The following is a 72,089-nucleotide window of genomic DNA, read 5'->3' as shown; positions in this document are numbered from 1 at the left end:
ACAGAAACAGAAGAAAGATCCATCACCATTTCAGATACAAAAACAGAAGAGAGAGGATATTTTTTAAAAAAATATAAAGATGAAGCGTGGAGGTAGGCAGCAACTGGATGCCTCCTTTCTTGATGAACTTAGCAGCAAGCTCTCCTGGGAGGAGGAAGACAGGTGCAGACCGCAGGCACGAGAAGGATGCTAACATTCAGAGAGCATCGCTGAGAAGAATGGAAGAGTCACCGGAACAGGAACAAGCAAAAAGAGTGTAGAGACATCTGGGCATCTGCCTGGAGACTGTAATGCTGTCTACAAAGCGAATTTTCACCCACATTCCTCAAGTGTGAGGAATGAAAGCAGAAAGCAGGGAGCTATGCTGATTTCTCCTGGAGCTGGTACTACTAAAGGATAAACAGGCAAAACTAAGGTGTTTCTAAGAGTGGCATGGATGATCCCCATGCAAGACAATCTATAAGGAGGGAAGAATGGGTGGGCTATAGCAGCAGGATAACTCTGTTGTGATATAAAAAGCGTGTTGGTATGATCAGGAAAGAGCCAGTAGGATTGAAGATTTTGGTTAGAAAATAGGACCAGGGAGTTCTAGGTAACTTACAGCTCAAAATTATAGCCATAATCAATGAGAGTAAGAGGTGAGGGGTCATTGAAATAGGGATAAGCAAAGATCAAAGAGACCAAATGTTGGCTTGGTGGGCTTTCCTAGTGCCCCCAAGACACTGTCTCCCGAGGCAGTAGCAGGGCATGAGCAGATGGGAGGCTGTAATAGGAGCTCACACATTTTTCATAATGAAAAGATGACGTGAAAATAAAATGAAAATGTAGAGCTTGGTACCTCATGGGCTTCACAGGACGTGGAGAAGTAAGGACTCAGCTATGGTGAGGTGAGGTTGGGAAGCAAGGATCCGGCTGCCTCCTGCCCACGTACATACTGGAAGCTGTGAGCATCCTGGGTCTGAGTCTCGTGTATGTACTGAGGAATCAGAGAAGTCATTCTTGAGGTGGAAAATAAATGTGTTCCCTGCACTGTAGAGTTCCAGCAGTATCATAGGAAGAGAAGGAAGGAGGACAGTTAAGGAAGAAAAGCTGGTAAGGTGGAGAAAATGAGACCATAGCAAGTCTTTGGGAGGACTTGTGTGTCTGTGATGACTTCTGCAGCCCAGGATAGCAGGGGTGCCAGGATGAGAGACGCGAGGCCCTGGCAGACCCCAGCTAGCATCCTGCTCTCCCGCTTAGTCCCCTTTTCTTCCCCTTTGTCATTTTCCCTCCCATTAGAGTCTTTAGGGTACTAGAGGGAGCATTCACAACTTGTATTAGTGCTACTTCTAATAGTCACGGATTTAAAAGATTCCCAAGTCTTATTCTTTATCGTGAGTTTGAGTTCTGTAAGAAAATAACACGCCAGCTCAAACCAGACTTCCCTTTTTGAGTCTTGTGGACCCTGAAGTGAGAATCACCTGAAGCTGCTCAAATAAAGATTCAAGCCCATCTTCCCAGTGATCCCCCACTGTCAGGAAGATGGCAAATTGGAAAATGACTCTGTTATAAGTAAAAGGTGTAAAAGCTGTGTAATGGCGAACAATTCTTTGCTTTTAAACACCTTAGACTTCAGAATAGAGTTTGAAATGTACAGATATTCATCACTTAGCTACTTTAATGTTATTGCTTTGAAGCTTTTAATCACTGCCTTTAAAAGTTCCCCTCAAAGACATTCACTTTGGATGAAAGCCCTAGAATACAATGTCGTTCTGGAACAGCCGGTTTCCATCAAGCGCTCTGTGCCTTAAGTTGTGAAAAACACATTGATTTTACTGCCAGGCATTGCTAAAAAGTGCTCTGCATCATAAAAGAACCGGGAGCCCCATTTGTTATCATTTAAATTGTAAGCCGCACATTTGATAGAAACAGAATGAAGCTCAACCAAAAGATACCACAGTGAAGCAATTCTGATGCTCTTTTGAAAACCGTGTTTTGGTGGCACCCTAATCTAAAACGAATCTTTTTGTTGGCCCCTGAGCAAACGCTGGCTGCATACTTCCTGCCACATTCTTGGCAAGAGAAATAAAAGTTTGGCCATCTCAGACCCGTCGAGTGGTATTGAATGCGATTACATAAAATGGCAGGGATGCTAAGAAGTGTCTGAGTCATTACCTAAGAGCAAAGCCCCGAGGCTTAAGGGATGGTTTTAGTTGCCCACATTTCACACAATGGAGTTGTCTCTGTTTTCCTCCTGGGAGACATGGAATGCACTTCAGAGATGGAAACCTATTAGTCTTGACCAAACTAATCCAAAGGTCTGTCCTGTTCGGAGCTAGCACAATCTGCCTGATAGAAAAGTCAATGCCAGCTTGGAAGCTGAGTTTCAGGCACACGTTTCAAGGAACTTGACATTTTTTTCAGCCAAGTAAGGGAAGGGAAGCCAGCGGTGCCTCTGTGGTCCAAAATTGAGGTTAGAGGTGTTGAAAGATATACATACTCTTCTTTCTTCTCATCGTTTCGTAATTCTGCTGAAAATGGAAGAGAGGATAGGTACTGAGTTGTGTGTATTCTGGGATATAAGAATACAGAAAGATAACACACAAAAACTGGAATTTATTCAGCTGGCTTTGGTGACATAAGAATAACTTTGTTTAGCTGACATTTTCTGTAGTCTCTTGTAATATTCCATTGAGGTATAGATGCTAGGTTTCATATCTATATTAGTTTCTCAGTTCTGGTAGAATATTCTGTAAGGAATTTACACATTGAGTGCTGTTATAGTTTAGATTTTGAATTTCCCCTGAAGGCCAGAGTGTTGAAGACTTTGTCCTCAGCCCATGTTGCTAGTGGGACGTGACAGGACTCTTAAGAGGTAGAGCCTTGTGGAAGGAAGCCATGCCATTGGCAACATGCTCCTGAAGGGAAGCCTAGTCCCCACCGTTCTGTGACTAGTCTTCCTCCACCATGACATCCCATGATGCCACAGCTCCAAGGAAACAGATGAGAGATTTGAACAAAGGCAGTGGCACTGAAGGAGTGTCAGGGGGACGTAGATAGACAAGGGAAGGGGAAAATGGAGTGGCAGCCTCCTGTTCCTAGAAGATGTCACATGGAAAGATGGTTCAGACGTGGGGGCTGGTTTCTAGACAGAACCAGTCTGCACACGGAGAGAACCATGTGCGCAGGCATATGATGAAAAGAATTAAAAGGCTCTCACCGTGCCATTATCTTTACATCTTTCCATTGGATTTATTACTGTCATGAAATGTTTAACTTCGGCACTGCCAAAATTGCCCCATTATACAAATTCTTATGGAACTTGTCGCTTCTCCCAAGATGAGAAGTCTCTTTACTCTGACATTGAGGTGGCCCCAGACACAGTGTTGAAAGCAGGATGTTGCCGCGCACCGCATCCCCATGTCTGCGTTCTGTGCGCTGGCACCCAGTAACCGAGCTTCGGGCAAGGGGCTGGAGGTTAAAATACAGAGACACACACAGAGAGAAAGAGACACGAGTCATCCTTAAATTCCCCAAGAATGCCCCCTTTATTGTGTTCAGGGGCAGATTATATAGAGATAGCCACGCCCCAGCCAAACCCACCAGAAACCATTCTCCTGCCATTAGGAACTCCTGAAGGTTTCGTGCTCAGAGCAGCTGCAGGCACTCAGATCAGGGGATTACAAGAAATTCAGGATCTGGGGTCTCACTGTTCCCAACAGGATGTTGGCAGCATGACGCAGTATGGCATCTGAGCCTAGGTTGGAAAATGCCATACAATTTTTTCCAGAATCTCATGAGACAACAAGCTGTGGCGTGCTGCGCTTTCATGTAAGAAGTCTAAAACACAGTGCCACGGGGAAGCCCAAAGCAAGAAACACAAAAATCACCTGCAAAGGCTCCGAGGGTCCAAAGAGAAAGAGCAAAGTTTCCGGGGAAGTCCTCAGCAGCATCAGCCCCCATTCAACAGCATTTACACAGGATGCTCCAAAGAACTTCCAGGCAAGCTATTTGCAAGTTCTTGACACATAGAGACAAGAGGAGTGATAAATTGTTGCTGTTTTAAACCACTAAATGTTCCCTGGGGCAACATGTTACATAGTATTAGATATCAGAACCAAACTCCTGCTGCCGGTCTTAGGGAAGGGATTTATTCAAAAGGGGTCATTCAGTAGATCTGTAAACTACTGCTGAAGTTCTCCTTCCATCTACAAAGGACACAATTTCCCCAGGTAAGAGGAATGATGGGGACTCACACCTGTGTTCCTTTCCTATGATCCTTCAGCCAAAGTGAAGGCTAGTACAGCATGTCCCCCTTCGCTGTGGAGGAACCATAGTTGACTGCGTGGTACAGCATTCAAAACTCTTGTCCTCTTTGTGATAGTCCTAGCCCTCCAGAGGAGCAGACCAATAGAATGTGTGTCTTGCTTTAAAGAGGGTTTACTAGAATGGCTCACGACCGATAGGAACTGGGGAGTACAACAGCTGTCTGCATGCTGGAGGAGCCAAGAACTGGGAGTCTCAGTCCATGAAAACGGATGCCTTAATAGACCTAATCTGATACTAAAGTCAATGCTAAGTTCAGTCCCCGCTGGAATTCAAAGAAACTGGAGTCTGATGTCAGCAAAGCAGCAGCAGCCCCAAAGATATCTGTATTCTCCAACAAGAAGTGAAGGCAGGCAAGTCATACTGCTTTCCCCCAGACATCTTTGTATGTGGTACCCCAAAGACACTCTGGTAGGGGAAGGTCTTCTCCCCCAGTGAATCCTTCCTGCAAATGCCCTCACAGAAGAGCTCAGAGGCCCGTCTTGTGATATATTACAAAATGACTGTGGAGATTATCTATTGTGTTGACCAAGTTCAGATTGAGCAGAGGGGTCATTACAGACCTAGAGATCTTTGTGGGACGAGTTGAAGGCTTGGATGCCCCACTCAGCTTCTTCCTTTACTCAGCCCTACACCTTTTACCCCCTCAGATGTAACCCAGTGCACGCAAAACTCCACTCGATGGCCTTTTCTAGTAACCTTAGCTAAGGCTAGCGTGAGTCAGACCTTAATTTCAGTGGAGCACATACTCAGCGTGACCTACTCAGGCTCTAAAACACTACCATCCCTGGTTTTTACGGTAGACATAAATAGTAAAGAAACATTGATCCTTGCAATGACATGAACACAGTCTATGATCCATTGATTATCACCGATGGTCTGTAAGGCATTTTTTGCTTGTTCTGAAAACTGCTGGATATAATCTAATTTGTCCTGACCAAAGTATGTTTTGGTCTTCGGAGTTGGATGGGAGAGCCTGATGTTTCAGAAGACAATGTGTTGTTGTTGAACCATTGTTTTGTGGATCGGCATCAGTAATCAAACACCCAAAAGAAGAACACACACCATCTTCGAATCTTGGTCCTCCTGACTATGCCACATAATCTAAGCAACTATTTGCTGAAAGTTCCTCAGGAAGATGTGTTTTTTTTCCAGCAAAACTTAGGAGACTTGATGAGCTTGGTTCTGTTTTCCTGGAAGTGCGAGCTCTCTTATTTGATCTAGTGGTCTCCTTCCAGACATGAGTCATGACTTCTCTGAGGCTGTAGAAAGAAAGAGTTCAGAGGACGTAGCTGATGGCTGAAGGGAGGGGGATAGTTCAGGGACTTAACCACAGGCCATTTTCCATTCTCAAGCCAGGTTCTATCTTCTACTTCAGGCATTTCATAATAAATTCATGAAGCTGAACTTCAAGCGTTTCCCCTACTTGTCTATTCTGTGTTTGCAGCCTCTTCTGAGTCTTCACAGAGCCCATCTAGCAGCAGGAGATACTGATTTCTCCAAATGTCCAAAGTCTTTTGAGCCCATTATAGTAGCACCACAGAAAATCAGCAGCAAATGAGAACACACACACGCGTATTAGCTGTACAATGAAAGAAGGAGCAGTTTTATACTACTTCACCAGCCTGGAAAACAAAGTAAAATGCCATTATTTCTAAGATTAAGTTTCTTCAAGTTCATCTGTGGAAGGAAAATAGTTTTCCCTTTCTGGGGTCTTCCATCCAAAGAGAAGCCCCCAAACTCAGAGGTATGTTCTGAGTTGAAGTGGTCCAGATTTGATGGTCATATCTTCCATTAGTGAGAATGAATGGAGCACCTTCCTTGGCCAGCCCTCCTGGTTGGTATAGCCACAGGGCCATGTCTACAAGGCCACAGCAGGTTTGCCAGTATTGACTCTACTCAAGAGAGAGAGCACTGCCTCTTTCAGTTAAGTTTATGTTTGTCATAAATGCATATGATTATCCTATATTAATGAAAAAAGTTGAGAAGGAAGTGGCAACTCCCCCAGTTTGACTACCATACAGTGTGCAGCTGTGGCAAATTATGGCACTGTATCTCATGACCTTGTACAACTGAGATAATTCATTTTAAAAATATATAAATATATTGATTATAAAAAAGATTACTCTCAGCCTTATAACTCTCTTGAAGCACGGAGCCATAGTGACACACACACACACACACACACATTCAGTCACCATCCAGACACCACTGATGATGCTGAGGAGGCCAAATAGTCACTATTCAACACATGTTCTACCTAGAATTGCAACCCCTTTTTACACTCCAGTTCCTACTTGGTCTGAATCAGTTTACCCTCTCAGAAAACTGAACAAGCAACACAGCAGTCTAGTGGTGCATGGATAGGCAGGGTCCAGCAAACCAGCCCTGGGGCTGACTGTCCAGGTTCCTCTAAACCAGTGGAGGAGCCTGAGCTGCCCTAAGTCACTCACCGTCTAGCCCTAGGGTCCACAACACATGATCCCTAGCAACCCAACATTCTCTTCCATAGTCTTCCTCAATAATCAAAATACGATTCTGTTATCCTAACACACATAGGCTTTATTTCCCACCACACATCAATTGGGTATAGCTCAAGTCTTGAAGTCAATAGACAGAATTTGTCTGATTTGGTCTGAATTGATAGGATTGGGTCTGCGGGGAGTCTTGTTCTTCTGCCATGGTAATACAGCATGATGATTCTGGAAGCTCTCCAAAGAGGTCCTTCATATCTGAAATACTTTCCTCAATATTCACAGTTGTCACAGTTATTATGGATGCTGGGGGTACAGCTATCTCCTCTCATGGCCCCCTCCCAAACTTCCAGCTATAATGCAGTGTTGATGGTCATAGATGATGGCCATTAAGGATGTGATATGGTGAGCTCCTGCCTGGCCGGGTCCTTACATATGACACGGCTATTGGAGGGTCCCAGTGATGGCACCTCAAGCGTTGCCACACCAAGGCAGGCAGTCTTTCATCAGTACCATGTCCAGAGCCTGAACTGATGGCACATCATCTCCAGGAATAAATAACTTTCTCCCATCTCTCTTCAGTCTTCTCTGGATGCAGGCTAACACACCTGGGGGCAGATGCAAGAGCATACCTCTTTCCCAGAATTCACTTCGTAAAATTTGTACACCATGATTCATTCTGGCATTAGGGCTTCTTCTTGCCTAGCGGGTGTCCTGGTCATCCGTGGAATCTGAGCTATGACAGGCTCATATTGTCCTTTAGACCTTCAAGTGCTTGCCTGAGACCAGCAGCACTCGGTCTTCTGCTGCTGCCCTTCGACACATCTACTATGCTCTTCTGCATGTGATTAGCATGTGACCTGACAGCTCTGAGCTGGGAAATTCTGGGAGCTGAAGCTTTTGATCAAGACTGAAGTCATTCCCTGGAGTTTAATGTGATGAAATAGGAAGCCAGCAGAGTCTATCTTAAGAAGAAGGAGAAAGGTTAAAAACATAGCTCGGTTATAAAATAGCTAGGGCCATCCCGCATTCCCACAAAATAGCCCTGTGCATACTTTTGTACATCCCCCCTGCAAGGTAAATGGGCTAAACGACACACAGTCTGTGGGAAGAGACTCCTAGGAAACAAGCCATCTATTTAAAGATAGCCTCCTCCACGGGCCAAGAGATTTAGGGAACTGCAAGGGTCTATAGGAAAAAACTTCAACTTTCTAAAAGCCATGGACAAGAACCTGCTGGCTTTACTCCTAAGGAGTCGATTAATTAAACTTAAGCCCTCACAAACACCTCCAAATGCCAGTTCCAAATTAAAGAGCATGAATGCTCATTTCGGTTTGACCTCTTTTCACCCATTTTAGCACCTGGCAGATTTGTGGGAAATAGCAGTGTGCTGGTTGAAGAGAAACGGGTATTAACGAGCAGGCAGGGAGGATGGAGCGGTCAAGGACATCTCAGGCTTAGAGTTTGTAACTTCTCTTTGCATCTTTGACCCCCCCCCTCCCCCCGGAGGTTCCTCTTGCCACATGCTCGTTTTTTACTTTCTCATCCTTCTAAAAGAAATCTTTTACTGTTTATCCTCACCTTGAACAGCTTCAACACCTTCTGCCACAGTGTTGTGTTTGGGATAAGAAATTCCTTTGAAGTCCATCGAAGTTTCTCTGCTGAGGATACCTGCCCTTTCGAGAGGAGAGACGTTACAACCATGCAGAGCAGTTCCATCTCAAAGCTCGCAGTTTAGAGCCAGGCACAGAGGAGGCACCAAGCAGGTGGCTAGTCAAAACACTGGCTCGTCCGTCAGACACGCACACTGCAACTGCTCAGCATGGCCCTTCAGCCCTATGCTTTCCTGAGAGGCTATCCAGGTGGAAAGGTCAGAGTCTGAGATTTTTCCAGTTCCCTTCTTCTAAACTCTTCATTAAAAGGTAATTCATGGTCTATCATAATCTACAAATTAATTTATTAAACCACCTTCTCAGGGAAGTGAAGGAAATAGCACAGAACAGAAAGGTTTTCCAATGCTACTTCCTGGGCAGAGGTTTAGAAATAAAATACTTTAGGTGACCTGGAAAGATGGAAGTACAAGAATTTCAATTATAATATATTATAGTTATAATGTAGTTATAGCATAATATATTATGTTATAATTATATTATAAGTGTTAATTAAAACATCACAATAGGTATGTATTATTTGGGCTATTTCTTAACATGAAAAAAAAAATTGGTTAACAGTTTGTCTCACTGATTGGAGAGCCAAGAGTGAAAGCCAAGATGGCCAGGCCAGTAAGTCTGGATGCCTTCAGGAGCTCAATCCACACTCACATCCTGTTTTCCCAGGACCACCACAGCTGGGAGTGACCCTACTCCTGTAGGGTAAAGGTCGGAGCTCACTTCCCGGTTTGAAAACCCACCAATCTCTGAGTTTGAAAATCCACCAATCACTGCGTTTGTACCAAGCTGAAGGCTTGAAATCCCACTAATCCTTACTCTGGATTACCTTGAAAAGCTCCTCATCCGAGAAACCCTATATAATCCAGTCTCTTGCTCAGTTCCTGCTGCTTCTCACCCAAGCAGAGGCAGCTACCCCCTGGTGTCTTGTCCAGTAAGTCTCTTGTGTGAGGTTTGTTGTACAGTGTCACTTTGTGTTACTGCTCGGCTCTGGACTGACAGGATACCTTTCCCCTCAGAGCTGTAACGCTTACATTCCCCTTCTAGTTTGGGCAACAGGGGTGATTTCACAGCTCCATCTGTGAGGCTGGAACTGGACTGTTCCACACAGGACACAGGCAAAATGGGTGGGAGACCAGTCTCCACAGAGGCCATAGAACAACATGATCGGATGAGTTTGGAGGTGCCGAATGTACGGGGATGTCGGGGAGGAGGCTACACTAAGAGGCCATGGAGGCTCTGGGTCCTTTGGGGACACATCTCTCCCCTTGCTGCTTCTCCATCAGGTTGTCCCTCAACTGTGTCCTTCATAACAAGCCGGTACACAGAAGGGTTCCCCTGAGGTCTGTGAATCCTTCCAGCTAATTATCATCCCTGAACGGGGCAGGGGAGACACATGTGAGCCCCTAGTTAAGAACTGGCCAATCAGAAACACCCGAGCATCAGACTTAGGAATGTTAAGAGAGGGCAGTCTTGTGTGGCCGGGTGCTTTACCTGTGGGACCAGTGCTGACCCCAGGGGGTGCCAGAGCTGACTAAATTGTAGGATCTCCAGCTGGTGTCTGGAGAGCTGGAGAAGGGTCTGATGGGGAAAACGGCACAATCTGGTGTCAGGTGAGCCGTGTGGCATGATTACCAGGTTGTTAGAGTCCTTTGATGTGCACATGCTATTTTAAAAGAAAGCAAACAAATCTTCTTTCTAACTATGCCATGGTTCAACAATAGGTCCCATGCAGTTTCTCGTGAAATCGATGTCTCTGGATGGTTAAACCAATGGCTCACATTGCTCCTTGGTAAGCCAGCCTTCTTTGGACCTAGACTGAATTGTTTATCTTTTCCTGTTCTTGTTTGTTTCATTGGTTTTTATGGTTGTTGTTTAAAATAAGTCCTCACTCTGTAGCCCAAGCTGGCCTAGCGCTCACCACATAGTCCAGGATGGCTTTGAACTCATGACAGCTTTCCTGCCTGTTTCCCAAGTGCTGAGATTACAGGTGTGTGAACACCCAAGCCTGGCTCTCTTTCTTATCCTTAGTAAAAATGAAGTGTCTCAGCTTCCTACCTTCCAACCTGAGGCACTAGATAAATTCCACACACCACACACATTTTTTTGCACTATTCAGAAATCAACAATGTCTCCTTGTTATCAGTTGGATGGAAGCCACACGCCCGACAATTTCTTTCTTTCTTTTTTGTAATTTTTAGTTTGTTTTCATACCGAGTAATAGGTCTCCTTGTGGCATGTTTTACACATAGTTTAGGGTGACCTCCTCCAGTTCTTCCCTCCCCCCCGTCTCCCTGCTCTGTCCCTGCTTGTCCATTTCTACAGACGTGTTCCACCTTTCCGCTGTGTTATTGAATGCACTCAGATGCCCTTGTCAACCCTTTCCTTAAATCTTCCTTTTCCCTCCTCACAGTCCCCTTTCAGGTTTCCTGGACTGCATACACACACACACACACACACACACACACACACACACACACACACACACACACAATTATACAAACAACCAAGATACACATATGAGAGAGAATTGCACACTTGTCTTTCTGGGCTGAGTTAGCTCACTAGAGATAATATTTTTCAGCTGCATTCGTCTTCTAGCAAATGACATAATGTTTTTCTTTTTTAAGATTTATTTATTATGTATACAACATTCTTCCATGTATGCTTGCCTGCCAGAAGAGGGCACCAGATCTCATTATAGATGGCTGTGAGCCACCATGTGGTTGCTGGGAATTGAACTCAGGACCTCTGGAAGAGCAGTCAGTGCTCTTAACCTCTGAGCCATCTCTCCAGCCCCCATAATGTTTTTCTTATATAGTTTTATCCCAGTTCTCTCCTTGGGATTCAGGCTAACACATCTTGACCCAGTCCACAGGCACACCCACGGGGATCTGAACTCAGGTTCTCATGCTCACACAGCAGGTGTCTTATCCACTCAGACATCTCCCAACCTCCAAGACCTCAATGGTAGACCCTAAAAGTGATAAAAGGTGGGTTCGCAGCATGCAGCAGAAGAACAGGCCATTTCATGGTCTCTGAGCATTCAACAGGAACACTTCACCTCTCTCACGCACTCCGTGTTCACAGCGTCTCTCTGACTTACTGATCCCAGCTGGAAAGTTGAATAAAAAGTACTCCTAGCACTGCATATCAGTGCTGACCGGAAGTCCTAACTTGGCCATTAGCAGTGGCAGTTGGTTTATACTATGACTTAGTTTCCCATTGCTGAAAATGTTATCACCTAACGCTGTGTAAATTTCACATCTCACCATTCAGTAAAAAATCTGAGTCGGGCCTCACTGAACTAGTAAACTCAAGGTCCAGCAGAGCTGTCATCTTCTGGGAGCACTGGAGAAGAATGCTGCATCTTTTCCAGCATTCGCTCAGCCTTTGGTCCATGGTTCCTTCTGTCTCACTGGGAGTTTAAGTCATTTGTCACCTGGCTAACTCTGGCTTCTTCCCTGACACTCTCTCTCATTTTTCAAGTGCCTTTGGATTCCACTAGACTCATCCGAATAATTCAGGCTAATCTTTTGCTCTCAAGGTCAGTTGTCTGACAAGCGTAATTCCATTGGCAAGCTTGATATTTCTCTGTCACAGGGATCCCCAGATTCCAGGGATCATGGCACAAGCCTCTTTGTGGGCATTATCCTACAAAGAAAGAAAACAAGGACAGATAAAATGCATTGGATGACAGGTCAATGACAGCACATGGGGACATAAAGCAGAGACGCAGGAAATAGGGCACAGTTGACACGTCTTCAAGGTTGAAGGACAAGCAAATAAATTCTGCTAAGATGTCAGGCAATGTGGCTCATTCCTGCAATCTCAGAACTTGGGAGGCTGAGGTAGGAGGATTGCCAAGAAAGTCCAAAGCTCCCTTGGACTACAGTGGGAGCTCCAGACCAGCCTTGGCAATAGAGATCCTTTCTCAAAATTAGAATAAACAAGCAATCCCAACAACAAGCACGAAGAGGTAAGAAAATCGCTGTTATTCCATCTATGAAGGAAGCTTTCCAGGCAAGGCGATACTGAGTGTCAAGGCCTAAGGAGCAGGCCTACCAGGAGTGTTGGAGGAGCAGGAAGGAGGTGGAGCTGAAGTCACGGAGAAGGGGACCAAGAGAGGAGAGGAACACAAAGAGGATGCTGAGCCTCAGGTGACAATCGCAGGTTACCAGCCAGGACTTTGCATTTCACTGAGCATAGAGGAGTTTTGTTCAGCATTTTCAGTAGTGTTTTTTTTTTTTAAAGATGATTTCGGAAGACTATTTTAAGTTTATATACTCCAGGGAGTTCCCACGCGTGCCAGCTTCACTGTCTGTCTACGTTGTCTGTAAACATAACACAACCCAACCATCAGTGCTAGTTGGCACTGGCCCAGCACCATGCAGGCACTCTGCACACATCACTGGGTTTTCGGCTACCTCCCTCTGTTGGTCTTGGATCCCATCCAGGATGCCCTGCTGGAAGGGTCTGCAGCTGAATCTGCTTTGCTTGCTTTCCATGACCTTGACACCTTTGAGGAGCACCGGTCAGGCCTATATAGGATGTTCCACAACGTGGTTTGTCCAACTGGTCTTGGCAGTTACTCAGTGATGACTTTGGGGAGAGAATGGCACAGTTGAAAAGTCTCTCTGGTCACAGCCATGTCACAGGGTCATCAGCACAGATAGCTTAGTGCCAGAGGCATTAACATCAGCTGGGGCCCGACAGTTTTCTCATCTTTAGTGCGCCCCCCCCCACACCATTTTGTACTCTTTTCATGATAAGTGAGACTTAAATCCGGGCTACACTCAAGGGAAGGAGATATCAGGCCTATATGTTGGTGTGCGAAGTACCAAAGAATGTACGTACGTAAGTTGCAAACATTAGTGCAATGAGCAAGAACTCTGGAGGACATCCTTCAGTGCAGTGGTTCTCAGCCTTCCTACCGCTGTGACCCTTTACTATAATACAGTTCCTCATGTTGGGGTGACCCGCAGCCATAAAATTATTTTAGTTGCTACTTTATAATTCTAATTTTGTTACTGTTTTGAATCAATAATGTAAATATCCGTGTTTTCTGATGGTCTTAGTGGACCCCTGTGAAACGATCCTTCAACCACCAAGGGGTCAGCGACCATAGGATGGGAACCCATGCTTTAAGGCCATGAGAATATCACACTCCTCCAAGTCTTGCACACACAGAGCAGCACAGATCCACAGATCCATGATCCTGCCTTCCCAGCATACCTTCCTGAGAATCCTACCCACCCATCCCCTCTCCACTCCACTACTGAAAAGGGCTAGTCAGAAAACTGGCCCCTTTGTTATCTGTAAAGAGTTTGTTTGAGGGGGTGTTCTTTGGGGGTGGAGTTATTTTAGTTTTTAAATCTCAGGCTGGCCCAGAACTTGCTATGTCACTGAATGCAATGCAAGATCATTATGTAATTTCACCTCCTCATCTTCTGCCTCTGCCTCCCAAGTGCTGAGACTACACATTTGTACCAACATGCACAGCCGTACTCAATGAGTTTTACATGGCATGTCTTACACTAATTCTTTAAACCATTTTGAGCTGACTTTTGACCATAATGTTAGAAAGGGTGGAGGTCAGATTCCCTTGCTTATGGATATCCAGTTTTCCTAAACATATTTGTTGAAGAGACTACCCCTTTACCATTGTATGTGTTTCCTTATGGGTCTCTGTCTGGATGATCCATCCATTGTTTAGAATAAGGTTTTGAAGTCTCTTGCTATTGCTGTAGTAAGACCTATTTCTCCTATTGTTTAAAAATGTTCTTCAAGTATTTTGTTGCTATAGTGTAAGGTGCATGTGTGTAGAACTATATCCTCTCTATGAATTGACTCTTTATGACTATGTGATGATTCTGATGTCTTCTGACATAGTTTTGAGTTTAAAGCCTACTTTGTCCTAACACATGTAAAGAGTTGTCTGCTCTCTTTTGTTTCCCATCAGCCTCTACTTTCAATGAATATCTATCTGTCCTTAAAGCTGAGGTTTCTTATAGGTAGCATACAAGTGGATGACTTGGGGCCAACTGATGTGTGCTTTTCAAATTGCAAAATTTAAGTCATTTACATTTAAATTATTGGTGGATAAGATTGTATTTCCATCTTGTTTATTTTCTGCTGGCTCTTTTTTCTCAGTTCTTTTTTTTTTCTCTCTTGTCTTCCTTTGTGGTGATTTGCTGGTTTTCTTCAGTGTTGTGTCTGACTTGCTTTTTCATTATCTTTTGCTATCTTTAGATAAGGCTTGTATAGTATATCTTACAGTTATAGCAGTCTAGTGTGTGTGTATGTATGTGTGAGTGTGTGTGTATGTGTGCATGCATGTATGTGTGTATATGTGTGAGAGTGTGTGTGAGGATGTGTGTGTATGTATGTGTGCATGTGTGTGCACGCACGCATGCGTGTGTGTGTGTGTGTGTGTGTGTGTGTAGGCCAGAGTCCAAATTCAAGTGTTGTTCCTCAGATATTACTCTAGTTGTATTTCATAACTCTCTGGCTTGCTCACTACCTTTCTTAGCCTATGACCATCTGATAAGGAACAGTGCTGATCACAGTAGGCAGCCCCCTTCTGTATCCATTCGTAATCAAGACAATCCCTAACAGACAAATCTGATCTAGACAATTCCTCATTCTGGGCTTTACTCTCATGTCACCAGAGGCTGTGTCGAATTGACAATTAGTGCTAACTGGAACAAATGTTGTCTAGGGTTTTCTTTGTTTCAGACAGACTCTCTCACTGGCCTGGAACTTGCCAACTGTAACAGACTGGTTGGACAACAATCCCAGGAAGCCACCTGCCTCTCCCTCCCCAGGGCTAGCATTACAAGCACATGCCACCACACCCAACTTTTTAAACATAGGTTCTGGGGAGCAAACTTAGATACTGGTGTTTCCAAGGCAATTACTTTACCGAGTATCTTATCTCTCCAGCTCTGTAACCATCTTGATAAAACAGACAGCAATTTAACTGGATCATGTATAAAAATTCTATACTTTCACTTCTCCACATAGACCATTACAGGATTAGAGTTTTATTAGGCTGATTGTTTCCATATTATTGCTAACTTCTTTCCTTTCACTTCTGTTTGAAGAGCTTCTTCCATCATGTCTTGTAAAGACTCAAGTAGTGATGAACTCTGTGATCTTTTGTTTGTCCGTCCTTTCAGATGAGTAAACCATTCTTGCTTGTTTCTTCTTTTTTCTATTTTTTCTTTTACCACTTTTACAAGATAAGCCTCCTTCTTTTGACTTCTAAGAATCTATTTGTCCTTGAATTTTGACAGCTTCATTCTCATACATCTTGCTGAGCCCTTTGTTATTGTTGTTGGTTTTGAGTCAGTCTCGCTATGTTGCCTAGGCTGACCAGACAGACCTCATAGTGTTCCTGGCACAGTCTTCCTGGAAGAATGGATTTCTGGTGTGTACCACCACACCTTCTCAGTGGTGAACTTCTAGGTTAAAATTATTTGGTGAGCTTTGAACTTCATGTATCTCAATATACATGATTTGAATTTTTGGACCTTATGTCTTCTAAAACGCTTTCTCCCCTCTTCCTATATCTTCTCTTTATGAACCCCTACAATGTTAACAATAGTTTTTTTGACTATTTATTCTCTACTTTCTTCTCTGATGGGATATTTTCACAGGTCGTTTCTTCCCACTTGATCAAGTCTTGCTGTTGACAGATTTTACTACATGTTTCCATTTCAAGATCAGGAATTTTACTTATATTTGAAAAGTTCTAACTTTCAATTGAACTTCCAATTTTGTTAATTTACTTTGTGGTATCCTTAAGTTGTCTATATTCCCTTGTAACATTGGACATCCTTAAAAACAACCATTCTAAATTCTTTGTTAGGCAAGTCATAGACATCCAATTCCTTAGGATTAGTTACTAGAATATTTTTATTTCTTCAGTGATAACCCTTTCTATTTATGCTTCTCTTCTTAGAAAGTCTTTTACTTGCTGCCTTTGTGACCGAAGAAGCAGCTGCCTCTTCTAGCTTCTACTGACTTCCAGAGAGATGAGCTCACTGAACAACCCAGGGGGAGACTCTGGGACTCGTTAGCACACATTTTCTTCTGGATAAGCCTGTCCCACGCCGCTTGCTCCCCTTGGAAATAGTTCCCAACACCATACGTTCTCTCTTGATTTTACAAAGTCAAGCGGGGTGCCAGGAGCCTCTCATTTGTTTCCCCAAGGCTGCTGCCCTGAAGAGTTCGTTCAAGTAAAGCCAGCTGTGCACACTACATGTTTACACGGATCGTGACATCTGCAGGTGTGTGCTCAGGGAACTACTAGCCTGTGGGTGGGGCTGCGGCACAAAGAGCAGGACTCACACCCACAAGCTGGCTGGTAATATCCAGGGTTGCTCTCAGGACCTTCCTGTGGAGTCCGTGGATCCTCTTCCCTGCTCCAGCCTCTGGCAGCCATTCATCCATTCAAGTCATTACCCATAAAATCTGGGTGGGACAAAGAAGACATGGGCTGGTTGCTCGCTCTCCACACTCTCACTGCCCTCCATGGGGGGAGGGGGACTGACTGGAGGGAGATGGATTTCTTGGCACTGGAAGGGAAAGGGCTTTGACCTTCTTTAGTGCGTCTGGTATCAGGGCTGGGGTTATTTCCCTTCTGCAGTGTCCTTCACCTTCTCTGCTGAATTCATTGACTCCCATGCAGGCAGTCTCATTGGTGAGTAGCCAGCGCAGTGCACAGCCCTTACACAGAAGGGTGATGATAGAAAGTTCTTATTGTGTCATCTTGCCATCGCTTCTAACGGATAAATTCAGAGGATCTGGCTTGTCGCTTGGTTGAAGAGCTACATGGGGGTGATTGCTATAAATGATTCCCGACTCCTTTTCTTTACTCTGGGAAGCATTTTTTTTTTTTCAGTGATAGAACCATTACAAAACACCTCAGGGTCCCCTTAACAAACCGCCAGAGTAATCTTCATTCATAAAACTTTTATTGAGTCTCACTGTGTCCCAGGCACTCTGTTATCTGCTGATGACGCAGATAGGACAGAGAATTTTCTCTTTCCCGGGGGCAGACAGGTGTAACAGTTTTAACAGGTGCAAGGGATGTCATGAACTTGGGGGCAAAGTCTGCTAAAAGTGGTGGAGTATTAACAAAAGAGAGGGAGCCACTATTCTCCTAGAAGGCAGAGAAGGAAGAATACAAAGCTAAGAGCATAGCTAGTCATAGGTATAAGGCTGGAGTTCTAGCCAATTACAGAATATTCACACATCTCTAAATGGTGACAAAGTGGTGTAGTAGAGGCCATGCTGCCTGCACCACACAGTTGTGCTTTCATCTTGAACACACTTCCTGGTTCCCTTATAGCTAGAAGGGACCATATATCACACTATGGGTCATAAAATGCAGGTAAAATGTTGTGATACCGGTCATAGGCTCCACCCCCGAACATCGGGTATTTGGCTACATGTTCTGTGCTCTCTGTGCAAAAGACTGGTGTCTCAGTCACTGTTTTATTGTTATGAAGAGACACCATGGCCACGGCAACTTTTATTAAAAAAGAAAACACTGGGGGCTTGATTATAGCTTCGGAGAATTTATTAGTCTATTATCATCATGGCAGGAAGAGCGATGGAAGAGAGATAGGAAGGCAGGCAGGCATGCATGGTGCACACACACACAATCACATACACATACCCATGAGAGAGAGAGACAGAGAGACAGAGAGAGAGACTGGGCCTAGTGTGGACTTTTGAAACCTCAAAGTCCCCAGGGACACACCTCCTCCAAGAAGGTCACACCTCCGAATCTTTCTCAAACAGTTCCACTACCTGGAGACCAAACATTCAACTACAGGAGCCTCTGAGGGCCATTCTCATTCAAACCACCACAACTTAATGTTTCAGCCATGCTGGAAAGTGCTCTTAGAAGCCTGCATTGACAAGCTGCCCAAACGAAGCATCCCTGGCTGAAAATACAAAACAAACAAACTCATAGCAAACTCATAGCAACTTTCTGTAGCCATCAGTCTGCTCCTGATTAATGTATCTCAACCTCAGAGGCTGACTGAAGATGTAATGAGATTATGAAACCCTCTGAGTAACCAGCAGTCAATATTGCTATCGTTGCCATGCTACAAAGACGTGAGCACACACATAGATAGAACTAGAGGGGATGTGCTGAGTAGGCAGATGGCAGAAGGATTCACAATAGCAGGAGTAGTAGGAATTCTCAGCAAACTGGGGGAAGAACAGCAAAGAAGAGAAGCTAGCCAGTGGTACACACTGGTGATCTCAGAACTACAGAGGCTAAGCTGGGAAGATCATGAATCGAGAGCCAATGTGGTCTCCATAGCAAGACCCCACCTAAAACAGAGTTTTTTTTTAAAAAATTATTTATTTATTATGCATACAATATGCTGTCTGTGTGTATGTCTGCAGGCCAGAAGAGGGCACCAGACCTCATTACAGATGGTTGTGAGCTACCATGTGGTTGCTGGGAATTGAACTCAGAACCTTTGGAAGAGCAGGCAATGCTCTTAACCATTGAGCCATCTCTCCAGCTCCTAAAACAGAGTTCTAAGAAAAGAAAAGAATGGAGACTTGGGATAGAGATCAGTTGGAAGAGTGCTCACCTTCATAGGAAAAGCTCTGGGCCCGATCCCCGGCATGGAATAGACTGGGCTTGGTGGATCACAGCTGAACCTCAGCACTCAGAAGATACAGGGGGAAGGGTCAGAAATTAATGGGCATCCTCAGCTACGTGGTGCATTCACGGCCAGCCTGGGCTACATGAGCTAGATCCTGTGTGACAAACAAAGACTGAAAAGATCAAAGAAAAGGAAGGAAGGAGAGGGATGATCAGGACAGAGACAAGGACGGCTGGGAGGAAGGGACATAGAGCAGAAAGAGGGGGAAAGCCCAATAGTGGCCACCCAGCAGTCAGGGGGTGCTGCTCAGAGCAGGGTGCCTGGCCCATGGCTTCTGCTAGCAACTGCTCCAGCTCAGCGCTGTTCCTCTCCAGTCCATTCCAAACGCAGGTGGAAAAACATGAATCTCTCATTTGTTATAAGCCGATGAAAGTTCCTTCCTGGACACTTGTTTTTACTACTTGGAATGTGGTTCTTTCAGCACTTTCCTGTCACAGGAATGATTTCAGGAAAGGAGGAGAGCAGAAGTCTCCGCAGAGGCCGACTAACAAAAAACAGAGCTCTCTTTGTGTCTCAGGGCTGTACAGGAACAAAGGACAAATGTGCAGGGCTCTCCTAGGGCCCTGAGCAGCTGACACGTCCCTAGTCCTCGGGATGCTAACCCATTGTCATGCCACCATTTCCCTGCTCTGTGCTGAGGGAGGCTGTATCCTTGAGCTCCTCACTACCATCATCCAAACAGCCCAGAGGCTGCCTGAAGAGGGGAACATAGAGTTTAAGCACTTCTCCCTAGCTCTGCCAGGCTTGCTAACCTTTGCCAAGCCAGCTCCGTGGTACTGAGTCTATAAGATAGTGAAGTATAGGCTTTGCTTATGAGATAAAATAAAAATGTCTCCCCAACTGGAATGGACCCAATCAACCTTGTTCATAATATAATCTTATCAAGAAACAGAATATAGACACACACATGTCAGATAACCCAGGAGTTAGTATTTCTAGGCAAAGGAACAATTCATGCCCCCAATGGGTAGTGACTGAAGTAACACCAAATCAGCCCAGGCTGGCTGAGGATTAGGACGGAGCCTACAAAGAGACCTATTTATTCCTTAGAGCTTCCAGAGAAGCCCATGGTCCAACTGTGTGATCACAGTCTGATTTTTAAAAGTACATTTCACAACTGCTGCTAAAGACACATTTTTGTCCCTTTAAATAAACACTGAGAGATAAGAAACCAACACAAAAGGAACTATCAAATGTGATCGATGCATCTATCTCTTTAAGATATGTGATTTGTGCTATCTAGAGAAGTAGCTGAAAAGTCCACTCACATTACCTCCCACACTGTTGGACCAAACTCCCTGGAAAAGATACTATGGAGGACTAGGAAATTCCACTGTAGTAGCCACTATGTAAATGGCCAGAAGACCCCCCCCCCACACACACACCCAGCATAAAGACTCTTGGGGGAGTTTTCTTCTTACACTTCTTTACTTTCTATTGTTTTTCTCCCACTTCCCCCATTTGGTGCTGCTGTTGCCTGCCTTTGTTTTATTTCAACTCTTGTTCTTAAATCAAAGAAAAGCGAGGGAAAGGGAAGGAACATATTTATTAAGCATCCACTTCTGAGACAAGGGGTTTCCAAGTGTTATTTACTCATTCCTTCCATTGACTTAATCTGAAAAAGAATCTTGGCATGCTCCCAATGGAAGCATTTTTAATAAACTTTTTTAAAGTAGCAAAGGCAATTTATTAAGTACTCTATTTTAGGACATCAAAGTCTTCAATATGTCCAAGATATTAAAATCTGCCCTCCCTGCATGCTCTGTAGGGCATACAGTCTCTGTCTTTAACACACACACACACACACACACACACACACACACATATCTCAGAGACACATCCTTTCTTTTCAACCTATGACATGGATACTAGGTCTCATGGACTGGCCTATCACCCCCCCTCCCACCTCTACGACCTTGACTGCCTAAATGCCTGCCAGGTGCAGCGGTAGCTATAGCTGGAGAAGCGACTTCCTGCACCCTTCCAAATGACATTCTGAATTCCAGCCTTCCCTTACTCAAGGTTCCTCTGGGACCTCTGTCAGCTCCTTCCCACCCTTCCTCTGCCTAGCTCAGTTCTTCCCGACTCTGGGCTTGCATGGGGCACTGTTACCAAGGTCTACTGTGATCTCCCCTCAGTCCCTTGGTCCTTTTAAACGCCATAGAGCAAATCCAGACAGCACTCTGGCAGGACAGTGTAAAAGACTGATGGAGTATGGTATATACAGAGTAGAGGGGTATATACTCCTGGAGGGGTGGCTGTGGCGATGGCTAAGGGGACCATTGCAGAGGGAAGCGTTCTGACAGGGCAAGCCTTGACCATGGCCAGAGAAAGCATTCTACCAGGCACTGTCTCAAGAGGTAAGAATGGACAATGGCCAAAGAGACCATTGTGCCAACTCACATGCTCTGGTAGGCTTCTTCCTCTCTCTCTCAGAGTTCCTGAAACAGACAACTTTCCTGGGGAGTGTTTTCCTGTCTAGGTGGTAGACAGGCCCATTTCAATAAAGTCTATGTGAGGGACATAAAAAGCTTTATCAACCAGAAAGCTTCCCGCTAGATGGTAATCCTTTGTCCCTCTTTGAGGGACAGTTTGAGATAGCCTATCTCTACCCTAGGCCAAAGACACCTCTCAGACCCTGTGACCAGTAGTCAAGACCCCTGAAGCATACTGTAAAACTATGACCTATGAAGAATGAGACAGCTACTCCAGTGGAAATAGGTCAGACTAACTGCATCTTCTTTTTTTTTTTTTTTTTTTTTTTTTTGGTTTTTCGAGACAGGGTTTCTCTGTGGCTTTGGAGCCTGTCCTGGAACTAGCTCTTATAGACCAGGCTGGTCTCGAACCCACAGAGATCCGCCTGCCTCTGCCTCCCGATTAAAGGCGTGCACCACCACCGCCCGGCTTTAACTGCATCTTCTTGATTGCTAGTTGATGTAGAAGGGACCAGATCACTGTGGGTGGCACTATCCCCCGACAGTCAGCCTTGTGCTGAATAAGAACAAGAACCTGGGAAGGAGCCAGCATGCGGTATTCGTCTGTGACTTTTGCTTTAAGCTCCCGTCTTGGCAAACTAGGACATGTGGAAAAGGAGATGTCCCTCACGGGACCCATTTCCATACCCATAGGCCCAGTCCTCGATTGTCCTTCATGTAGGGGCACCCTGTGGCTTCCTTCAGAGGGAATCTGATGTTGCCTGTAGACCTGCATGTAGGAAAGCTGAGTTTCTGCTCAGCAGGCCCAAGCCAAACTTCTCCCTCAGTCTGCAGTCCTTATCGCTTAGGTCTACCACCCCATACCTACTGGCTTATGAGAAGACTCCCGGCTCCTGAGTTCTTGGCTCTGCACATAAGAGGGAGGAGCTGCTATGTCCTCAATTTATGGTGAGGTAGCTGGAGCACATATAGCTTTTGGAACATCTCCAGGATGCACAACTAGTAAACTGTGGAGCTGCGATATGGACACCCAGGTAATAGGGAATCCCTGTCTTTCCCTGAATCCTATGTTTTGCCTACAATTCTAATGCCCCCATCAGGATGCTCTGTTGAAAGTCTACATACATAAGGGCCCCACAACCTTGTATTCCAACCCATAATGTTCTGGAGGTCGTGACACTGAGTGTCTGTCTACATAGAATCTACTAACTACCAAAGGTATTCTAGATGCTTTACACGTGCACACCTATTTTACAGACTGAACTAGGACACGGGTGTTAATGAAAATGAGAAGGGCGGTCTAGAATCACTAATCCAGGCTTTCTTGGCTCTTTTGATATGGCAGTGTTTGTTAAGAACCTCTCTGGAATACAAAATGGATAGATGGATAGATGGATGGATGATAGGAAGGTAGGTAGGTAGATAAATAGGGATGGATGGGTGAATAAATAGATGATAGATAGATAGATAGATAGATAGATAGAGATAGATAGATAGATAGATAGATAGATAGATAGATAGATAGATAGACAGATCTTCTCCAGGGAAGATAGAACGTTTTAAACTTCCTAAATATGATTGAAAGAAGTAAAAAGAAGCATAGGACCATTGTTTTTCCAGGCACCCTCTGGGAGAGCTCTGGTTGGTCAATCAATTTATTACATTTTTCCATGCTATGCAAGTGAACTATTTTGTCAGATTTTGCTCCCCTGTTCTAGAAAGAAGCATGGGTTCTGGGAATACGGCTGAAAGAAGGGAGGAGAAGGGGGACTTGCTCTTGGGGAAGGGCAACCTTTCCAAGCTCAGGCTTCTAGTCTGTAATATGGGTATGGTACTCTGTCCTATACAGGGCTAGCAGGGCCGTGTCAGAAAAGGTGATGTTGGCTATAAGGGCCATGTCACTGCTGCTGGTGACTGTCACTCTTTATCCCATTGCTGCTTACAGTGAGTATCATGGCCTTGACTAAACCTTGAAGTTAAGTGTAGCTCCATTTTTTCCTTCTAAAATCGGGAATAGAGTTCTGGTCTATCCAGAAACCTTGGTCCAGTGCAGACACACAGCAGCTTCAAACGATGCAACATTCAGTTGTCTTCAGCCAGTCCTCTTCCAATTCAGCTCATTTCCTTAGCCCTAGAGGAGGAGCACAGATTCCAAAGGCAGGTGGAGTTTATAACTTTGCTTCCCTTTGAGCTGGAGTCTAGCTGATTTGCCCCTGCTGGTCTTGAACTCATGGTCTACCTGCCTCGATCTCTTCTGCTGTGAATGCTCACTTTCTTTTCTTTTTTTAACTTCCCATTCTTTCCCTATTTATTTACTTACCTTTTATTGGATAAAGAACAGGGACTGGAAAATATCACAGATAGGCAACGGTGAGTCCAGTTTCTGCGTGAGTAAACGCAAGCACGGCTAGCACCGAGTTCCATTGTCTCTGGCAAAGCCATGGGAACTGGAGCACACACTGCTTCCTCAGGGTATCTGTGTCTGCACAGCTCCACACAGCATCCCCTAAGCTGCTGTCTGAGCACCTATTCTTTCCCCACTGTAGAACAGTGTAATCCACAGGCTCCACAGAGGCCTAAGGACACTCTACATGCTATATTTTCCAGTTTTGTCATATAGAGGATAACTATAGATTCCAACTATTGTTGCTGGACAGGAAACAAATTTGAAAAACAACCCATGGCGGCTTCACACACTGTCCTAGTTTGCTTTCCATCACCGATAAGTACTATGACCAAATAACGATGTGGGAGGGCAGGGTTTATTCCAGCCTGCAGCTTAATACCCTTCATGAAGGGAAGCCAGGGCAGAAACTCAAGCCAGGAACGGAAGCAGAGACCATGGAGAAGCACTGCTTACTGACGTGCTCGACATGGCTTGCTCGGCCTCCTTTCTTACACAACCCAGGACACCAGCCTAGGTGTAGCACTGCCTACACACAGCTGGGCCCTCTCCTGTCAGCCATTAATTAAGAAAATGCTTTGCAGGCTTGCCTACAATTCAGTCTTATGGAGACATTTTCTCAACTGAAGTTCCTTCTTCCTGTTGAATAATAATAATAATAATAATCAACACACACATTAGATGAGTCCATAAGAAGAGTCAGGAAAACAACTGCAAAATTACTATGTACTCTTGTGATCTTGTGAAAAGCATGGGGGTCTTCTAGTCTCCAACTTACTAGGTCCAGAGGACAACTGGGGTGTTCCTATCCTTCAGTAGCAGAAAGGGAGCCACTATGGATAGAAGTGGGGGAGTCACCTTTTAAGAGTCCTTACGCTGGATATTAAAGATGGTTCCTATGCCGGTGCCTAGATATTTTACGGGCACTTGGCGCCCTCTAGTGACAGCATGCCAGCTCTTCAGAAGCATTGAAGTTGAGGCAACCAATATTTCTGGTAGTGGAGAGGGATAGAGAGGCCTGTGTTGGAGCCTTTCTAACTCAGCTGGCTGGATGTCAGGCTGCATCCTGGGCTTTGCAGATTAGGAATCCCCCATGATTTTGAAGTTTCACTGTTCTTAAAAAGGAAAGGGGACTTTTCCGCCTGTGTCTCTGGGGAACTCCCTGACTTGGAGTTGAGGGTTTCCCTCAAGCAACTCAGAAACGCTCCCCAAATCATTGAATCCTCTCAGCTCCTGTATACCAGGGATTAGAGAGCGGTTCTGAACATCCCACAATATCAGCTGGAATAGAGTATGTGCCCTTTGTGAGCTCCTTTCAGGTCAGCAGAGGACCAAAGTGTATCAACACAGCTGTTTTCTCCACAGGGAACACTGTAAGCTCCTCTCCCCTCCCAGTACCCCTTCTTTGGTCTGTGCCTGCACCTGTGTTGATGGTCACCACCATCCTCAGGCAAAGGCCATGCTGTCCTCTCCATTCCTTCTCTCCCTATGGCATCACCACCAAGCTGGCTTCCATGGGGCAGTCTTGACACCATTGCTCCAATCCATCTTAGCCACTTCCCACAGGGATGGCTTTCCTTCCTCTCCCAAACCAGAGTCCCTCTCCCCGGCCATTCATTTGTTAAAGTGCTACTAGCAATCTTCCACAACATAACCCCCTGCTCGACTGTCTGACCACCTTAAGAAAGACATGATCCAGTGGGTTCCTTTCCACTTTCCCACCCCTTCTTCAGTACACTGTCCACCCTGTCCTACAGTGACACAGAATTTACCTCTATGTCGTGACCCCTGGCCCTCCTTTATGACATACAGTGTCCTCCTCAGGAAGCACCCCCAGCCTGGTGGGTACCACGTCAGCCTCCAGAGCGCTTTTGACGGCACCACTAAGGGAGCGCTGCCTTAGAACACTTCTGTCTCACTGCAGTCTGCTTCAGAGTAAAACACCGGACTTGGGGCTGGAGAGATGGCTCAGTGGTTAAGAGCATTGCCTGCTCTTCCAGAGGTCCTGAGTTCGATTCCCAACAACCACATGGTAGCTCACAACCATCTGTAATGAAGTCTGGTGCCCTCTTCTGGCCTTCAGGTGTACATGAAGACAGAATATTGCATACACAATAAATAAATTAATTAATTAATTTATAAAAAACACAGGACTTATTTTTGTGCATACATCCCAGAGTTCCCCACACGTGTGCAAACAGAGTAATGTATCAAAATGCATACATGTAGTTGAGATACATGATCTAACCTTTAAGGTTTATTTCATCTACAGCTCACCAAACAAAACACATGTTGGAAAGAGCATATGGTTCAGCAACCAACAGGACATGGTTCGAATCTTTGTTCTACCTCTTCCCAGTTGTGTGACTTTAGGCGACACAGTAACGCCGTCTTGGTGTTTGGCTTACAAAATGAGATAGTAGTTAACATCCACAGAAGGTGAACTAAAAAACACAACAGATGTAAAGTTCTTGAGTATCTGCAATATGGTATGAAAGAAGAGTCCTCAAACACTGCCGAATGCTGCTGGATATAGTTCTAGCTAGATGGGTGTTAGTTTCCAAATTTACCTTTTTCTTGATCCTTTGTGGATTTCACATCATGTGTTTCAATCAACCACTCTCTATCCTTGCAAACCATCCCCCACCAGGACAAAACATAAAATTTAAAAGAAAAAAAGAAGAAAAATTTCGTTGTGGAAGCTGTAGCATGACAGAGTGGGACACACAATCCCTGAGTTCGTATATCGTTACTCGTGTGTGTTCATTACAATGTGTTGGTCTGGTTTTAAGGTCTCTGGTTTTGCTGCATCATCAATACTGGGCCCGCACTACGGCTCTTCTTGGATATCCTGTTGTTGTCCTGTGTCGTAGAGCTCCTGCAGCTTTGGGTCTGCAGGGCTGGCCCCTTCATGTGCTCCAGCATATCACAGATGGGTGGATGATGGGATGGGTCAACTCATAGACCTGGCTCTGGGTCTGGGTGGTTTATAGGTTAGTTAGTTCTGGGTCTGGTGGTTGATGGGTTGGTCAGTCCCCCAGTTTCCCCTCATCCTCAAGACCAAGGTGAGCTCCCCAGCACTACCCTAGTGAGCAGCGAGGAGCAGAGCTGTTTCTCCTGCTCTCCTGGCCTCTGGTCGGCTTGCCCACACTTACACCACTAGGGTAAGCTCTGCTGTGTTGCCTAGGCAAGCTGTTGGGGCCACTCTACCCAGCGCTGCAGAGAGGAGGCAGGGCCATTTAGCTAGCTATTGTATACCTATACCTGTCCACCTAGCTGTCCGTCCATCTCATATACAATATACACACATGTATGGCAAAGAGGATTTAATCTTCCTGTAAAAATAAGAGCCGGAAAGTCTAGCTCCGCGCTCACACTGAGCAGATCTCCTCTTTTCTCCACAGCCCTTATACAGCCACACATTTCCATCTGCATTTGACATAAACTAATGCCTTCTTTCTAACTAATGAAAGGGTATTCGGTGGTCAAGTATTACTTCATAGAAACATGTCTACCGTGCCTCGGTTTCATATAAAAAGCATGGGGGAAGTGTGGTTTTTATTAATAGGTCATTTCATCATTTTTTCCTCTTACCTCCCATACACGCACCAGAGCCAAGTCAGTTGGGGAAAAAAAGTGTATAAGCGAAGGGCTACTTCCTCATCCTGCCCCTGAAGCACCTGCTGCCAACACACTTATCTATCCGAAGAGGAGTGTTGAGAAAGAAAGAGGCTTCAACAGCCAGTTCCCCCACCACACACACACTACCCTCTTCTACAGCGTCAGATTCAGGGTGCAATGCCTGGCTGGGCAATTCACTGTCTTGAGGATGAAAGGGGTACAGAGGAGCCAAGAAGGTGAGATTAGCTGTCAGTATTAATCAGTAGGGGTGGAGGCTCTAGGAAAGCACCAGATCGACATCCATGCGTTCCGTTACACGGGTGTCATCAGGGATAGAGCCTTACCACCAATTTGTGTAGAGCCACAGCCTTGACAATTGTCTGGGTCACTTGCAGGTTCCCATGGGACCTCTTTAGTCAACAACTTGATCAGATGTAATCCATTCCTGACAATGGATACTTTATTTGATGATGAGAGATGTCTTACTGGGACTTGGTCTCCCGAGTTATTTGGTGAGTCCATTTAGATTTCTTAGATATATGTAAAAACCTTAAGACCCTTCTACTGACCCAGAAACTATCTCCAATAGGCAACTGCTCGCAAAGGTAAAATTGGTTTTCTCCAATGGAGTCCCACTGGGTACACAAACCACACTTAAGGGCCAACCCAGCAGTAGATGGCCAACAGAAAATGAACTTAATGGTGGTTTTTTTTGGGGGGGGGCAGGGTTTTTGACTCATAATCCTTTATCTCATTATTGTATTTAACCTTACAAGATCTTTGTTTAGAAATACTATGGTTTCTGACTTTGTGTTTTGATGGAATGTGTTGTGTTTCTTGTGCTTTTTCTTTGGCTCTAATTTTGTTTTATCATATTAGGTTTTTTGTTGTTGTTGTTTTGCCTGTTTGTATTTTGATGAGAAAGAAAAAGGGGTGTAGATTTGGGTGCGTGGGAAGGTGGGGAGGATATAGTTATTGGGAGAGGGGAAACTGTGATCAGAATATATTATATGAAAAAATCTATTATCAATAAAGATTAAAATTATAAAAAAAGTTGACTTCAAAATACTTCTTGATTTTACCGGCCGAACATTCACTTTTGAACTCGAAAGTGATGCTTCAAGGTAAATTAATTTATGGTTTCTCAGACTGCAGAACAAACGATCCAAATGTTGTAAGCAATTCCCCATCAGCAGTGAACTTTCAACAGCCCTTTCAAGCAAAAATGACAACTACGGAGTTGTTCTAAATCTAAGTATAAAATCAGAAACACTCTGAAGCAAAGTCCTCCTGCTGCTATTTGAACTGTTTCATCCCACATGTATTTGTAGGTTATTAGGTGGCCATAACTCTTAAGAAAATATCCAGAATATTGTGGAAAATGAGTTTACTTAGTAAGTCACATTGTGAGAAAATGGCTTAATGAACATTTCAGGCACTTTGTATGAAAATGGGATCAGCAAATCAGAGGTCACAGTAGAATGACAGAGTTTCCGTTCCCTTCCGATGCTTACCCGGAAACACATACTGTACAGTGGTCTGTTCGGCCTTCCTGTCAGATAACAGCCGGCCAATATTTTCCCCCATTCTTTGGGCTTCCTCTTCACTCTGTTTCCTTAGTTTCATGAAGTCGTAGTCAACTCTTAGCCTCAATTCCTGGACAAATGGAGTCCCTATTCAGAAAGCCCTTCTACACCTGTAACTGTAGGGCACTGCCCATTTTCCTCTAGCAGTTCCGGTGTTCGAGATCTCCTGGAAACGCGGAATTCCTGAAGTGAGTTCATCCACTTGATAGCTCCTTTACAACTTCCTTCATCTATCGCTTTATTCTCCTTGATGCTTTGTCTTGCCAACTTCGCTTCTGTTGTCTTTTTTTTCCCAACTACTTACTTCTGAAATTAAGTATGAATTTAATACGCCTTTTCCTGGGCCCTGAGCTGACGTTCTTGTCTATTAAGGACAATATTGATTGACCCTTGGCAACAAAACTCAAAAAGCCCAATTAGTATGTCTATTGTCTTCTGGCAAGACTCCCCACTGGTCGGTCTCCAACGCAGCTTTCCCATTCCCACCTGGTCACCATGAAACACAAACGTGCTGCTGGGGACCACAGCTCACAGTAAAGACAAAACTCTTCAGCCGAAGTCGAGAAGTTTTTACAAAACTAACCGTAACTGTTACCATTAAAAAACAAACAAACAAACAAAAACCACCTTGCAAACTGTCCAGACAAAACCTGAAGACATTTCTAGCACCTTTGCTCACTTAGTCGCCACACTCAAGGCAACTGAGGTGTCCTTGGGTAGATAAATGGAAAAGCATTGTTTGATGCATCCAGGTAGTATTACTTTGCAGAGCTGAAAAGAAATGAGAAAACCAAACCATCACCATGCATGCAGGTAATCTTAAAGGAGTATTACCCACAGCAGCGGCAGCCAATCCAGAGCGACACAGACGTCAACTCTGACAATCCAGCGAGAGAAATGCTCAGGAGACAGGAAGGGTCACACTTGCCAGTGCAGTGGGCAGAGAGCTGGGGCTGAACTGGCAAAGCCCTGGGTATTCAGAGCAGTACCAATACTGTGTGGTACAACGTCATACACATTTGCCTAACACAATGAGTCTAAATGTAAATTGCAGATGACGCTATGTCAAAGACCTTCGTGAACAGATGTGGACTACTCTGGTAGTAGATACTGACCATGGTAAGGATAAAAGACTTATGGAGATGGGTGAAGTTCCAAACCCCGAACCTTTCTCCCCAATTAATATTGCTGATCCTAAAACAATTACAAAAAATAAAAATAAGATAAAATAAAATAAAAAGGATAGGTATGGAGAGAAAGGGGAAGTTCTGCCGAGGCAGCAGGGCTTTTTACGAGCCCCTGACTTCCCACCACTTCCTGTCTCTCCAACAGGTCTTCTTTCTATACTGAGTTCTCCAGGCTTCAGGTTGGAAGTTGGCGCATCTGAATGTTAAAATTCTCCAGCAAAAAAGGAGCTTGAGATCTGGTCATGTGTGAAAGCTGGCAACCAATTTAGAGTCAAAAAGGAGTATGTGGTCTTCTGATATATTAATACAAATTAGCATTTAAATCACTGCACACCTTTGAGAAGTCAAAGTATTTATTTCTGACATATTTACATACTTACAAAATTGATTTTTATCCAATATATCACTCTACATAATATCACAAAATGAATACAATATTCTAGGAAAAAAATCTACATTTCATAATAATTTATGTTTAACTCAACAACTTTTACAACAGATTATCAATTTGGCTTCACAAATCACTGTCCTTAGTTTTAGTTTTGTTTTTTCTTCTTTTTTGCCAAATAACAAGGAGTAAACTAGAGGGCAGGCTGAAGTTCTGAGTCGACCCTGAGTAGCTGCTAATTTGCATAATTCAGAACAGGTGTGCTGTGTGCTTTCATTTGTTTTCTTACCTGCCTACACTTAAGATGGCAGTATCTTATCTCTAAAGACTGGGGAAGGAAGAATGAAAAACAACACGGAAATCAGCAGAAAGAACTTCCAGCTTCTAAAATGTTTCCAACTTCAGAAGTCCTTGATACAGTTTCAGTCCAGAGTTGTCTCAAATCTGAGTAGGGACCTGGGGCTGTGGGCTTGCCCAGAGTAAATGAGGATCTGCCTAGCACTGTTACAAATAAACCAAGCTAGAGGAAAACAAGAAAAGCAACAAAAAGTGAACCCTTGGAACTAAATATTTAAGCAGTCTTGTGAGGCTGATCTTCAATTTTATTTTCCTACTGATAAATGCAACCACCACCACAAACTCGCTAAAAATGCCAGTGTGGAAGGTACACAAAAACAGGAGGGAGGAGAAAAGGGCACAGGAACCGAAGGGCCGGGAAGGAAACCAGGGTTTTGGACCGCTCAGGCCTAAATGTCACCAGGCAGGTTGAGCAGGGGAATCCTAGAAGGCAAGGGTCAGGGAAACAAGCCGGTAGAGTTAGCCTGCTCTGACATCCTCCAAAGAGAATTCTAGGCCAGAGAACCTGTCTACAGAGATCAGACTGGATCAAACAGTTCTCTCTTCCATCAGCCTGTCACTCTTCCTCCTCCCTTCCTCACAGTAGGCAGACTGGGTAATGACAATCATTCAGTTTCAACCAATCCCTGGCACAAGTCTGCCACTGCTAGTTAGGACTCACGGAAAACCATCATCCAATGAGATGTCAGTGACCCCAGTGATTCTACTGGAACGACCCTCTGAAACAGTAACTAAGGTAATGCAGACTCAATCAGACAAGGGAAAAATAGTGTACCTTCAGGGTCTGTAAAACTTGCCTTTGGAGTATAATAATAAAATACTATTACCCAGCCCCATCAAATGCTGCTAGACAAGACAGTTCCCCCTGTCGTGTGTGTGTGTGTGTGTGTGTGTGTGTGTGTGTGTGTGTGTGTGTGTTTTCCGGGGACTGACCCTAGGGCCTGACATCAGCTAGTGTTCCATCATAGCCTACACCCCCTGACCCAAACAGCTCTTAAAAACAGCACAACAGCAAGTGGTAAAGAAAGACCCCTGCTTCTTACGCACGAAGAAGCAATGAGAGGCACTGTGGCCGATTTACTCTGGGCCAGGCACATCACCACAGCCACAAACTTCCTTCCTGTCTATCTAAGCACCATACACAGTGCTTGGGGATTAACAAACACCCACCTCAAAAGTAATAACTCTCCTTCTTCTGGAAAAGTACCAGAAATCATGTCATTACTGGAAAGTACTATGGCACAGTACATGGAAGGACAGAGGAAGAGTGTAGAGTCGACTGACTCTGGCATCTACAGAACTGTATCAACAAGGAAAAGAAAGTTAAACTACATTTCAGTACCAAATTATCTTCACGAAGATATCTGAATTGCCCCTTATATAGAGTTAACTGTGTAGGAAAATCTTTTACTTTATTTTGACTTATGTAAATCCCCAAATGGTAAAATATATTATTTCAGGGAGAAAAAAGCATTCACTAAATGCAATGGAGTAAATAAACTACATCGAATATAAAATCATTCCCTTGAAAACATCCATAAGAAATAAAGGCAGACGGGCACAGTTAGAAAAGTCAAGCTGTGCTTAAGGCAAACAGGAAACAACATCAGACATACTCAAGGTCCAGCTGATCAACATCCAGCAGGGGTGAGCCCATGAGTACCCCACTCCCCCCAACTGGGGCGCTATTGGCAGCTGATGGGTTCTGAGGGATAGTCAATTTCCAAGGGTATAGTCCCTCGTAGGCCAACTGGTTGCTAGCCTAACACCTATTTGGGCAGTACAAACTGGACTCGGTAAAGAGGACAAGGGGGAGCATGGAAGGGGTGGGAGACAAGTGTTATCAGAACACACTACATGAACTTCTCAAATAATAAAAAAAGGAACTTTCATTAAAGAAAACACATACCATCCCAAGAGAAGGGGATCCCCTCTTATAATCTGGGGACGGTGAGTAGATGCAGGAGGAGCAGCTGTCATGACAGTCAATTTGTGGAAGTGCCAGCACCATTATACTAAATGACACAAGGGCTGGAGAGATGGTTCAGGGGTTAAGAACATTGATTGCTCTTCTAGAAGAACCAGGTTCAATTCCCAGCACCGATATGGTTGCTCACAACCATCTGTGACTCCAGTTTCAGGGTCTGATGCCCTCTTCTGGCCTCCCTGGGCACTGTACACATGGTACATAGACATACAAGTAAAACATCAATACACAAAAAAATTTTAAAACTCTCAACAACAACAATAAAACCACAAATACATATCTGATCTAAAATAGATTTGGATGATCTGCCCTTTAGTTCTCACATAGCAATGAAGAAAAATAAAACGTTATTTTCTGATGTTCATAGTTATGAATCTGCAAAATGCCCAAGTTTAAAACAAAAAGGAAACAAGAATAACTTCTAAACTATACATACATAATGATAAAAACTATCCATTCTGTTAATTTGGCCCATATTCTATAAAACACAAGGAACTGTGCACAAACCCCCAAGCCCCAGCAAGCATGTCAGGTCCATTGTTGAGAATGTGCACTGCTCACCGCCAAACCTGAGATCATGTGCACACACAGACGACACAGGATTAACAGGGCAGGTAACAGAGACCTGTTCTTAAGAAACCAGAAGAGCCGAGGACAATCATCTATTTGTGAACACGGATTTCCACGTTAGAAATTTGGTATACTGAATTGTGCTGTAAATATATGTGTATATTTGGGGGAACTAGGACATATGAAATCACAACAGTGAAAAGAGGATCTACTTCTTCTGTTTACTGGAATATGCTGTGCCTTTATTTCATTGTTTATTCTTTTAAAAGGACTGCAGCCCACAGGACAATTGTAAGAACTGTTGGATTCTCTGAACTATCCAGTCTCCTCTAACAGAGCCGGGTGACGGCAGGTCTCCATGTCCCAGCGGCTGGTCTCACATGGGCCTGGGTGGCAGGCGCTGCTTATACATGCCCGCCAGAGCCTTGGCGGCGCTGTAGATCATCTGTCGGCGAGACATGCCAGTGAAAGCAAGGTGCCAATCAGTCCGGCTGACGTTTACCAAGCTCTTTTCCAGGACTTCCCCCACTGTCACCAAAAGGCCTGACCACCTCAGATTGTAGTCCTGGGGAGTCAGGCTTTGTGCCTATGGAAAAAGGAAGGTGAGTTACTTGTCACACATTGAAACAGCATTGGAACTCGCTATGTTACAGAAGACTCCTTGGTGTCTCGACTCTGCTGATTTTAATACAGATTATGACAAACCCTCAGGAGCTCGGCTATGCTGCCACCAACTGTATAAAGTTACAAGGGTGACTGCACACGCCTACTGTGTTAATGAGCCCAGCACACTCACGGGTCACACAGAATCTAATCTCCTCACAATTTACATTTCCAGCAGGGCTGAGTGCACGTCCAGTGAGAACCCCACCTTCTCACAACTCACGCTGAGAAGTTCTAGTTCTACGTTCAGGGTCACTTCATGTTAGTAATAGGTTTCTGCTAAAATCATGTTCTTAGAGCCACAAGATTCCAAGCAGAGAGAGACTACATATTGAGTCTTTAGCCCAGTTAAGAAAGGATTTAGCAGTTCCTAGACAGTGTCTGCAGATACAGATAATACGAGTCAGCAGCTCGCAAACAGCACCCAGGCCAGGCCAGCAGCCACCAGCATTGCCGCTCAGCACCTGTACCCAGCCTGTATGAACACCACTTCTCACACAGAAGTGAACGGCAAACAGATTCAAGGGTGTAACAGGCAGGGCTAGTTTAGAGTCCAGAGAATCTCTGCATGCAGCATGGATCTGCACTGTGCACGCATGCCCCACTACCTGCTTCAGAATCACTCCCAAGGGCTTCCTTTTTACCTCAAAAACAAAACGAAATGAAATAAAACAAACGGAACCAACAACAACACAAACAATTTCTTAGGCTCAATCTGGAAACACTACAGATTAATACAAGACAAATAGTCAAGAGTTACATCAAATAGCTTCCCACCAGCCCTGACAGAGACAGTGCCGCAATCTGCACTACCAGCACTGCAGTGTGCTCCTGAGAGACAGCAGGTCTTCAGAGACCCTGAGAGCCTGCTCCCGACACACCACAGAGTCCATGGGAGCCTGCTGCTCACACACCACACAAGTCCCACTGTGAGCATCGAGAACCATGTGCAGATCTCGCTCAAGACACTAGTCAGTGATTTATTGCCGGGTGGTGCTCTTTCCCTGTCGGGCTAATGGAAGAGGCTGGGCTAAGTCACATGAATCATGGCAGTGACCCCGAGATTGTTAATGACAGTGACTCTACAAGGCTCAGTCTAATACTTTTGAGCCAACAGTGGTAAAACTTCCATCTTCCTAGAAAACCTGTCAAGTTATGGCCATTTTACGTTTTGTTAGCATAACGATATGCTAATATTAATATCATTTATTATAATGTTAATATATAATTAATATAATAATAATATGCACAGCATCAGTTTAAAGCCTCTAACTGTCCTCACGTGAGTGCGTGACCTTCTGAAGAGAACTTAGGTACAAATAAGCTTCAGAGAACATCAAAACTCCAAGCATTTTTCCACACTGCAAACATAGGAAGGACCTCTAAGCCCCTTTAGCAACTTTATGGCTACACATTAAACTGAAATGTAACTGCACACGTATTTTCTCGGAGAACGTCAAATGTCTTCCCAGAGCATCAAATGTCCATACATTCCAAATAATTGTAAGCGGGGGAGAGGGGCGCAACAACTAACTTAACGATACTGAGATCTGACGACAGGCACAGTACACTTCGTTCATTAAAGAATTGAGAGAAGATTTCTATAAAATATATCTAAGTACAAATCAGTCTGGAAACTGTCCAAGGGTGCATCATTAGGTATGTTTTCAGCCAGCAAATCTAAAGATATATTTCTGTCAGCTACATTCTTTTAAAACTTTATTTTTACTTTGTGTATGGATATTTTGCCCGCCTGTATGCTTACACCTGCCTGGATGCAGGTGCATTACATGTATACCTGGTGTCTGCGGAGAGAACCTGGAACTGGAGTTACAGACAGCTATGAGCTGCATGTGGGGGCTGGGAATTGAACCCAGGTCCTTTGGAAGAGCAGTGTTCTTAACAACTGAGCCAATTCTCCAGCACTCATCCAAATTTTGTTTGTTTGTTATTTTGGTTTACAGAGACAAGGTGTGTAACCCAGACTCGTCTGGGACTTGCTCTGTAGACCAGGCTGGCCTTAAGCTCACACAGATCCTCCTGCCTCTGCCTTCGAAGTGCTGGGATTAAAAGGTGTGCACTACCATGCCAGCTTTCATTTAACTTTTTAAATATTGACTTGTTACTAAAATGAACAACAAAAAAGATGATGAGATCAAGGAGAAGAGAAGTAGATAAAATAATACAAATAAAGATAAGATAAACAGGACGGGGACACGGCTCAACTGGTAATGACCACCGTGTAAGATAAGAGCCTAAGTACCCACTTAAGAAAAGCCAAAAGTGAAAGCACCTGCCTGAAATCCCAGTGCAGGGGAAGTGGAGACAGGAGGATTCCTAGGACAACTAACCAGCCAGCAGCCTCGCCTAACTGCTGAGTTTCAGGTCTATAAGAGACTTGTTTCAAAATAACACAGGCAGGGTGGACAGCTCCTGAGGGGTGGCACCTGAGGCTGGTGTCCTCTGGTTCCCGCATCGGCCCACACCGGCCCACACCGGCACACACCAGCACACACAGGCACACACGGGCACCCGCATCCATACTGACAGCTACAGGTGAGTGAGGGAATGAGAACAAGAAGCACACGTGAAATAGATTTAAAGTTCAGTTTTTTTCTGATGCCGGGGCCATGAACATAAAAAACGGAAAATAACAACATGGTACAATCAGAAAACCGACAAGCACAGCAAAAGGCAAAGACAGAATCAAGGGCATAATCCTCACAATAGATATGGAGCGTCACGAAAAGGCAAAGACACGAACCTGCTGCACAAACTCCAAAGGCACCGGTGTGGCTTGAGTAAAGGCCTCCAGGCGGATGCCATGCACTGGGTCCTCAACCACCAAGCAGCCGATGTCAAACCACCTGGAAGAGAAAAGGAACAGCACACTGTTTACACGCTAGATAAAATGAGAGTGGACGGGGCAGCACACTGTTCACACGCTAGATAAAATGAGAGGGAAGATACAAAATGGCAAAGCAAGTCCTCCTCTCTGTTCAGACTAAAGTACCACAGTTCCCAGAAAGAAAATGTCTTTCTAATTAGTTTGTACATGGACAAGCCATAAATGCAAAACTAAAATTACTTTGTTATCTTAATTTCAAGAAGGCAGAAAGAGTAAGAAAAAAGGCAACTGAAACTGATGACCGTGGGAAATGTCCCTCTTGCTAAGGTGGGGGTGACGGGGATGGAGGTTCTCAAATACACAGCAGACGTACCTGAACATGCAAAGAGCTCCTTGAGGGTACTATTTTTAAACGATACTTGCTAAAATATGGGGAAATGTGTAATACCAGTCAGCATGCAACTATCTAACAATGTTACTAGTAAATCAAGAAATAAGCTCGTTCAGAGGAAATAACTGCGCTTGAGCCTCATGAACATGAAATCTTCGGGTGACAGTTGTAGCCAGGAGCCAGCCTTTGAAAGCACACTCATGACAGATACTTACCCATAGATTATAAAAACCAAGGCACCACGAACACACTTAAAGTAACTGGGATAGCATCAGAATTCTAGCTACCAGAAATATCAAACAACCCTGAACGTAAGCACTAAGGGCGCATGGACAAGGTTATGTTTGTTCAATGTCTCCATCTTTTAAAAAATAAGTAGATTTTATAAGCACAAAGAACCACAAAGTGAATAAGGAATTAACACATGTTTAAAAAAAAAAGCCACTAAATAAGACACAAGGCAGCATAAGCAACTCCACAGAATACTAAAGTGGTACTTTGAAATGTCTCAACATTCACATCTTAAAAACATTTCAATTCATGAATACTAAATAATATTTATTCCACTTGACTACTAATCAAAATCTCATATTTTGTTTTAACAAAGTCTCGTTCAAGAAAGTGCAGCCAATCTCAGCTACACCTTGTTTTGCCTCGTTTTGCCTGCTATGGGCAGTGTCCATCCGGATGCTGCACTGACCCAACTGGAGACTGCACCCTTGGGTCCTGAGAAGCTGCCCTACAGGCCCGGCAGTCTCTAAGCCACACACATCAGAACTCCAGTGGACCTCTAACCACCTCCACCAGACCCTGCAACCGGGAACCTGCCTTCCCATCCCGTCTGTGAACCTGCAATCCCTGCCACGTGCCCAACGCCCTTCCATTTCGGTCCCTGGCCCTGCCGGCTAAGGGAACTTTTAGATTTCCCTCTTCTTCATAAAGTTCTTCAACAGGATCACAACTGGGGCCGGGGTGGGGAGCATCTCAGCTGATCACTTTTGATCACTAGGGATCTCCATCTTTTCTTCCCATGCATAAGACAAGGTGAGAGGAACGTGAAGGACTGTGGTCCCAAATATTTCCCAGGGCAGAGAAAGGTTCACACTAGATTCAGAAGCCACAGAGAGACCGCCCACCATCACCAACCAAGCCACAATGACGTTGATACTTGACACATTGTAAGAACATTTTTGTGCACTTAACACATCCAAAACTAACACCAAAGTCTAGACCTGCTCATTTCAGAACACTCACACTGGCATGATTCTTACGTGGAAGAAGACAACAGGCTAAATCTTCCAACTCTGCATGAACGAATGGCAGTATCTGAAGAGCACTAACCAGGTCTATATGGCTCTACTCGTTTTACCTGGCAAGCACATTTGGAGATGATTTCCCTTTTAGCTGATTGCTCTCCCTGGCAGATGTTCCAGCTCAGTAGAGGCCACATTTTGCAAGTTAAGGTTACAAAATGCTAGGCAACAAGTAAACAAAAAATTAAGACAATACCATGAGATTATAAATAAAATTAGAATTCACTAAAGCAAGGCTGTTTATTATAAAGTAACTCAACATATCCAAACAGGCTTTCCCATGAAAAAAATCTATTAAAAGCATAGAGACATAGAGCCCTCAAGAACAATGCTGAACTGTGCTTCCGGAGGCTTTGTAAAGCTACACACATAGTACTAAGCATCTCCAGCCTGTGTGGACCATCAAGTCTTCCTGCCCATCTTCCACCACCGTGAGTCACATGGGAGCAGTGTGCTTACTCCCAGGGCTCTATTACACCTGCCGGGCTGACGCGCAGTGTATTTCCTACACTCCCTACACTCAGTCCTAACGTATCAAGTGGTTGTCAGCACAGCTTGAGAGGCAGGCATCACTCTGCACCGCTCAGTTACAAAAAAAAAAAAAAAAAAAAAAAAAAAAAAAAAAAAAAAAAAAAAAAAAAAAAAAAAAAAAAAAAAAAGGAAGGACAGAGCGCCAGCTAAGCACGGGACAGACTCTCCACTCTGGCTCAAAACAGGAGGCACCTTCTCTAGGTGTTCCGTGAGGACCTAGAGACTGCAGACACAGCCGTGTTGATTCCCAGGGTGCCCTGCGCCTCTTACTTGTCGGGCAGCAGCTCAGCGATGAAGTTTTCCACTGACACAGCAGTCTGCTTCTCGTGGATTGCGCCCGTCCTCCGCAGGCTGTCTATGCGTTCCTGGGCACCCTAGAGCGAAAGCAGCGCAGCTTGCCAACCAGTTTTTAAGACAGTATTAATGTTAAATATACTATTCTTAGCTATACAGTACATGCAGGTATTTAACACAATACACTCACGGTGAAAACTCAAACAATACAAAGGATCTCAACAAATGGGTCGTGACCCCTTTGAGGGTCAAAAGACCCTTTTGCAGGTGTCGCCTAAGACCACTGGAAAACGCAGATATTTACATTATGGTTCTTAACAGTAGCAAAATTACACTTATGAAGTAGCAACAAAAACAATTTTACGGTTGGGGGGGTCACCATACGAGGAACTGTATTAAAGGACTGCAGCATTAGAAAGGTTGAAAACCACTGGTATAGACTAAAAATGGTGTTAAGTTTAGGGTACATTTTCCAAATTATTCCCTCATGCAATATTGTGTTGGTTGCAATTTACTTAATAGATTATTTTAAAATTGAAGCTTCTAATTGACTACTCATTTAAGAAAGCCTCATTTTTAAATGTTCGTTTAGCAAGAGATCATCTTCAAGAATAATAATCTTTTCAGCCCTGGTATCTGCCTAGTTGATTTGCTCTTGACTTTGGCTTCTGAGCACACCTACACTGAACATGTGTCTTCCAAGATTTTCTAATTCCTGTTTAAAGATAACATACAGCAACATGAACACCACTACAAATAAAAGCTACATGTGTATGCAGTACATTGAAGTTGACTCAGGAGAATAACTGTCATTAATGAATCCAAACAAAGTTTGAGACATCTGCACAAATAACTCAAAGCTAAGGGTATGTGTAGGGAATAGAGAGGCCAACACCGGGTTACGAGGGCTGCTGCTGTGCCCAACTGTTGTTGAAATCATCTCATAAACTGTGACCACAAATGATGTGTTAGCAATGTTCTAAGGGCAAAGGCTGGGGAGGCAGGCCTGTAATCCCAGCACTTGAGAGGTGGACACAGAAGGGATGAGGGTTCCAGACCTGCCAGTCTGAACCACATAGCAAGACACACCCTCAGATGATAGCTTGGGAAGAAATATAGGCAGGGCGACCAGGCAGGAAGTATAGATGGGGCAAGGAGAACAGGAGAATTCTGGGGAGAGGAAAGATTCAGTCTGCAGTTGTTACCCAGTCTCAAAGGAAGGAAAATGAGAATCCCTCTCTGACAAAGGTACCAAGCCACATGGCTAACACACACAAGAATAATGGGTTAATGTAAGATGTAAGAATTAATTAATAAGAAGCCTGAGCTACTAGGCCAACCAGTTTATAATTAATGTAAACCTCTGTATATTTCTTTGGGACTGAACGGCTGCGGAACCAGGCAGAACAGAAACCTCAGTCAACACTCACTGACTCTGGAATGATAGTGGGCAAACCTGTATGGAACCAAATTAGGCCCACTGAATGTGGGGGACAGTTGTGAGGCTTGGGCACTCTTTAGGGCCACTGGCAGTGGGACCAAGATTTATCCCTAGTGCTTGAACTGACATCTAGGAGCTCATTCTTTTTGGAAGGATACCTTACTCAGCCTAGATATAGGGGGAGGGCCTTGGTCTTACCTCGAAGTGAAGTATTAGACTTTGTTGACTCCGCAAGGGAACTCATACCCTTTTGGAGGAGTGGATAGGGAGGTGGGGTGTGGGAAGGTGGAGGAAGTGGGAGAAGGGGAGGGAGTGGTAATGGGGAAAGCTATGTAAAATGAGAAAAGATTGTAGTATTAAGAAAAAATCCTAATAAAAAGTTGCCACCATTTCAAATGGTCCTATGTGTAATACTGAAGTGCTATCTGAGGCTAAGCACAGGAAGGCTCTAAAATACTTTAGGAGGAAAACTTGTGTGCTAAATAAACTGCATCCCAACAGGGGTTGCAGGACTGTTGGCTATGACTTTACTATAATGTATATACATACCAGCATCTATTTGCACATATAAAACTGTATCCAAACAGACTCAAAAATTAAACAAACAGCTACAACAACAACAACCTTCTATGTTGACAGCCTGGCCAAAACCACTGTGACCAGAGGTCCACAGTGACCTGATCCTTTTTCCCTTCACAGCCAAGAGTACCATAATAACTAATATGGTGTGCAGCAACCTCAGAGAAAAAAAAAATACAGTAAACTTAAGTTTGTCTTGCAAACAAGACAGAACGATGGAATAAAAACAAGAGGAGACTCTACAACTGGTGTCAAGCTTTCTCATGTGAGAAAATGGAAAAGCATAACTGCCAGTGACTGAGATGAAGTAGGGACTATGTATGAGAAAAAGGGAAAGTTTCCTTTTAGGCATACTGAGCTTTGGATATTCAAGTAGATATTGTCAAAAAGACAACTTTTATATAAATTCAAAATTCATGAGCAGTCTTAGCAGGTACATGAAGCTGCAAGCATCAGCATAAGATGCTGGCTAAGGCCAGGAACAACATGAGGTCAGCAAAGGAAGTGTATGGAGACAGAGGCCAAGAGGAAGCTAGGGAGAAAAGCAAGGTGTGCACCCAAAAGCCACAGGGAGACAAACAGACTGAAGTAAAAGTCAGGCATGGTGCTGCATTCCTATAATTCCAGAACTCAGGAGGTAGAAGCAGAATCAGGAGTTCAAGGCCAGTGTTGGCCTCAAAGCAAGTCTGAGGCCAGCCTGGCTATCCAAAACTCTATTGAAACAACAGAGAAGATGACCACCTGCCGCAACAGTTCCTGACCAACCAAATAAACAGCAAGCCTATTATTGGTGGGCTTTAAGTACACTCTTATTAGGACAGGGAAGTGAAGAAGTGGGGCTAGCCAACTGGAAACCCAACAGAGAATTAGAGAAAAATATTCAAAATTCTTACAGGAATTTTACTGCAGAAGGAAGCAAGCATGATAGACTGATACAGGGGAAGTGAGGTCACAGATCAATACAGGGGAAGTGAGGTCACACAACCACACAGGGGAAGTGAGGTCACAGATCAATACAGGGGAAGTGAGGTCACACAACCACACAGGGGAAGTGAGGTCACAGATCAATACAGGTAAGTGAGGTCACACAACCACACAGGGGATGTGAGGTCACAGAACAATACAGGAAAAGTGAGGTCAAAGAATCTGTTGGGATTTCCCTTTCCCTGCTTTAGGATAGGAAATGTTTGGATGCCATAAACTTCATTTGTTCTTGAATGACTGTGTCTTTTTAACAATGTGACAGAGAGTAGTGTGTGTATGTGTGTGTGTGTCTACTGGGACCCAACAGATATTAACTGACTTGAAAGGCAATACTAAGTTACAAAGATTCCTTTCAAGATCATCTATTCTTTTTGTTCTTTCTTAATGAAACTGCCATCCTCCTCTAATAATCAAAACCTAATTGAGACTTATTTAATTAAAACTCCTTTATAGTCCTCATAACATTACAGTGTTGACTAAAGATAAAGCTGGTACTTCAGAATATAAATCTACAATAGTCCCCCACACACCATAGGATCGTTATCACAATTATGGGCAAATGAACTGCAGGTCCCAAACTCTGGAAAAGCTTTTACACTCACCTTTAATCCAGCTGCATAGCCTACCGGCTGTGGGGCGATATTGGACTGTCCAGCTTCCCCCACAACCACAGCTAAGCCAAAGACTTCCTGGAAGGCATCTCGAACAGCAGCCACTTTCACTTCTTTATTTGAGGTTACAACAATATCCAATTCACCTCCAGATTCTACAGAAACCAAAAGGAACTTCAATTCCAAATTTAACAGTAACTTTCTAGTAATTACTACCATATCATAAGCTTACACTGTATTTACTGTTACCGGCCTCATCCATGTGAGCTAGGCTGACAGAACCTTACCCACCGTAACACAGCTAAGCACTATTATCAGGACTAAAACCCAGGTCAGACACAAATCCTCTTTTTATCACATCTTCTGATCAAACTACCAACTTCCCCGGCATTTTAAGGATGGGAATTCAGCACATTCTCTGCAGTCTCTCTCACAAGCCAAGGCTGGCACATACCTCCTACTGGCTCCAAGTCACCTGTGGTAACTGGAGCACAGTTCTTCAGTATTCTATGAACACTCAGGACACATTAACTGTCTGAAGCACAGTCTTCTACAGTCAAACAACCTTAGGAGAGGGTACCAGTAGGAGAGTTCAATGGCTGAATTCTACGCTTTCTCATTAACCAGCTTCATTACTTTGAGGAAGACACAGGGCTGGTTTCTTTATAGGAAAACACCTGCCATCTCAGTGGTCTTGCTCTAAGAACTGACTTCTAATATAGGATGCCCAATGGAAGAGCAAGAGCTCCAAAAATGCTCATTCCATAATGTCAAAGATGTACACAAGAAGTAAAGAAATAGGTAATTATTAAGTATCTCCAACTAGATTGGCATGGATATATAAATATGAAAATAAATATATGGAGTAAAGTCAAATTTATGAGTCCTTTGGATGGCTACAAACATAAAGAATTCTTTGGTCTTTACATTTGTTTGTATTTTGCTGATTTTTGAGACCATGAATTTGCCATACTGAGAAAAGGTACCGAGCCATATGGCAGAGCACAGGTAAGAAATATGGGTTAATTTATAATGTAAGAGCCAGTTAGTAAAAAGCTTAAGGTATCAGCTGAGCATATATACTTAAGTCTCTGTTGGGAACAGCTGCTGGAACACACAGAAAAGTCCACCTACAAATGGCGCCCAAACATCTGACACCTACATCCACCTAAAACCTGAGAAAGCTTCACAAAGATTCTAGACACACAAAAATGAAGCCACATGCAGCTTCCTACTCTCAAGTTTTTCATACTAGCCGAGAGCACTGCCAGAGTGAGCCCTGCCAGCATGCCAAGAACAAGCCACACGGCAGGTTTAAGTTTTATCATGCAAACAAAAGATTACAGACAGAAAGTAAAGAAAGCTCCAGATGGAAAAAAAAACCTAAATGGGCTACAATGTGTCTAATATATACATAAGCTCGTGAGACAAAGAGAAATGATATAGACAGACATAGAAAAAATAGTTTAAAAATAATAAAATATTCAAAGAAGGAATAAAAGTAATATAATGGTAAAAATCCATGCAAAGATGGAAAATACATGGGGATTCTGGATCCTGTATGTTATTGTTGTCTTTGAATTTTCTGACTGCTGATGAATGAACGACAGCTGCTAAGACACACTGCATTACGGAAACTGCTGAATTAAATCAACCTATGTATTTAAAAATATCTTGACTTCAAAATGGAAGTAAAAAGTGTGTTGCTTTGGGGTAGAGGCTGTGAACTTATTCCAAGTTGATATGGATCAGGTTTGATCTGGGAAGATCCCCTGAAAATCCTGGCTACAAACATAAAGTAAACCTAAAAAAAAAAACCCTACAAAACACATAAAATATATTTTATCTGCTCAAATTAAAACAAAAAATCATCTTTGACTAACTGTGTACAACACAATCTATATTTGTATTAATACAGATATGTATGTTACCTTTAAAAGTTTATGTATTTTTCTGGATGGGCGGTGGTGGTGCATACCTTTAATCCCAGAAAAAAAAAAAAGCTAGACAAAAAGAGTTAAATTCAAAGATCTCTTTCTAAAGAAAAAAGGGCAATATGATATAATAATGATACGATAAAAAGGTAGATTATTGAATCTACTTTAATTCAAAAGACAATTATTAATCTCAAAATAGTTTACACTGTTATGGATTTTGGTTTAATGGCACAAATTTAAGGTTAATTTTGTTATACTGTATGTATGGTTTCTACTCTTATTTGGGGCATTGTGCTTTTATCACTCATTAAAAAATGTAATGTATAATTAAAGTATAAGTTAGTAGTTAGTTATCTTTAATAATCACACTTGTAGCCATAGTAGGTATGTTTTCAAGGTCATACACAGATATATTTAGACAAATAAACGGTCTTCAAACACTTCAAAGATCTACAGAATGTGGCATTCAATATGTTTAATAACCTGAGGCTTTTCATGACAGTGAAATATATCTGCTCCTGACAGCAATAATTTGCTTCAAAATAGGATGATGGGCATGAAGAAAACCCATATGGAGTTTGTGTTCTTTATGGTAAAAGCTAGCCATTTGGGGAAAAGAAACTGCCCTTGCCTTAATTTATGAGAGTGTGAACCAGCAGGACAAAAAGGGCGACTGCCAAACTTTGCCAAGACAAGGTAGGACAGTCCTTCAAAATTCCATGTTTCTCAAAAATGTCAGTCAGATATACTAGGCTTGTATAATGCACCAATATTACAAAGAACTTGGGTGACTGTCCAGGTAGTCAGATGTCCCTGTCCTTAGGTAACATTATACCCTTCTGGGTTCTTTGAGGATATTAAAGATTAAATAATTAAAAGATTTCCTTAGTTATGATAAAAAGGTAAATTAGGTATAAATCTTTAGACTCACAAAGGTAAGATAGACAATATTTTCTCTAAATTTGCCAAATACAAATGAACTAGCTATTATAACTATGATTCTTACTTGATAACTAGTTTTGTTGTATATAAATTTACTAAGTTAAAGTTAAAAGCACCCTTTCTAATTAGACAGAAAAGAGGAAACGTGGAAGATGCCTTTATACTGTGTAACTTATGTCACTATGATTGGCTTAATAAAGAAGCTATTGGCCAATAGCTGCATGAGGTAGAGGTTAGGCAGAACTTGCAGACAAAAATAACAAAAGAGAAGAAGCTGAGCAAAGGTACCAAGCCACGTGGCAGAGTGTAGATAAGAAATATGGGTTAATTTAAAGTGTAAGAGCTAACCCTAAGAAATATGGGTTAATTTAAAATGTAAGAGCTAATTTATAATGGTATATTATTTGTGTTTTAATGAATAAAGCTTGCCTGAAGATCAGAGTGCAAAGCAGCCACACTAGTCAGCCATACAGGCCAGACGGTGGTGGCACACACCTTTCATCCCTGTAGATACACTAGTTAGCCATAGAAGCTAGGTCGTGGCGGTGCACGCCTTTAATCCCAGCATTAGAGAATATAAATAAGAAGGGAGGAAACAGGTCTCATGCTCAGTCTCAGTCTAAACATTTGTGGAGACAAGATCACCACTTCAGTATGAGGTAGAAGTACGAGCCAGTGGTTGGCCACTTTGCTTTTCTGATCTTCAGCTTGAATCCCAATACTGTCTCTGGGTTTTTATTATTCATGCTACACTAGTTAGTAACAAACTTAAGCTATCAGCTGAGCATTTATAATTAAGTCTCTACATGGTTATTTGGGAGCAGCTGCCGGGACACACAGAAAAGTTCAACCACAATCAAAGTACTCCTTCCCTTTTCCCAAGTTCATACTGTGACGTTCTAAAACTTATATAATGATGATTAAGCAAAAGATAAATTAGTTACACAAAACTCAGGCTGAGAATGAATCTGAACTAAGCGCACAGGAGGGATTTCTATCAATTCCATGAAATGAACTGAAGCTACAGCTGTGAGTGAGACTGACGGCCGACACCGGGCTCAGTTCTGTACATACTGATATAGGGAGCCATGCCGGGGTCCAGCGTCGTAATCATGCTCTCTACTGAATGCTTGGTCTTATCAAGCACAGATCTCACCATAGGATTCCCAGCAACGCCCTGGACAAAGCAAGATTCAAATGTTCAGTTCAAGCAAAGAATACCTTGACTTTTGTAAACATGACAGAACTTTTTTAAAACTTTATGTTTGAGAATTTTATACATGAAAATAATTAAGTATGATCATTCTACCCCCTTTCCCTCTCCAAATTCCCCCATGTCTCAACACACTACTCTCAACTTCATGTCAGTTAGTGCTGCACATATGTGCATGGATGTGGGGACATCCCCTGGAGCACAGGCAACTTGCCAGTGGTCACCTTCTAAAGAAGAATAATCTTCCCTCCCTCAGCTACTGTTCACTGCCAATGACTCCTCCAGGTAGAGCCTGGAGATCATCTACCACATCTACGCTTAAATGTTTGTCACTGAAGAGATGCACAGCTGTTCACAGTGCATTTAGTGCTCGGCCCTAAATGGGACGCCTGTACTAACCACACTACTACTCAGGAGCAGGGACCATCACAAAAAAGGAGGTGGGAAAATCGTGACAGCCAAAGGATGGGAAAGAGTGTTGTGAAACGGTGCCTCCCAAACACGGCCGGCTACTGCAACCCTGCTCACAACAGCTGTGGTTACCGGCAAGAACAACACAGGAAACTTTTCTTTTTAAGTTTCTCAGGCATCGGTATACCAAAATTTAAAAAAAAAAAAATACAAATGGTACTTTTGGAATCTCTGAGTAAAACGAGGTCAATCAGTGTCAAATTTCTACTACTCCTACTACGATTCAAGTAGTGCTCTTGGCTTCTTCCCTTCGCACAGAAAGCAGGCCTGTGGCAGTCTGTGCAGGGCTCTGGAGCAACACTGCTAGAAAGTGTTAGTCTGAAAAGTGTGTTTCAGTTATAAATACATCCATAGGAAGATTTCTCCCTTGGGGTTCCAAATGAGGACTGCAACCATGTGTCTATATAAGGCCACACTTTGTTCCTAAAAAATGAAGGCAGTAAAAAATATTTCTCACCTTTATCCCTCCTGACTGCCTTAATGCGTCACTTTGTCCTTCACATGTTCTACCCAAGCTCCTTTTCTTGTTGTCCCCATTCCCAAACCCTCTTCCTTAGGTGGCTTTCTCTTCTGGATTCTTCAGCCCAACAGCACCATAAGCTGTCAGGCAACCTCACGATAAAATCGTGTTTGCTACTATTGTGACAAGTCCCAGAGAGCTGAACTTGGTATTACAACTAGCAACCGACAGTCTCTTTACAAAGCAGGAAGAAGGCTGTAGTTTCTACCACAGCACAGCGAGACATAAAAGCAAGTGTCCAAAGACCAGATTCCTGAAACATGACCACATTAATCACTTGGTTTAAATCTGTGCTTAATGTATGTAATGAAACTGAATGGCTTCTCGGCAGAACCCTGGGAAGTTGACAGAATAAGTTCAAAACTCTTTTTTCTTAAGAAAAAAGTGGGAAGGACCAGCAAAGTGAATGTCAAGAGAAAAACATTATTAGAGGCTCACAGAGCCGGAACCGGAGCACACGGCCAGCATTCAGCTCGCATCAGTGGAATGAGCAAGCCTAGGTGCAGTTTAAATGGTGTGCTACTATTACAGAGCCAAGTTCAGTGGGAGAAAGGACAAAGACTGACACTAATGTGCAATTTAGTAAACAAAATAAGGGGGACATCGGGTCGCTGAGGGAATGACCTCATAATACTCCATTAGGAGGCTGGAAAACACTTAAATTTCAGCTCTGCTGTACACAGTGAACTGACACACATCAGCTGCTCAGGATTAGAAGTGAAATGTTTAAAAACCTAGATGGAATGTAAAGGTATTCTTTCTGCATACAGAACTGAAAGAGATGCACAGAAATGACTTCTGAAAACAAGCACTTTTGTGAGGAAAAAGCATAATAAAATTAAAATGCAGATTAAAATGGAAAAGGCCATAATGTATACATCTTAAAGTAGCACTGCTCAAGCCAGAGCTTTTAAACTCATTTAGAGAAGCAAGCCTCCCAACTTCAAAGTGGGTAAAGATGAATGGAGAATACAGACAACAAAATTTCATGGAGAAAAGAAAGGCCAAAATTAATAGCAAAGAGATGAAAACTAAAACATGGTTTCAAGGTTGGGAGTTTGGCTTGTAAGGTAATGGATGCACCTGCATAGCATGAGGACCAGAGCCCACACACATGGGTGTGGTGGCCATGTGTAATCCCAACGCTCAGGATGGAGAGTCAGAGCAAGCTGGCAAGCCAGGCCAGTTCAAACCACAAGCTCTGGACACAGCAAGAAAGTGGACCTCAACATATATGGTAGAGATCACTCATAAAGACACTGTGTTTCAACACTCACACACACACTCATGCACGCACGCACCCAGGCACCAAAAAAAGTTTCAAATGTTTTTGTCTATTAAATCAGAAAAAAAAAAACACAATACTTCAGATTAACATCCCTGCTACCATGTGAGCAATGACGAACAACATGCTGGTGTGGCTCCTAGAAGGCAACATACAGGAAGGGCTTTCGTCAGGAACTAATGATGTCAGAGATGCCCACCAAGATGTACATACAAGAGTGCTAAGTAGTTTTATTTCTAAGAATTAAAATCAGAAGGGACCGCTGTATGGCTCAGTGGCTGCATCATGTTAATCAGGCCTAAGGGTGCAAGCCTGTGATCCTGTTACAAGCCAGGATGAGGCAGGAGGACTGCAAGCTTTAGGTCAGCCCGGGACACTAAGTGAGACTTTCTAAGACTGAGAGTAAAAAGAGAGTTGGGGATCAGGCTAGTAATGAAGTGCTTACCAGTGTGTGTAAGGCCCCAGGTCCAGTCTACACTACCCCCCCAAACAACAGAAAATGGACATGTTTACACATTTTTCTCAATTAAAGAGAGTAAAATGACTTAAAAACTTACAACCAGGTAATAGTGATAACAGATTCATAAAATAAAACACGATTATGCAGCAATCAGTGACAATGAAGTTATTAAGAAATATATTCTAAAGAAAGACCATTCAGAGCTGGAAAGATGCTTCGATCAGTAAACGCCATGAGAGTATGAGGAGCCGAGTGCAGAACCCAGCACCACGTAAGAAGCAGAGCACTACCGCACGTGTCTGAGCCCTCGCACTGGGGCGGAGCACAGATGACAGGATCACTGGCAAGATGAATTGACAAATTCCAAATTCAGTGACAGAGCCTGTCCCAAAAAATAACGTGGGGAACAGAGGAAGACCCCTTATGGTGGCCTCCACAGTCACATGCGCACACGCACCTGTGTACACACACACACACACCTGCGCACACCCGTCCATACATACAAACATATGCAGACCCCAAATACACAAGAAACAAAGACAGACAGACAAGTTTACAGCTGGGAGGACATTAATGAAGTCTTCTAGAAAAGACAACACAATGCCCACATCACTAATTCTTATTAAGGAATGAGTACATGGGTATAGACACACATAGACAAAAGATAAGCATCAACTACAAATATCTAGCCATAAGGGGCTTGTTTTCCCTTACGCCATACTGTGTTCTCAGAGCACTGCCTTCCTACCCTATATTGCCTTTCTCCACTGGATACCCTGACAGTTTCACAACTGAACAGTGATTTGAAAGACAAACACCCTTACCTTGATAAAGCCCCAGATCCCACCGGCAGGTGCTTCATCCTGGCCTCTAATAATTCTAGGATCTTCCTGCTCCTCGGGGAAAGTAATGGCTGATGTGGTTCCAGGTCCCTGTGCCAGAGACATACTGGCTTGCTGAGTGATGGGGGCTGGCAGAATACCTGGTCAATGGCAAAACATTTAGTTGGGTAATTTATTCCACAAATGTTTTCCTATAAAAAGATGTATCATATGAGAAGCTCAAGACAAATCCAACCACAGAACTACTAAAGCACCTAAAGATGAAGTTATTAACTCAGACCTCTATAAAGAAGGTGCAAAAATCCCTCAAGAGGTATCTTCCCCTTTACACAGGTTTACACCAAGTGTCCTGACAAACAACAAATACAAGCACACATACACACACTGAGGTGTCTGTGTGTGCATGTTTCTGTCTGTCCTATTCAGCATCTGGATGACAGGTGGACTTCTAATCTCCTTAATCCATAAAAATAAGTGAGTACTCAGCCCATCATTAAAAAAAAATTCAACAACAATCACCACACACACTCCATATACTTCCAAAGGAAAACTTGGACCCACTGGGGCTGGAGAGAAAGTCCAGCAGCTGACAGCTGCAGAGGACCCGGGTTCCACAGCCACATTAGATGACGTCACAACAGTCTCTAACTCCAGTGGGAGCAGATAAAACAACTTTCTGGCCTCCTAGACTGTCTGCATGCATGTGCGCATATGATGGCCATACATACACTCACACACACACACACACACACACACACACACACACTAAATAAATAAATAAATCTTTTTAAAACACATGTAAACACAGGTAAGCATGTAATGCCTATGCTCCATAATAAATTTTTATTTGTAAAGATAGATAGGTCAATTTGGATACTAAATAATCAAAGCTAAAGTGATCCTTTACCCTAAAGTGATGAACAGGAGACAACAAAGATTGGGTCTTGATAATTTGTTTCCATAACCATACTAAAGAAGGGGACTGAGAGAATGCAGTTGGCCTAAGAAAAGAAATGGCCTATTATCACCCACTTCTGGCACATGGGACTGGCTAGATAAAATGTACTCCCTAAGGAAGCTGGTTCTTTGGGATTACAACCTGCAGCCTATCAGTAAGTAACAAATATTAGCATGGAATATGAGAAGTCTTTCTCACACCTCAAATGTTAATCATATATCAATTTTTATACCACATAAAAACCACACAGTAAGTTATACTATTTTTACTGTTAATAATTTAAGTGGCAAAAACATGAGCGTGGGAAATTCTGGAAGTCAGAGTGAGCCTAGATCATGAATGTCGAGAAGGCAAAGCCCCAGGAACAACAAATGCCCAAATCTTTCCACAAACTAAGACAGTCCTATACCATCCACCTCAAATCACTGTCTAGGAAACAAAGCGCAGCGCAGCACAAATCAAAGCCGGCACACGGCAATAAAGCACCAAATGCAGCTGCGTACTGAGGAAAGTAAGAGATCACCTGTGACTGGGGGCGCAGAGAAGGATGGCATCAGCGGTGTCTGGGGCGCTCTCCCGGCATGGCCCCTTGTGATATCATAAGCGGTACCGACAGAAAATCCTGATATCGGAGGACCCGAAGGTGGCGCAGATAAAAGTGCACCGGAGGCAGAAGTCGCAGGTGGGAAGGGGGATAAGGAAGGGCTGCTGAAGGCCATGGCAGGGGACGGAGACACCGATGGTGGCACTGAAGTGCCACTCAGGGGAGCCGACGAAGGAGCTGTAGACAGCGGCACAAAAGGAGGGGGTGCTGACGGCTGCACAGGGGGCAGGGACGGCTGAGGCGTGGAATAGGCATGTGGTGTCAGAGACTCCATCCCAGACACACTGGGAGATGAGAAGGAACTGGTTGCAGCTAGGAAAAAAAAAGCAGAGAGGATAATCACTCAAGGCTGAAAAAGCTTTTCAGCTCATTTTCAAACTTTCACTGCTTGGGAAATTCCTAATGTGGTAAGCCAAATCTTAATAATTAATTTTAAAGGTGTAATTTCCAACGCATAATGCTTACAGGTACAAGTCCACCAGATAAACAGCACAGCTCGAGGACGGTGCCGTCCAAGAGCAGACCTTCCTGTTCATGTTCGTTTCTTAGACAAGTAGTTCATTTTTCATGCCTGATTTGAACGTAAGAACCTAGACACTAACAGCTCGAGAAGACTGATCCCCACAGAGTCCTAGGACATCAGAGACAAGACCCCTGGAGGCCACTAGTCTGCAGTGACTGAGCAGAGAGCAGGCGGGCTAGCAGCCGGCGTCAGCCACCTTGCTTGTTACAAGACCATTGCTGTGCCGTGCTTAAGTTTAAAGGGCTACTTCTCTGCACACAGACAAGCCTAGGGAAGCAGGAATGAACAGTCTTCTGATTCAGAGAGACCAGAGTCCTCCCCGGCTTCTCCAACCCAGCAGAGGTTAGGCACAACACCCACCTAAGTGAACCTCAGTGGAGGGCATGGTGGCGGCCAGGCCTGCAGGGTTCAGGGGAGGGGTCCCAGGTGGAGTGGTCTCTATTCCACTTTCTTCCATCATCTTCCCTCAGCTACGGTGGCCTGCAAAAATAGAAAACCATGATAAGACTGCACAGGGGTGGCAGCTCACGCAGTTAGGGAACAATAAAGGATGATCACAAAGAAGCAATCTGTCTGTAATACTTATAATACAGCAATGTCTAGACGAAGGGCTTGTCACAGCTTCTCAGAGCTGGAGAGATGACCCATCAGGTGACAACACTTGTGCTCCTGCAGGGGACCCGAGCTCAGATCCCAGTGCCCAATCAGACAGCTCACAACTACCTGTGCAGCAGTTTCAGGGTATCTGACACTCTCTTCTAGCTTCCAAAGGTACCCATACACATATCACACACACATGTGCGTACACACAATATTTAAAAATAGGTTCTTTTAGTATCTGAAAAAAGACTCTTTAGTGCTGTGTGGTATTTTGATTGTGTTCTAACTAATAAAGCTTGCTTGGAGTCAGAGGGAGGAGCCAGCCACTAGCTGACCAAAATTAACCATTGAGATTTGGAGGACTAGACAGATAGGAGACAGGAAGTAGTAAGGTGGAGCTGAAAGAGGATCTCGGGCCCCTTCTGGAGGAAGGAAGGGAAGAGGTGGGTGACTGGTGGCTGCTCCCCTACTTCTTGGATCTTTCAGGTTCTTACCCCAATATCTGACTCCCGATTTTTTTTATTGATAAAGAATAATTAATTAGTAATTAATTAATTAGTATAGTCTTTGGGTCTTGTTCATTTCTGTGTGTAATTTATTTTGCAAAAATTTTTATAACGAAGTTTAAATAAATTAAAAAGCACTCCATGAAACTAATGCACAAATATCCTGTGACAAGTCCATATACATATTTTACAACTTGGAAATAATTTTACGGTAGCCATTTCATTAATGAAACTATATATTTCAAATACTAGAGTGCCAACCTGGTTTGGTCACTTGAGTCCCGGTAAGAGTCACGTGCCAGTTTCAGTCAAATTGCTTAAAATGCAAACATCTAATTTAACTTTGAAACTCCGTATCTTCCCTCAGCAAACATTCTCCGTGGCCTACTCTACTGACATTTCCTTTAGACGTTAAATCTGCAGACTTTACAAATGCACACTCTCCCCTCAGCACATTCCATGTCGTCTGTGCCTATTAACAAGTTTTTAAAAATCAGGAAGTGGGACTTAACATAGTGAAGGGAACCCTGATGGCTCTTTGGCCTGGAGAGGGAGGGAGTGGGGGTATAGGTGGAGGGGAGAGGAGGAAAGGGAGAGGAGATGAAAATTTAAAAAAAAGAGAGAAAAAAATCAGGAAGTGTTCAGCTTTATAAACAGGCTAGCTTCCGCTCTCCTGGTCCACAGCAGCTTTATGAAATGCGATGGTGTGGCTCAGGTGTTAGAAGCCAACTGTAGAAAACAAGCCACAAAAAAGCCATGTCCTAAGAGATGATGATGCACACCAACTGTAAGAAAACATCTTACAAATCAAATTGCTTTCTAAGTACTTGGTTATATACCCACAATCTGTGGGGCTCTCAGCCCTCATCAGAGAGCGTCTTTTTGCAATGGATGGCAGTTAACAGAGAGCCTCGGAAGTACTGAAAGCACAGCAAGTAAGTTATGGGAGTGCTCAGCCCTAAAAGGACCAGCTAAGTAACACCCCTCCCACCGAGGCTCAGGAACATTTGAGGAGGGGGCGGGAAGACTGTAAGTGCCAGCACTTGAGCTGCTATGAAGCAGTGTCTTCTAGACAGGACAGGGCCATAAGACCTGCACAAAATCAAGCCAGTCAAATTCCCTGCACGAATGGAGGAGGGGCTCAGGGGCCGAGATTGTTGGTGGCTGTGAGGGGATGTGTCCTGCAGTAGGTCTCATACCTACACACACACGGGGCGGGAGGGGGGCACAATCTGGAGGAGGTGTGAGTGTGTGGCTGGGGTGGATATGATTCTATAAAAAAATTACTAATCTTGGGGCTGGAGAGATGGCTCAGCGGTTAAGAGCATTGCCTGCTCTTCCAAAGGTCCTGAGTTCAATTCCCAGCAACCACATGGTGGCTCACAACCATCTGTAATGGGGTGCCCTCTTCTGGCCTTCAGGCATACACACAGACACAATATTGTATACATAATAAATAAATAAATAAATAATCTTGAAATTCATCTTAAGTGTATGATAGTGTTAACCTTAGTCAACCTGACAAACACTGAATCACCTGGGTTACAGCCACTGAGCACGGCTGCGGGCATTATCTTGATTGTGTTTGCTGAAGGGGGAAGATGCCCACGTAAGGGGCATGGCCTGGTCGGGCTTCTAGACTGTGAAAATGGAAAACGGAGGTTTAGCTGCACCAGGGCCATCTCATTTGTAAACTTCATCTTGGCTGATTGGAAACAATTCCAGTAACTACAGTAATTTGATTTCTAGAAGTAAATTAACTTGCTCTATAGATTATTGGCTACTCTGTCCTGCTGACCCCAGGAAAGACATTTATTGAGCACCTGACATTCATTCCATCACTGCTCACCATTCTCTAGTCAGAAGCTTTGCAACTCTCTGCCCCGTCTCCTTCCTTCTAACTACCCCAGTGAGTAAGCTGGTGGTGGTCTCTGATTCGTGCAGAGACCCCTCTGCAAGCTTTTCTCCCTAAATAAGGGTGGGCTGCACTATCCTAAGTCTCATCCCCTGGCCTGTCTTTCCTTCTTGCTCAGTGTTCATTTGGTGAGCCACACACAGATGATGTCTATGCATGAGATCCTGAGAGGCAGAGTGGTATAAGCAGGGAGCAGGGCAGAGGCCAAGAAGATAAAAGGCTGGAATGTAGGAAACTTTGGACTATAATCCATTGGCTTAAGTCTCTTTGCATCTGGTAGTGCAATGTGTTGTCCTTTGTCCAAGAACAACCACTGTCAAAGGGCAGTGTAGCCAAGCCATGCTGCAGAAAATGATAAGACGTGTAGGTTCAGCAGAAATGTTTAGTCCCAGGGCAGATCATTGTGCTTTATGTTTATAAATGGTTTACCTGCATATCTGTGTACCATGTGGGTAGTTGGTACCCACATAAGCCAGAAAGAGGGTATCAGATCCCCTCGAACTGGAGTTACAGTCAGTTGTTAGTCACCACAGGCATATTGGGAATCGAACCTAGATCTTCTGGAAGAGCAGTGAGTACTCTTAACCACTGAGCCATCTTTCTAAACAAAAGGCACACATTTTTAGGAGACAGTAGACCCTCTAGGCCAATAGTTCTCAACCTTCCTAATGCTGCAATCCTTTAATACAGTTCCTCTTTCTGTGGTGATCCCCAACCATAAAATTTTGTTGCTATGTAACTCTAATTTTGCTACTGTTAGGAATAGTAGTGTAAATATCTCATACACCCAATGGTCTTAGGAGACCTTTGCAGGAGGGAGGGTTGTTTGGCCCCCAGGTTGAGAACCAGTTGTAGGCGGTTTAGAACAGTGTTGGCCCATGGTCATAAGGAGAGATGAATCAAGAGACCTTCTCAAACAATGAGCAGGCTTCAAATGAAGGACCACCCCTTTCTTTGAGGGGTCCTACTTAATAATGGAGCATCTTCAAGAAGATGGGGCATCTCCTCAGATCCTCTTGAGAAGAACCAACAATATGATCTGAGGGAAAATTCCACTGAGCTGGAATTTCTGAGGGTCCATCTGGCTGAGGATCAGAAAGGAGTCTCCAATGGGGAAAATCTACACAACTCACCCAAGGCTAAATCACCCATTGGCCAATGAGAAGTCAATGGATAAGGTCACTTATCCATTGCTAGGGGTGGGGAGGGCAGGGGGCACCATCTAGAACAGAACAGATTTAATCTGAGAAAACCCATGGAAGGGAGGTCTCTGGATTAGGAAAACAGACCGCTCACTGTTCACTTAGAGTAGGGATCAAAAGCATCCGTTGCCAGGGATGGTCAAAGACTGGTGAGTGAGAGACTGGGCTAAAGGCTGATCCTAACTATCTCTCTGACCAGCCATGGTCAAGGGCCTGAAGCGGGGGAGGGAGCACAGCAGGAAAACAAGTCTAGAAAGCTGGTCACTGTAGTTGGAGGAGAATGCCATCACTTAACCAAAACAGAAACTTTCGTAACTGGTGTGACCATGGCTACCAAGCAGCTGTATGCATTCATTCATCAATCTCCCCGGCATCCTGATTCTGGATGTCATGTGACCTTCGAGCTCCTGCCGGATGTCTTTACCATGGTGGGCTATGCCCTTGAACTATGAAGCAGATGAGCCCTCTTCTCTCTGAAGTGGCTTTTACTGTCTGTTAGAGTGTTTTATACAACAGGAAAAGAAACTCAGACAGTACACAACCAACGCCAAATCAGCTCTTGATACTTTTCCTCATTTTACAAATGTTCAGCGAAAGTCTGTTGTTTGCTAAGTGCTGAAGCAAGCCTCTGGGCATATAGTGTTAGGCAAAATCTGGTCAACTTAGAGACTCGTACAGGCCACAACCAAATAAAAGCACCAATATCCAACAATGAATTCAATACAGCAACAGCAATACACCCCGAGGCTGGATTCTATATCCAAGGCTGGATTCTCTGAAGCCGAGAACACAGTTGTGCTGGGCAGAAAAAAGATTCCAAGTGCAAGTCTGGAGAAGGATCCCAACTCAGAGATGAGCTCAGTTCTGAAGGATAAACCAAACTTCCATAAGCCAAGGAAAGAAAGAACTTAAACAAGGAAAGGGGAAGCTTCCAGAAGAAGAGTGAGCACATCGCTGGTGTAAACACTATGTGCGGCAAAGGGGGTAAGACGGTCACGAAAACCCAAATGGCAGAACAAGACTGAGGGGCAGCCAGGGGCCCAGATGCCTGGCCTTCCTGACAGAGGAAAGGGGCTGGCCCTTTGATGAACAGAAAGGCACTCGAGCTGGAGGAAGCATCTGTCTTTTTATTCCAACTGTTCTGAGATTTTAAATCTGAAAGACAAAGCATAGTAGAGTACTCTATGTGCTCGCAGTCACAGCTGTGTGCGGAAACCCACAGGAGCCACTCTGCACATCTTCCCTGGACTCCAGCTATTGTTAGTTACCTGTGTGTGTATGGGGTGTGCACAGTTCTGTGAAGCTGAATCATGTGCAGACACCCGTCATTGCCACAGTTAGGACATAGAACCACACCATCACTGCAAACGTCACATCCTCCCTCCAAACATAAAGCCAGCAACAAAACACTCCCTTGTTCTCTCATTTTCCTTCCTTCATAAAGGTAAAATAAACAAAATTATACCCCCAAGCAACTCATAATATTTGCCTTTTTTTAACCTCCTGCACACAGAAAAATGCCTGAGATTCGTTGAAGCTGGCCCACTTCCATTCTTGAAAAATGGCATTTCCACCTCACAGATGTGGGTCCATCCACCACCCACTGGAAGACTCAGGCTGATCTCAGTCACTGACAATCCCTATTTGTGTCCTGAAGAGTCCTTTGGGCTGGGGTCACAGCTCAGTGGTGAAATGCTTTCCTAGCAAATGCAAGGGCCCTGAATTCAACCTCCAATACCATGAGGGGGAAATTAAAAAAAGGATTCCTTTGGCTGAAATATATATACTGGACCACCGGGCAGAGAGAGCACTCAGGGGTACAGAAAAGTTCAAATAAGTCTGCCAATATCCTACACTACAGATAATCATAACCTCATATTCCCTAGGGTTCCCATGACAACTTCTGGTTGTCACAGGGTACTGCTGATATTAAGTGGTATTAATATCACCATAACACACATCTCACAACCCACAAGAATCGTATGTCCCCAGGCATCCATAGTGCCAGGCTGAGACTCTCTGTAGCCTAAACTAAGGTGATGATGGGGATAAGAAAGGAGCCAGACTTGAGAAACACTTAGGGGGTAAGAGTCAGTGAGTGCCCATGAAGAACAGAGTGCTGAGGCATGCGTTACACAGTTGGTCAGACAGATGGTGTCAATAGGTAGGACAGAGAGCTCTGCAAGAGGCTAAGGACATCTACGGTGTCTTGGGGTGGGGTCATAAAGTGCTTCCTTCCCCTCTACCTCAGCAGGGTCAAGTTCCTTGAAACACCTGAGTAGAGACACCAACTAGGTTTGGAGTTCACAAACCACAAACCGCAAGTGCCATCGATGTGCCAACAGTTTCTGAGACCGTGCTCTGCGCTCTCTCTCCCAAGAAGGGCATACCAGGATAAAGGGACGACTACTTACCACCAAACCTTCTTCCAGTCATGTGGCCAACATGCAGAAAATAAAACCAGCAGAATGACGGGGAGAAAGGAGGACACCGTGGCACTCAGAGGCCAGCATTTAAATGTAGGAATGGATGACAGCACTAAATACTGCAGAGAAGCCAGGAGGGATGCTGTGGACGATTCCATGGGTTTGCTTAAACTATGGATGTTCTCAGAGCTTTTCCCAAAGGTGGGAGACTAGGGGACGGCTAGGATCAAACTGAGGAGGAGTGGGAACAAACAAGAACCTGCCCACCGAAGTCTGGCTGTGAAGAGAGAAAGAGCAAAGCATCCAACAGGCTAACTCTAGACATATTCCCTACCTGGACAAAGTCAGATAACCTGAGAGAAAGGCTTCTCTACCAATTGCATCACTTTCTGCCAATAGTCCTTCAATTATTCTTCCGACAGAAACTATCTACCCCTTGCCACAGCCAGGTCCTACTTAAAGATGACCCCAATCTCTCAGCAACTGCATGGGCAAAAGAGATCACCTGAGATACATGATCAATTTCTTTCGGCCCTTAAAAGCTTTCCTGTTGGAGGAATGACTTCAATGTGATACTAAAATAAAACAGCGCAAACATGAACATACCCTCTTAAATAAAGAAAAGAAGAAGCCTGGTATGATAAACAACACAGAAACATCAAAAGTCGACCGAGCTTTTGAGGAACAAAGTAGTCCAAAAGCATCAACGTTGGGGGGGGGGGAGAAAGAGATGGAAAGAGCTTAGAAGATTCGCCCTCAGGCTCTGATCAAACTGCTCTTCGAATCGGCTTGCACCTACTCAGGTCTGCTTTTAGAAAATAGACCATTACTGCTAGGAGATAAAAGAGTGTGGACTTTTGATAGATTCAGAGCACTCGAAGCTATTCCTATTGATCTTATTGATGCCCCGGGTTTGCCTCGAATACCACCAGCCGGAGGTCAGCAGTCTGTCACTCTGTGAGGAGCCCAAAAATAAACTTCCCTAAACACTCACTGATTCAAGCAGTGCTCACACAGCACTGGAGTGCCAAAAAGTGTCAGGATCGCGGAGGAGTCAAAGCTGCCTCCCAAATAAACTACTGTGACAAGAACTCTTGGACATGAGATTCTGCCATTTAGGAAGTAAGCAATCCTGCAAAGCTGGCTGAAGCGGGTCCGGGGTGACAAGCCCTGCAGGACGGCGCTGGACACTCGCGGGGATTCCAGGAGCAGACGCTGCATCCCACCGGGGCGGGTGGCCTGGGCAGTGTGGGCAGCCTGTGCCACGTCTGCAGGCCGGGCTGGCCGGGCGAAGGTCCGCGGGCCTGGCCACCCGTGCACGCGGGGGAAGGTGCAGGCCCGGGAGCCGGGGTCGAGGCTGGAGCGACACAGGGATGGCCCCGGCTCGCCGCCGCCTGTCCCCGCCGCCCGGAGCCCCCGCACTCCGCCGCCGGCCGGCCCGCCCACCTGGGACTCGCCCGCGGTCCGTCGCCGCCGCTCCGCGCAGCGCGGGTCACCCAGGCCCGCGCTCACCTGGCTCCGAGCGAGCGCCTATGCGGAAGCTGCACTCGCGGATCGGGGTCGGGATCCCGGTGTCCGGCGCGGGGATCCGGCTCAGCGAGGACGAGGACGACCGGAGGAGCGCGCGTCCCGCGCCAAGATGGCCTCCGCGCCGCCCCGCTGCCACGTCGCCGCCACGCCCCGCCACGCCCCTCGGCCGGCCCGGGTGCAGGGCGGCCCGCGTCGTTCGGTCCCGCCTCCCGGCAAGGCAGGGATCAAAGCTTTCCACGTCGCCGAGGTTGCCTCCCGAGAGAGGTACTGGGCACCAGTAGGGTGGCAAGTTACTTGCCGGTTTTCTTCTTGAGTAATGCATATTATTTTATTTATTTATTTTTTTTTTTAAAAAAAAAACCTAGATCCGGGAGCCACTTCCTTATTTTATAGGCACCTGAAGCAATTCCCACGACGTATGTTAAAGAAACCAATGAATGAAAAAGTGTAAAAGGAAGAAAGAAAAAAAGAAGGAAAGGAAAAGAAAAGAAAGAATTTCACGGTCAGAAATCCTAATTTGGATCTAAAACCCCTTTGCTCTGCAGCATCCCCTTGTAAAACCTACCTATTCTTCTTTCCACCTATAAAATGGGAATAATATTTTCCAGCACACATTCAGGTTGGTAACAAAGTCAAATAAAACAAGAGTGAAAGGACCTTTTAAGCTGCCTAGCGTTCAATATACGAAGAATTACAGCTTTCGTTTTTAGTTGGAAATTTCCGTTCAGGGACTGAGTCATACATATGACGTCGATGCAGCTCTTGAACTTGGCAGCTTTAAATACTCTACAAGGCTTCACTGAAAACTAGTACTTTTTAGCAGTTCCCTGACTGTATATTCGACGCCACAGCAATAGTGGGTAGTTCCCTTCCTTACCTTATCCACTCAGAATGTGTGTAGGTGGCTGACTGGGTTACTCTTTAGACAGCTTTGTTTAGGGCGGTGCTCAAAGCAGATACCATCTCCATCCCTTTTGCTCACACCCTCAGTAGTTATAAGGTGTGTTGATTTCTTCATTCATTTAGCAGAGATTAATTGATGGCTGCTGCAGTGCTGCCACGAACAAGGCAGGCAAGGTCTCAGTGCACAGCCTTTCCTTCGAATAGGAAAAAAGTCCGTGAGCTAGAAAATCAACAAGACAACACAAGGGTAACGTGACTTAGACCATAATTTAGGCTCACCACTTAGGGGTGTGGGATGAAAAGGCTTTGTGTAAGAAATGAGATTTAAGCAGAAACATATCCCAAAGCAGACTGTGGTTTTCTAGGCAAAAAGAAGAGCATACAGGGAGTGGTGGGCTGGGGCCGGGCAGGGGGTGTGTGCTTTGTCACAGAGGAATCCAGAGACCAGTAAGAAATGGGGGCAGCGAGAGCAGGAAGAGAAGTCAAACACAGCAGGTAGGCCATGGCAAAGCCTATGGTGAGGGTCAAATCAGAATGAAATGGGAGCCATGTGGATGGGAATGAGCGGAGAACTGACGAGGTTATATTTCAGTTTTGAATCACACCGTATCACCGTGTGCCTGTAGCACATGGAGGGGTGAAAAGATGCCCAGCAGAGGGACCACCATGGCTTAGACTGACGGGTGAAGGTGTGGAGGCTGGACATGTCTTACAAGTTGAGCTGTTTTAGTTTACTGATGGCTTAGCTTTGGGCCCTCTTTGTAGTGATGAGGTGGCGGGCTGCGTTCCTGCTGCCCGGCTCCCGGCCACCTGGCTAGCTTATGCCCTGAAATAATTACACAGAAATTGTATTCTTTTAAACACTGCCTGGCCCATTAGTTTCAGCCTCTTATTGGCTAATTCTCGCATCTTGCTTTAACCCATATTTAGTAATCTATGTAGCACCACAAGGAGGTGACTTACCGGGAAAGATTCAGCATGTCTGACTTGGTGGCTGGCTTCATGGTGACTGACCCAGAGAGGAGAGGCATGGCGATTGCTTCACTTCCCTCTTTCTCCCAGCATTCTGTTCTGTCTACTCCACCCACCTAAGGGCTGGCCTATTAAATGGCCAAGCCAGTTTCTTTATTAACCAATGAAATCAACACAAAACAGAAGATCCTCCCACATCACCTCGTCATTGTTTTAGCCATGGCCGGTGGCTCAAAACAACAAATTTTATTCTGTCACATTCCAAGAAGAATGGGTCAACAGGGCCACTCTCTAAAACTTAGGGGAGAATCCTTTATGTCCCTTCCAACTTTGGTGGCACCAGGTGTTTCTTAGCTTGTCCCAACTACTTCTAGTCTTTATCCCTGTGTGTATCTGGCTGCCTCTCTTCCCATGACTCTGTGGCTCAATTCTCTTTACTTCTCCCTAAGTATATCCGTCATTGCATTGAGGGTCTAAGTCTGAAGAAACTTGGAAGTCTTACAGAGAACTTACAAATAAGGTCACAGATATACATATCTTTGGGGGGGTCTCACTATTCAACTGGCTGTATAGACAAAGATACAGGAATGAATGAAAAACATATAATTATAAGATAGATTTTTGAACTTGTCAATCACAAATAACATTTATAACATAATGTATCCATTACCTTTTTGGTGCCTATGACCATAAATCCCTGACAAGAATCTGTTTAAGGGAGAAAGGGTTCATTTTGTTTTGTAGTTTAAGTGTGTAGACCATCTCATCAGACAGGGCATGTCATGGGAGAATATGCCCCGATCAGGAATCTAAGAAAAGACAGGCAGTGGGACTATGCTAAGAACCATCAAGGTCCTCCACAGTGACCCGCTTCCTCTAGGTAGGCACCACCTGGAGCTCTGTCCCTAGCTAGAAACATGTGTCCACACTTATAAACCTATGAGGGACATTTCACATCCCAACCACAACATACGGTATGCTTTTCTTACCACTTTATACTCGAGCTTCTTGAGAAGTTTGTATGGCAGACACCATTATTCAAGAATTATAAATATAAAAACGAAGCCTTTCAGGATCGTGAGTAGAACTGGAATTGAAACCCGGCTTTCACAGATGATAGCCCGACTTCTAGTACATTCAATGCCACTGCAAGCTGTCCAGAGTACACACTGAAGTACAAATCTAGCTCCAGTAAGGCCCTCTACCCAATCTTCTGGATGCTGACTGTCTCCTCCTGTCCCAGAGTAACTTTCTCTGAACACCCAGCTCCTCCTGATACGACAACAGCACTATTTGTTTGCTGTCTTTTACATTATGAAAACAAGCTTCATGAGCACATTTCTCCTCTCCATTTTGTCCCCAAAGTTAGTCCCCTACAACACGCAGTCTTTGTTAAAGAAGAGAGCCTGAGCACCTCATCAAAGGGAACTGCATCAGTCCTGCAGCTGCTGGTGCCGGGAGGGGGGGGGGAGGCTCTTATCATTCTTTCCTACAACTGTGATTAATCAGAACCATGATCTCAGAGATAGTTTAGCACCTCGTTTTCTTCATATGCATACAATTCTTGTCACTTAGTGTGAAGCGGTTAAAGTTGGTCTCAGAAATGTGATCTCTGGTGGAAGTTAATATTCCTTACGTAAGCTGCCCTCACAGATAAGCAGCTTGTGCACGGGTTATGTTTTAGATGCCACAGTTACTGGAAATATTTCAAAATATTCATACAACCAATCTTTATTGAGTAAAGCTCTGTGCTAGAAGGCAAAGCCGGCAATAGCACAAAATAATCCCTTTCCCTTTTCTCCTGTCATTGCTTTTCTAAAAATTTTATTGGTTCTTTGAAAATTCCATACAATGTGTTCTGATCATATCCTCCTTCTCTCTCCAAGCTCTTCCCAGAGCCATCTCTCCTCCCTCCGCACTCAGCTTTTTCTTGTGTTACCCCCACCAAGGCCAATTGGTGCTGCCAGATATTGTCAGATGTGTGGCCTTCTGCTGGCGCATGGGCGACTCATCCAGGGTTATACACTTAGAGAAAGCTAACCCTTCTTCTGCAGTTGCCAGTAGCTCCTCAGCTGGGGCAGAACTGTGCCCAGCTTCTCTCTCCACACTGAGACCTGGTCTGGCTTAGGCTTGTGCAGAGCTGTGTGGAGTCACACCTGCCCTGCTGTGTCTGAAAGACACGGTTTCCTTGGCTCTGGCTCTTACACTCCTGTGACCCCTCTTCCACAGTGATTCCTGAGCTACAATAATGACTGACCAGGCAAGACAGGTCCATTGTGCAATAGAAACGTGAATGTCATAGAAACAACCAATCACTTTCTGATTGCATTAAAGTCTACTCCACGAGATGAAGCTCATACCTGGCACCTTCACCAGAGGTCACAGACTGTCACAGAGAACCTGCAACTATTGTTCTGTTAGGAAAGAATTTAGTACTATTACTATTCTAAGTAGACATTGTATTAATCTATACCTGTAGATTAAGGAGTCTCCCAGCCCTTATCAGAGAAGCTTTGTTTGCAGTAGATGATCGTCAACACAGAGTCCCATAACTGGGAAAGAATAAGAGACTGCGGAGTGCTCAGTCCTGCTTCCTTTCCTGAAGAAGGTGCTGTTGTATGGTAAAAAAGGTATTTGCCTGAAGCATGAAATTTATTAAAAATCAAGCCTCAGAAAGCATTGTTTTAGTTCTTTTCTTCAAAGCCCAGATCCCATGGTGGGAAGAGAGAACCGATTCCAGAACATTGTCTTCTAACTTCCATGTATGTGCTGTGGTATGTGTGTCATACATGACACATGTACATCCATTCTCACGTTAACACATATACACATACAATAAACAACAAACTTCAAAAGTGGCAGGTTTATTTGACTGACGTAAAACTGACTTAAACGCAGCCTACAGCAAAGAGATAAATGGCAAACCAAAAGGGTAGCTGAGGGAATTTAATGAAAACTATGTGTGCTTGAGAAAAATGGTGTGAGTCTGGCTAAGAATGGTTCTTGACCTACACTGAACTGTATGTAAGAAGAATCTGAGAGAAAAGAGACAACACATAGTGGCATCTCCCCAGACCAGTGACCCCAGCCTCATTTTTGAAGCATCTGTAACTATTCTTAGGCCCTGCAAAGCAAGAACCTCTGAGTTGAGTTCTAAGGAAGTTATGGAAATTGAAAACAATAAGACAAATGGAAAACAAGGCCAGAGAAATTAAGGTCCAAAGTTAACTCAGAGGTTTGGGCAAATGGAGCATTTTGTAGATGGAAAAGGATAAGACTTTGTGATTACTTGTCACTTTGAGATGGAAAGGAAAGGAAAGAGTTGGAATTCTAGCTTTGGATATGCGGCTGGGATTCTACTGGTGCAAATCATGGAGACCCATGTGAGAGGAGGGTGTGGCCACAGAGGAGAAGTCAGACTGGGACTCAGAGGTCGGAATGTGACTTCTGCACTCTAGACAGGGGAAGGGTTGGCTGTGGAGTAGGGTGGTGTTTGAGACAGGACAACCTGAGCCCAGCAGGGCTCCAACAAGTGCACACTCAAGCATCCACCGGGTGCCAGGCATGAACCGGTCAGAACCGGTCTGAACCAGCCAGAATGGGTCTGAGCTGGTCAGAAATGATCTGAACCGGTCAGAAATGGTCTAAACCGGTTTCAACCGGTTTGAGCCAGTCTGAACTGGTCTGAACTGGTTTCAACCGGTTTGAACTGGTTTGAACCAGTTCATACCAGTTTAGACAGGTCTCAACTGGTGCTTACCAGACCCGACCAGTTCAGACCGGTTCAGATTGGACCAGACTGGTTTAGACCCATCTAGACCGGTTTAGGCCATTTCTGACTAGACCAGAGGCTATCTGGCCAGCAAGCCCCTAGAGATCTGTTTTTTTCTATTGTCCATAAATGTACATCACCACATGTGGTGTTCTCTGTCCTTCCACTGTGTGTGTGTGTGTCTGTGTGTGTGTGTCTGTGTGTGTGTCTGTGTGTCTGTGTTATACACAGACCAGAGGTTTCGTTTGGTGTCTTCTTCTACTGCATATCATGTAATACTTCAGTGAGTCAGGATCTCTCACTGAACGTGGAGCTCAACAATTGGCTGCAAGGGCTCATCAGTGAGTTCCAGGGCTATGCCTTCTTCTACCCTTAGAGGGCTGGGTTTATAGATACATGCTACCACAAACAGATTTTGACATAGGTACTGGGAATCTGAACTTGGATTCTCATGTTTGTGCAGTAGGTACTTACTTTATCTACCGAGTGTTATCTACCCAGCCCCCACACCTGGCCGTTTGTGTGAGCTCTGGTGATTAAACTCAAGTCTTCATGCTTGCAAGACCAGCACTTCACCAGATGAGCAATCCCCTAGGCCATTGGTACATTGCTTTCAAAGACTGTCAGCCTCAACATACAAGCCCCTTCCTTACAGGCAAAAGAAAGGATCAGCGGTTAGAACTTGTGTGCCTGTCTGCCTGACTCCAGGTCTTCCCAAATGCAAACAGTTGGAAGATAAATACATCACTTTCTTCATGAAGCTATTTTCAGACTTTTGCCTTTTCTATTTCATCAATAGATTGTTCAGCAATGAGAAATAATTCCTGACAATTATGGCCCCTTCACCAACACTATTAATCAAATCTCCAAGCATGCTAGCTAGGACTTTCTGTTGTCTCTTGCACCATGTCTTTACCACTGTTCTTTACCAGTTTAAGCTACATGGCTCAAATCGTGACATAGACTTGGATTTCTACACACACCAACATGTTAATCAGATGAACCTTGCATTCTTCAGCCCCCTAATAGGAAAATAAAGTCCAAATCATTTGGCCTTGATTTGCCACTGCATAATGATGTAGAATTTTTAAAAGCCATAGTCTTTTCTTGGCCCAGTCATGCTTGACCCAAGAACCTAAGATGCCACACACTCACAGATATTAAAGATCTAACCGGGACAGTAGCTCTTAGTCCGTTGTATCCTACCAAAGAAGATTAATGACGTGACCTCTTGGGACTGAGTAAAACCCCAGCCAGGGAGATAATCGTGCACTATCCGTGAGATGTCCAGCTTGTTAGGGGCACTCAAAGCTCCGTTTGTGCATCTCTGACTTCAGCTTTGGTCTCAACTGTCTGTTAGTTGTTAGTCACTGGCTCATGTTGCTACCTTCAACCTTGATTATACTAAATTATACTAAACTTTTTTCTGTTCTCACATTCACATTACCAGGGAGAGCTACAAGTTTCACCATGGCAGACAGTTAATCCAATCCTAGCCACTGTGATGCAGCTGCTGTCTTTTGGTTAGCTCCTATTTAGCGTTTGCCTTTGAGGTGATCTAAGATGGTCTCCTAGGTGACAGCGTGTTTTTAGAAGCCATGCTTACTTACAACTTTCTCTGCATTAGAAGCCGGGTACCAAAAGCAAGAACATCAGCAAGGGCAATAGAGTTTTGGATATGTCCCTCATAGTGGGGTTGGGCCTGGCTGCAAGCCAGCCTGCTATCACTGGCCAAGAGCCTTGCCCTGCTTCTTATTTGTTTAATTTTTTTATAATCTCATATCAAGCTGCAAGTCCTCTTTACCTTCCTTAGTACTTTGGACACCGCTTATTAACCCTTAATCTTTTTATGGAAGCAGCCTCTATGCTCACTATGAAGAATTTCCTGTTTTCACCGAGGCCACTTGTTTGTTCCTGGCTGCTCAGCCCCAAAATAACCACACAGAAACTGTATTAATTAAATCCCTGCTTGGCCCATTAGCTCTAACTTCTTATGGTTAACTCTTACATCTTAATTTAACCTATTTCTATTAATCTGTGTATCACCAAGAGGCTGTGGCTGACAGGATAAAGTTCCGGGCATCTATCTCCAGCTGGGTTAAATGGCTACTCTAGACTCTGCCCTTCTCTCTCCCAGCATTCACTTCAGTTTTCCCTGCCTAGATCTACTTTCTCTTATCAGGCAAAGCCAGTTTCTTTATTAGCCAATGGTATTCACAGCATACAGAGGGAAATCCCACATCAGGCCTCTTCCCTTACTACCTTCAGAGATCCAGCTGCTTCATTGTCAATATGCCTTATTCGATTACAACAATAACTTTTATAAAGTTATTATAAAGTCAAATATAAGCCCTTTTATTCATTTTTAACATTTTTTTATTGCTCACAATTTTGTGTATGTGGGGTCTGCTCTTCCTCATTGCTCTTTCTAAAGCCCTTGTTATTGTCTCTACCCAGCAAACACTTTGGTTCTATCAAGAATGTCTAACTAGAGTTGATGAGTGTGTGAATTGTGTATATACTACAACAGAGCACACTCCCTTTGCCTCCCTATATTACTGTCTCAGTTAAGGTTTCTTTTTTTTTTTTTTTTTTTTTTTCGAGACAGGGTTTCTCTGCGGCTTTAGAGCCTGTCCTGGAGCTAGCTCTTGTAGACCAGGCTGGTCTCGAACTCACAGAGATCCGCCTGCCTCTGCCTCCCGAGTGCTGGGATTAAAGGCGTGTGCCACCACCGCCCAGCTCAGTTAAGGTTTCTATTGCTGTGAAGAGACAATGTGACCAAGGCAATTCTTTTAAGAATAACATCTAATTGGGGTGGCTCACTTACAGTTTCAGAGGTTCAGTCCATTATCATCATGACGGGGAGCCTGGTGGCGTGTGGGTAGATATGGTGCTGGAGTAGTAGCTGAGAGTCCTACATCTTTCAGGCAACAGGAAGTTGACTGAGACACTGGGTGGTATCCTGAGCAGAGGAAACCTCAAAGCCTGCCCCCACAGTGAAACCCTTCCTCTAAAAAGGCCATACCCACTCCATCAAATTCACACCTCCTACTAGTACCACTCCCTGTGATACTCTCAAACTACCACAATGACATTGGAAATTCATAATAGCCAGAATTATTTTTGCCTAAATTTATTTAATATTTACTATGATATTTTGTACCTAACAGATACACTACTAAAAATGACTCCAAGAAATGACCCTCATGCTCCAGTTGTGTTTCTTACTAACTGAGTGGTCTACAAGCAGGTTAAGTTCAAGCCTCGTATTTGAGGAAGGACATGAGTGTGTGCTCTTTGGGTATAGTCCTCACTCATGAGCAAATCATCAATGGGTCACCTAATGGATCAGTAACAGTTTGACAGCTCACTCTAGACACAGATATTAAACAGAGCTTTAAACACTGGCTCTGGAGGATAGAGCTATGTTTCAGCACAGAATCATTGTGAGAACTATCAGCCTCACGGGTGTATAGTCTGTTCAGTGGGGGCACAGTCCCACTACAGAAAGACCTGACACTTGGCAAAATACACTCTTTTTTTTTTTAGCCTTATTGAGAGTCTCTATTTCAAACAAGAAACCTCTCACATTTTCACTTTGTTCTGGGTCCAAGAAAATCACATACCAATTTCAGAAAATCCTATAAGAGTCAGTTCTTCCCTGACTTATACAACATTATCCCTTTATAATAGTGTGAATATAATTCACACAGTATAATATTATGTGAATACTATATTTAAAAATGTGTGTATGTATGTATACACACACACACACACTAAGAGCTTCACTGATAAGAGACCCTATAAAGAGACCTCAATAGAGTATTGATTCCCAATTAACCTCTATCAATTCCTGAAAGTCTTTACTCACCCTTGTTATATAACTATTTCTCACAAATATTGAAACTTCCCCTCCTTAGGAGGGAGGAAAGTATCTAAACCTTGCCAGGCCTAGGAAGCAAATAAAACTTAGAAGGCTCAGGAAGTTCCTGAAAGTTATAAGATTCATAAGCCTCTCACCAAGGTTATATAAGCCCTAACAACTGCTGGGGAGATGAGATACTGAATGCTATGTCTGTCTGAGTCTTTTTTTCCCCAGGGAACTCTAGGGATGCAGCTTTTATGGGTTGTTAACCATGATGAGGTGGGATTTTAGGTGATACAGCTGACTTTGAGTTACAATGCTCCTTTAAGTAACTTTTACCCGTATTCCTGTAAGTAGCCCTATGACATTTACTGGCTCACTAAGATGGACATAGGTAGAAGTATTTTCCTTTTATCTATATTGTGTCCTATATGGGGTGAATAGGCATTTGTCCTTGTCTCCCTAGGAAACAGTATTGTACTGTTTTGATTCTACTTTGATATATTTATTCATTTTATATATTGCTTGAGGATCTCTAGAGTAAGTTCTCAAAAGCAGAGTCACTTGATTAAATCATATGTGGGCTTGGCATTTTAATAAATGCTACTGATGGCTCTTCGTGGAAGATCTGAGGTCATCCCCTTGTGAGTGACACATAGGAGTCTGCCTCCTTACGTCCCCAGCACCCGTAGTTTGCTGTCAGACATTTTAATCTGTTGGTTTGTGCACGGAGATGTCTCCTTATATTTATCTCATGAAGAGTAAGGCTCAGTATTTTCTGGGTTAAAAATTATTTACCTTTGTTTTAGTTACTTCTTATTGCTGTGAGGAGGCACCATGATGAAGGCAACTTATGAAAGACGGGTTTTTTTGGAGCTTAAAGTTTCAGAAAGTGAGTCCATGACCACCATGCTGAAGAGTATAGCAGCAGGCAGGTAGGCATGGGAGTGTTTTCATGACCCACAAGCAAGAGTAAGGGAAAGACAGGGACACAAAACACAAACAGAGAGAGAGAGAGAGAGAGAGAGAGAGAGAGAGAGAGAGAGAGAGAGAGAGAGAGAGAGAGAGAGAGAGAGGAGAAAGAGAGAGCTAACTGGGACTTTTTTAAACCATAATGCCCACTGCTAGTGACGCACTTACCCCAACAAGGCCACACCACCCTAATCCTTCGCAAACAGTTCTACCAACTTGGAACCAAGCATTCAAATTTGTGAGCCGATGGGGGCCATTCTCTTTCAAACCACAACACCTTTCTTATGACCTCTGTTATAATACCGTTTTTAAAATTAATCGTGGGAAATCATTAC

The 72,089-nt window shown here is 44.1% G+C and overlaps 1 protein-coding gene across 1 annotated transcript; it reads right to left on the bottom strand.

Moving 5' to 3' along the window:
- Nucleotides 1-32,505: 32,505 nt before the first annotated feature.
- Prrc1 (proline rich coiled-coil 1) lies at nt 32,506-61,392 on the bottom strand. The gene is made up of 9 exons (XM_038331553.1): nt 61,253-61,392; nt 53,452-53,571; nt 52,488-52,880; nt 50,989-51,146; nt 47,290-47,392; nt 43,328-43,491; nt 39,698-39,801; nt 37,109-37,211; nt 32,506-34,267 (listed from the first exon to the last, which is right to left on the bottom strand). The coding sequence occupies exons 2-9, from the start codon at nt 53,549-53,551 to the stop codon at nt 34,058-34,060; spliced, it is 1,335 nt and encodes a 444-aa protein (XP_038187481.1). The 5' UTR covers nt 53,552-53,571; nt 61,253-61,392; the 3' UTR covers nt 32,506-34,057.
- Between the last annotated feature and the right edge of the window lie 10,697 nt (nt 61,393-72,089).

Source organism: Arvicola amphibius, chromosome 5, assembly GCF_903992535.2.
Source record: "Arvicola amphibius chromosome 5, mArvAmp1.2, whole genome shotgun sequence".
Classification (NCBI taxonomy): domain Eukaryota; kingdom Metazoa; phylum Chordata; class Mammalia; order Rodentia; family Cricetidae; genus Arvicola; species Arvicola amphibius.
The sequence above is the reverse complement of the archived record's forward strand: the minus strand, read 5'-3'. Positions and strand labels throughout refer to the sequence as shown.

Excerpts from the sequence above, each read along its gene's own strand:
- Prrc1 (XM_038331553.1), bottom strand. The coding sequence starts at position 53,551 with ATGATGGAAGAAAGTGGAATAGAGACCACTCCACCTGGGACCCCTCCC. Across the intron at positions 47,393-50,988 it reads GGATCTGGGGCTTTATCAAG|GGCGTTGCTGGGAATCCTAT; the intron begins GTAAGGGTGTTT and ends TGCTTTGTCCAG. Across the intron at positions 43,492-47,289 it reads CGGCATGGCTCCCTATATCA|AATCTGGAGGTGAATTGGAT; the intron begins GTATGTACAGAA and ends TGGTTTCTGTAG.